Here is a 72,089-nt window from a genome sequence, read left to right on the forward strand (position 1 = left end):
ATTTTCTGCAAAGAAAGGACTCTTTAGAACATAAGGGGATATGTTTATTTAATGCAGCTACAAGGAAGGTGAGGGGGACATTTTTGCAAAGTGATAAAAAGCTATTTAAACAATTAGGTGCCTGCAATGAACACCCCAGCACTTGTGGTCTCAGCTTGGTGCTCTAGCTTCCTGTAGGATGGAGAGGCATCATATGGCTGACAGCTATGTGTTTCCTGTCCAGAGGAAGCAGAAGGGAGCCAAGAAAAAAAGAGAGTAGGGGAAGGAGCAGATGGGTAGAGCTAGAGAGGACTTCTAGCTCTCTCTGACCCCAGCCATGATTCTTTTAACAGAATGTGGTTTTGTTGAGGACAAAGCAAATGCAGCTTAAAGAAGCCCCTGTAGACAATTTCAAAGCTGAAAAAAAAAATCAGGGTTGCTTATGTGGAGAAATTACTAAGAATGTTCTAAAAATACGGGAAGAGAAGGGCATGAATTTATAAGAAAGATAATGGGTACAGGCAAACCCAAGTCACCTGGTTTAGTCTTAACTCTCCATTATCTGTATTTTCTATTATAGGCTAGGATAAATGATTTCATCTATGTCAAGCTTAATGTTTTTCTTTTCTTTTTTTATCTGTTTTGTTTTGTTTTGTTTTGAGATGGAGTTTCGCTCTTGTCGCCCAGGCTGGAGTGCAATGGCGCGATCTTGGCTCACTGCAACCTCCTACTTCCGGGTTCAAGTGATTCTCCTGTTTCAGCCTCTCAAGCAGCTGAGATTATATGCATCTGCCACTACACCTGGCTAATTTTGTACTTTTAGTAGAGATGGGTTTCATCATGTTGGCCAGGCTGGTGTTAAACTCCTGACTTCAGGTGATCCACCTGCCTCGACCTCCCAAAGTGTTGGGATTACAGGCGTGAGCCACCGTGCCCGGCCGAGCTTAATGTTTTTCAAAGCATGTTTCACGTGGGTTTTGTTGGTTGTTCCTCGAGTAAGTAGGTCTGGCTGCTGTCCTGCTTCCAGTTTTAAGGCTTGGAGGGGTAGGTGAAGGCTCGCCTGGTGTCCAGCAGTCTGGGGCAGGAAGGACATCACTTAGCTTCTGTTTATGGTTTCTCCCCTACTCAGCTCCCCTAGAGTGCAGCCTCTGTCTCAGAGACTCCTCCGTCCTTCTATTACTCGGCAGGGCACAGTGCTGTTCCCCTTTCTCAGTGGCAGCTCTGTAAACTCTGATTGATGAATTAATTGGCAACAGTGATAATGACTGCTCTCAAGTACCTACAACAAAAGTTGTTGTTTTCCTCAGGGATCTTCCCAGAACTGATGTACCTAGGGTTGGCATTAGAAAAATAATGAAGAATATCAGCAGATATTAGTGACTGAGGAAGCAGGCGCCAATTTAGCTGTAGACACCACACTGAGATTCACACAATTAGAAGTTTACAGTCAACTGTTGGATGATACAGTCCATTAATCTTTCTAACAGTTACATGGTTCCATTTGGACCAGGCTCAACTCTTATAAAACGCAGACTCATTACACTGACTCAGACGGGAGCTGGGAGAACATGTTCAAGGGCAGCACCGCCATTGGCACACGTACTTGAGGAACTATTTTGGCATCTTAAATGTGAAATGGAAGTTAGGCAGATTCTCCGGAAAGTCAGTCCTTGCTTTTGCTTATCTAGTCCTTTGCTCCTCTGTCCTGCTTGTCTTGTCCGCTTGGGCTGGGAATTCAAATACAAAGAAAAGGAGAGCATCTGTAATCATCTGCTCAGAGAACATGGCCAGGGAGTTTTACCAAAGTAGATTTAAGAACAAACTCATCCTGTTTGGGAGGCAGTGGAATAGGCAGCCAGTGTAAATACAGCAACTCAGAGGATGAAGTGGGTAATTTGACCTCTCGAATAGCGTTTGGAGCTTGAATATCCAGTCGGATTATATTGAACAAATGAGCACACAGTTCTCAAATCTACGGCCTTAGAATGATGGGGAGAACGCTGTTTCACCTATGTCCTTTCTATTACAGAGACATGCCTCTTGGCGTTACGAGCTTGGTGAACGTAATTTCATTACATCTGTATCGCCACTTTTTCAGCTGAGAAACGATGTCTTAGAAAAGTAAAATGACTCACCCAAAGTTACACAGCTGTGAAGTGAGCAGGCAAGCATATGTAAATGGACCCCAGGCTTATTGAGGCCATGCTCTGAAATCTACCTTGGCATTACCAGAGGGAGAGGCTATAGTTTTAGCTTTTGTTAATAATTTTAACTCCAAAGAGGAGGAAAATGAAGGGTAAAATATGAGGAAGTTGGGAGAGAGAAATGTAGAAATGATGTTGACTTCACCTACATCACCATTGGCCTAAACTGGCTGTGCAGTCAGAGGAAGGGGACATTTGGATGTGGTTCTATGACGCTTGGGAATGAGAATTAAGATTTATCTGAGATCAGTTAACAAGTAGGCATCCTAATAACTGCTTAAAAATGCACGTGAGGCTGGAAAACATGCAGGCTCTGGAGGAGAATATAGAAACGCTGCGGGACTGTCAGTTCTAAGCATTATTACTATGCTGCAGTGGTTTCCAATGACTATATAGTTCTGATGCATGTGGCATGGGTCTTTCCACTTAAAACCACTTTCAGGATCTTTTACACACTCTCCTTGTGTTTTCATAAACTATAACCACTGTAATCAATATAATCAATATTTCCTACCAATAGATTCTGGTCGTTGAGCCCTGAGCCAGTTCTGAAAAGATGGTTCCTGGAATCCTAACAGTGATGAAGTCATCTTGATCATCTGCATATGGATTGTCTATGGCCAATTTTTTAATGCCATTCTGATTTCTCACAGCCCACAAGATCCTTCTAAGCCAGCTCCTTTTACACTCTGTCACTGGGAGCAAGGGAGGGCACATTAATTTTAATATTGGCTTTAGTCAGACCTCATTAGGAAGGTCAATATACTGCCATAATCTCACTAAATAATATGTTTAAAACACTAAATAAATAACACTTACGTTATCCATAGTTTTGGAACATCAAGGCAGCTTTTATTCTTCCAGTATCACAGCTTATTTAAGACTGCAAAGGAGTTTTAAGCACATTACTTTTGGCTTCTCTCCAACAATGTTGCAATATGATATTTAGAGCTTGTGAATCAAGAGACAAACATGTATGGCCAGGTGTGGTTTGACATAAAAATTTCTGGGAGACAGTTGGTCTCTGTGTATGATAAATGATCAAAAATCCCATTCATTTCTAAGGTCTGTGCTTTAAAAGGAAAGGTAAATATACCGAAGGCTTCCTTTTCTTTGGTCGGCATTTATCTTCTCAAGTGTGGAGGTCCATTTGATTAATGTGTAGTCATTTAAGGAAAAAGATGTCTTCTTTAAATTGCATGAAATATGAAATGATTAGGTCATGCTTCTGGGGAGTTTTTATGTCCAATTACTTAAACTTTTTAAAACTTTTTTTTTTTTTTAAGTTTTGTGTTGTGTGCTCCAAGGAGACTCTCACATCCCCTGCATAACTCAATAGATGGGGCAGGCCGGGCATGGTGGCTCTTGCCTGTAATCCCAGGACTTTGGGAGGCTGAAGCAGGAGGATTACTTGAGTCCAGGAGTTTGAGACCAGACCTGGCAACATAGTGAGACCTCATCTCTACCAAAAAAAAAAAAAAAAAAAAAAATTAGCCAGGTGTGGTGGTGCATGCTTGTAGTCTCAGCTAATTGGGAGTCTAAGGTGGGAGGATCACTTGAGCCTAGGAGGTTGAGGCTGCAGTGAGCCATGGTTGTACCACTGCACTCCAGCCTGGAGAACCGAGCGAGACCTTGTTTAAAAAAAAAAAAAAGATGGGGCTATTTTCTGATGTGGATCCTTCTTTAGCAGGGGTCTTCCTCTGCTGGCAGTGATGGCTTTGAATTCTGGCTGTGCCTGAGTACTAGTAGGTAGTGGTCTCATCTGGTGGGCAACCACATGCCAATCTATCCCTCTTTCAAAGTTTCATTAATTATGAAAGACAAATGTCCATTCTAATTTGGAAATTACATTTTACATTGTTGGCCATGGTACCACATTGAGGCTGCTGCTTTTCATTATATTATTATCCAGTCTGGGTTTTTACTTTTGTTGTGTGCGTGTAGTCATTTTCCCCTAGTGGACTAACATGGTTTCAAATACTACATAAATAACCCAGTTCCATTTGCTAGTTTCCACAATTTTTAAAAATCAAGATACCAGATAAAATAATGTTTTGATGGCTAGAGTCTATTATCAGCATATTACACAAGCCTGGTCTTTGGAAAGGCATAAATCAGATAATGCAGTTTCAGTGATCTGTGCTCTTCTGATTTTTTAACACCTTCTGTCAAGGCTGCCTTTACCTGCATCTTTTGATAATAAGAGAATTAGATCATTGACATCATCACAAGATGCATCTAGCAGCAGCATTTCTTCATTATTATCATTACCAGGGGTTTGTGGTGTTGGATTTCTTTCAGTTCCATTTGTTTCATGTCTATATGTTTCTGGGTTCTGATAGCGCCTCTCTCTCTCTCTCTCTCTCTCTCTCTTTCTCTCTCTCTCTCTGTGTGTGTGTGTGTGTGTGTGTGTGTGGTTTAAGGATACAGAGAGATAGACTGAGAGAGAGACTAACAGAGACATTGACAGTGAGGAGAAGAGAGGTTGGTAGAAAATGAAAAGAAGTTGGGGCTGGGTGCAGTAGCTCATGCTTGTAATTCCAGCATTTTGGGAGGCAGAGGCAGAGGATCATGAGGTCAGGAAATCGAGAACATCCTGGCTAACACAGTGAAACCCTGTCTCTACTAAAAATACAAACAATTAGCCAGGTATGGTGGTGCATGCTTGTCATCCCAGCTACTCGGGAGGCGGAGGCAGGATTATCACTTGAACCTGGGAGGCGGAGGTTGCGGTAAGCGGAGATTGCGCCACTGTACTCCAGCCTAGGTGACAGAACGAGACTCTGTCTAAAAAAAAAAAAAGGAAAAAGAAAAGAAAAAGAAAAGAAGTTGGAAAAGAGAGACTGGATAATGGTGTGCTGGGGATTCCTTCCTTTGCCCTGATCACATCCCTACCCCTATTCTTTACCTACCACACCCCTACCCCTATTCTCTACCACACCCCTACCCCTATTCTTTATCTACCACACCCCTACCCCTATTCTTTATCTACCAAGTAGCCTATGAGGCCTAGTCAGCCATTCCTCAACAGAGGGGCAGTGTGGCTTCCTTTGAGACTGTTCCTGGGTTTTCTATCCTTTCCCTGTCTACCTTCCCACCCTTCTTCAGAATCAGAGGCCCTGAAATGTGTTGCATAGAGGATGTCTCACACAGAGAAACACAATTTCCCTATCTATCTTTCAAACGGCCTGTTCTAGACTTAGTGGCACGTGAGGAAACATTCTCTTTGTTTCTGTATAAGCTGTCACTCCCTCTTCATGTCAAAGCTTCTGGTTTCATTCAGCCAAGATGAGTAGAAATGATTTCCCACATAGAAATCCTTGAAGAGAGTTCCTTTTTCCTTCCTTCTTCCTGAACACACAGCTGAACTGTTCTTCCTGTGCCTGGGGTATAAAAGTGGTACCATGAGACTAAATTTTGGCCAACAGAATGTGGGTAGAAGCTATGCTGGCCACTACCAGGCCACTAAACCTTCTGTGCAATCTTCCAAGCTCTGCTTCTCACTGTCCTTGGGCTGGAAGTAAGATATTCTGAGACCCTAGAAGACAGAGGATCCTCATGATGGAGGGCCCAGATCCGTGTCTCACTGCTAGGAAGAGGTGCTGCCAAGTGAGCTGCCTGGCCAGAGACATTCACACTGGTCTGAGTGAGCAGCGCCAGAGATTTAGGGTTATGACAACTGTTAGCATCACATCAGAACTGCATATCTGGGATTTTTTTTTTTTTTTTTTTTTTTTTTTTTAAGAAAACAAATCTGGTTGTGGTAGTTTTCAGAAAAGTCTTTTGACTTATAAGAAAGAAACTAGGATGTTGCTATCTTTGAAAAAAGAATAAATTTTTAAAAAGCACTGATAACATCTTCAGATCTAATATCCAACATTGTGCAGCATGGTCAATTTTCAAGAGGATATATATTTCCAGGAATAATCAGGACATTTGCATTATCCTCAGTTTTGGGAAGAAATTATTATAAGTGGTTCCATTTGTACATTAGTGAAATCCCTAATCCCATGGTGTGCTTGTCAAACGACTGTTCGTTTGCAGGTATTCAACATTTCCAATAACAGTATTCCCTTACCTGCTTTTAAATCATTACTATTTTTATAATGGCTTCATTATTTCTTAATTGTCCTAATTTTTTTCTTACCCATTCTTGTTAAAAGCCGATTAAAATGTGAATAATTTCAACATCCCAAGCATTCTAGAAACAAAATGAATTTCAGGTTTACATCCATTCATCAGTAAAAGGCAGAAGAGGAGGGCAGGATGGACAATTCTAGATTAACTTCAACTGAATTTAATTATGCCTTTATGCCATATCCTCATGGCACTCAGAATGTGGCAATGTCAGTGGTATTTATTGCTCATTCAGTCCTGATGAGGACACTAAGGTCTAAAGAGGTCTGCACAGTTAGATAGTGATGAAGACAGGCTAAGTCCGAGGTCTAACAATTTCCAGTCGGAGGAGCTGTGTGGAACTAAACCTGTTAATGTAAGTGGGTGTTCACTCTCTTCAGCACTGTGTTCTGTCTCTCTGGTTTCCTCCCCTGGCCCTAACCTAAGGCCCACAGGATAAAAGGCACTAACAAATACTACTGATGCATTGGGAGGTTGACATCTCTAGGTGCTTCCACCAAACACAGAGTTCAACTAAACCTTTTGACAATGTATTTGTGAAGGTTGCTTTCTATCACCACCCCTCTCCATTCCCTATTTCTTCATTTCACTGGCAATTCTTGCTTGAACCATCTCTGTGCAAAGCATGATAGGAAGAAATGTTCTATTTCCTGCAATTGTTAGAATATCACCCTCTTCTGTGTGGTAACAGTCTTCTAATTAATTAGGAGAATCACTACCAGCCAATCTATTTTCTCAGGCATAAGAACATTTTTTCCCCCTTAGTTCAGGAATATTGAATTCTTGTCTTGGATGATCCTTTAAGTAGCTATGTGACTTTGAACTAAACTCATCACCTTTCTGACCCTTAGTTTTCATCAGTTAAATTAGGGGTTAGTTCAGAATGCCACTGTCTCTTCCAGTTGGAATTAATCAATCAATTCAACAATATATGACAGGCACTGGGGAAGGTCCTGAGAATTTTAAAGGAAGAAGAAGGAGGAGGAGGAAGAGGGGAGGAGGGGAGAAGGGGAGGGAGGGAGGAAGGAAAGGAAGGAAAGGAAGGAAAGGAAGGAAGGAAGGAAGGAAGGAAGGAAGGAAGGAAGGAAGGAAGGAAGGAAGGATTTCCTGTCCCAATCTGGCTTGAAGTTCCTGCTTTTTCTAGATGGGGTGATGAAAATTAAGGGGTACCTGGTTTTCTGGGTAAGGTCTGGTTTCCAAAATCACACTGGGAAATGCAGAATCCAGGGACATCCCCTGAATCTGTCTGGATTCAGCCTCCATTCTTTTTTTTTTTTTTTTTTTTACCCTGGATAATGTTCTTGAGATTTGAATTACCTATCACTTATATTAAAATTCCTTCTTTGGCAAGGTGCGGTGACTCATACCTGTAATCCCAGCACTTTGGGAGGCAGAAGCAGGCGGATTACGAGGTCAGGAGATTGAGACCATCCTGGCTAACACGGTGAAACCCCATCTCTGCTAAAAATACAAAAAATTAGCCGGGCTTGGTGGCACACACCTGTAGTCCCAGCTACTGAGGAGGCTTGAGGCAGGAGAATTGCTTGAACCCGGGTGGCAGAGGTTGCAGTGAGCCAAGATTGGCTACTGCACTCCAGCCTGGGCAACAGAGTGAGACTCCTTCTCAAAAAACAAACAAACAAAAACTCCTTCTTTTTACGTTTCACTTGTCTCTTGTTCTCCTTCTAGTTTTTTTTTTCTCCCCTGCAAATTGTCAACATTTAAGAATTTAACCTGGGCATGATGGCTCATGCCTGTAATCTTAGCATCTTAGGAGGTGAAGATAGGAGGATTCTTTAAGTCCAAAAGCTTGAGACCAGTCTGGGCAACACTGAGAGACCTCATGTCTACACAAAATAAAATAGAAATAAATTAGCTGGGCACGGTGGTGGGCACCTGTAGTCCCAGCTACTTTGTAGGCTGAGAAGGGAGGATCGCTTGAGCCCGGGAGTTTGAGGCTGCAGTGAGCCATGATCACACCACTGCACTCCAGCCTGGGTGACAGAAAATAAAAACAGAGAGTTGTGTTTTAGATTCTCTACGCAGGCCACCCATTGATGCACTTATCCTGGCATCCAGTTCTTCCTATATAGACCTTTGTTCATTTGCATACACTTATATGTATTTACTACACTATAATTCTTATGCTTTATTTTACAGTTTTCTTAATATGTTGTTATAAAACTATATCTGATTGATCAAAGGAAAGCAGTTCCTTCTCTCTTCCTCTATTTCTCTTTGAAATGTTGAATACTTGTCGATCATATCAAACCAGGGTCAGAGGAAATTTGATGGAATGGTGGAGGCAGCCCAAGGAAGTCTGCCTACCAAGAGCCTCCTGGAAGTCTGTGCTTGGTCTGCTGGTGCAGAACCTCTACAGTCCATTCTGTTTTCTCATCCCAGACAGCTCTGATGCTCTGCAAATCTAAAACATGTCCACCAGCTGGTCTCCATTTTATGTCTTCTCCTTTATTTATTTGCTGTTGGCAGTGGATAAACCAGAGATTGTCTGTGTCATTTCAAACTTCAGTTTGTGCCAACCCCTCTCAGCCTGGAGATAATTTTTCCCAACATGACCTTGTAATCTTTCATCATATCCTTCTTCCTCTAACTCACTCTATATTTGGCACATGGACCCAGCAAGGAAAGGGTCTTGGTTCATCCAGAGCACAGATGGGAGTTCTTTTGTGTCACCTGCCAGACAGTAGATCCAGACTTTATGCTCACTAGCTCACTCTGGTTCACGTTCATTATTTTGGAGTATACCCATCAGGACTGTCTTGGTTACAAAGGACAAAAAAGTCATCTTTAAGGTGATATTAGTTTTTTCTTTTCTTTTCTTCTTTTTTTTTTTTTTTTAAGATTTAAGAGATTATATAATAATCCTAAAAACTAGGAGAAGTTTTGGCTTCAGGCATGGCTAGACTCTGGAGTTCAAATTTATGTGGGATCAGTCTCTTACTCACTCTCCCTTTTGTTGGCTTAACTCTTGGAGGGATCCTTTTCTTAGGATAGCCCCCAGCACCTTCGGTCTTACACCCTCCTGGGTTCATGTGCAGCTCAGCCAAGAGCTTCTGGGTCTGATTATTACTGACCAGAGTGGAGTCTTGTGCCTGTTCCTGAGATGATCATTGGGGCCAAAGAGAGGAAATATGTTCATGGCAAAAGCTTGGGTTACATGTCTCCTTCAGGTGCTGGAGTGTGCCCAATCTCAGTGTACACTGAGGTTAAGGGATGTGATTCCTCCCAGGAAACCAAAGGTATGCCTACCAGAATAAGGAAAAGGTGACTCTGGCCAGCCAGAACACCAGAGGTCCGCTGCATCAGTACATTGCCTGACCATACATGTGCTTGACTCACTTCTTTTTCAAGATTATACTTTGAGAATATCAGTCTCATATGTTTTCATCTTGGTTTTCCAGTTGTGTCATTATCTCTGATTCTAACTTCTAGGCAATGAAGGAGTTCTCATCTTTTCAGTTCTTCAGCTTATACTTTCAAAAATCAGAGATGGTTTCTGTTATTTCAGTCTGTAAATCAATAGGAAAAAAATCACCATTGTACAAGGTTTCAACTGTTTCTCCAATCCAGCACACACATGGCGATGACTGCAGGGTGTTTATGGTTATGAACACAATATAACATTGTACATGAGGCAAAGAGCATATTTTGCAGTTCAATTTCATAAACTGTTTTCTAGTTTATCAATTCATTTATTCTGTTTTCATCACAAGAATTTTAACATTTAAACCCTGCGAAAAAAAAGCAGACAATCCACATCATAAAACCAACAAGTTTGGTAAACACAAAAAGAAAAAGCAATCATTTTCATTTGCAATTGTCTAAACAGTCCACAGATGCACATGAGCTATTGCCAAGTATATTTGTTTATTTGTTTGATTTATAACATGAGCTCAATGCATAAAAACATCATAGCATACATACAATAAAATACGTGCATGCATGAATCTGTTGGCTCACAATATTATGTTTCTTTCTATACTTCAGAATTCCCTTAGCACGTCTTTGACACTCAATGTATGTTCACTAATAGTGACTCTTCCTGCAATTTCACATAACCACCAAACAAAAAGACTAACTGGAGGGGAGAGAGAGAGAAAAAATATATATGTAAAGATCCCTGTATCTTTACAGTCATTGTACTTTTCTGGATCCTTCTCAAAAAGCCAAATGGAAGTGAGTAGGTCTAGCATTTCTTCCTTTCCTCTCAAGAGACATAATGTGTTCATAAGACCTTATAATGTGATGAGATTCTAGGAATACTTTCTGTTACTCTGCTTTTTTAAATTTTTCTAATCAAATATTAACTTTCTAGTTCCAGAAGTTGAACTTAAACCAGATTTTTCTTCTTTTTAAAGTGGGATCCTTTACAGACCCACAGACACGATAAAGCATGAGCATGTTTTAATGCCACCCTCTTCCTTCCCATGACCCAGTGGTAAAGAAAATGGAGAATGTGTATGTATTTAAAGAAAAATGTAAAGTGTTTCTCACCATCCAGGCAAGGTATAGAGCATTCTAATTAGTTACTCCAACTAGTTGGATATCCCTAAGACACTGAGCCCATCCTTTTGTGTTTTAGGATGAAAGGATAGTTTGGATCTCAGAAGGCGCCATGGTACCAGCCATGCATGTCCTGTTGCCTCATGCCATCCCAGAGTAACCACCAGTTCCTCTTTTGCAGCTGGATATAGCTTCAACTTACAGAATGACCAGCCTTTCAGAGGTTAGGCTGTCTAAGTACAAATAGCTATCAAACCCCTTTGCAAAACAGAGCTAAAATCCAATCACTTTCATACATCCTATGGTGCATTGCCATATTAAAATTAGGTTGTGTCAGCCAGTTTTATATTTAAGGCCCATGAGATTCAACTAATTTAGAATTCAATCTTGTAACTAAGGAAAAAGCCTCATTACAAATAGCCTTTGCTTGGCAGCTTTATGTCTCATAAAGAGGATTGTTCTTACCAAGATAGTCTCCTAGGCTGAAACAAAGGGATCACTGTTCCAAACGTTGGTCTCTACCGCAATTCTTTGATTTGATTTCCTCAGCTACAACACTGATACGGGCAGTACTCACTACCAAATGTATTCAACCTCTCAGGAATGCTCTGACAACCAATGAAACAATGCCCTAGGTTCTCTAAATTCTTTAGCACTTCCCTGAAAAGCAACCAGAAAAGAAGCAATGTCTGAACAGATGTAAATTTTACATATCCTTTCTTTAATTAAATAGACAAGTGTAAAAGACTCAGAAATTAGGAGTATGGACAAAAAGAGCATCCACTAATCTTTGGGGGATGTTTCTAAGCAACCGGCATCGTGTGATACAGAGATCATTACATCTGTTCCATTATTATGCCTCGTGTTCCCAAGGGGTTCCGAAACCTCAAAACATTCCAAACATTTTATAAAGAATCTTCCTTTTGCCTTATTAATAGGAACTGAGGACATTTTAGAAGCAGAGACATTGCTGGTGCAAATTCTGTGAAAATGGAAATCTTACACATTTTAGGCTTAGCCAACCAATTGATTTGTGATGCAAATGCTATTGTCCAATGTCTCTCACATCCCTGGAGTCTCTAAATGTGTGTGTGTGTGTGTGCGTGCATGTGTGTGCGTGTGTGTGTGTGTGTTTTAATTTCAGTCTGGCATTAAAATTCTCTTAGTTTATGGCTATAAACTACCATCATCCATTCCATGTGGATATTATTTCCTGCCAAGTAGCACAGGCTGTCACAACTACCACACTGACCAGGGGATTCCCCAAGTGGCCTCTGGATGCCTTCATTTAAGTAGCTGATATTTATGAGTTCTGGCCTTAGAATAAGAATTTCCATTACGAGGTCCAGACTGTTTTGGGCTGAAATTTTGATTTCCTGTGATTTCTTGTGGAATGTAGGCAGCTGTCAGTCTTCTTCATGACAGGATGTCTAATGAGTCCAAAAATTAATTGTATTTCATTGTTTGGGAATCTGATTTACTATTCCTGATGGGCCAACTGTCCAGTACCTGCAATAAGTAAATGCACATTCTCCCATTTCTCTGGAATACAGTCTGTCATAATTCTCTGGACTTTTAAAATAAGAGGCTAGCTGTCCACTGCTGGAGAGAACGTAAGCTGTGGAACAGGATGACCTTTTGAGCTCCTTTCCAACTCTGTCCCCACATTCTGATTTCCCTTCTGGAAAGCAGATATTAACATTTGACAAGGTTCCATGCTTCTTCGCTTCCTCAGCTTTTGTATTTCAAACGTCTATCGATCGTGCAGTAGTTACACACTATTCCTTTGTTCTTTATGTCTTTATTGATGCAAAGCAGTGCCAGAAACTGCTTTTTAACAGTTATTCAATCCCTGATGCCCTTCATGTATCAGATTTGGGATTTCATTTCTTAGAACTACTGGGCTGGCTACACAATTAATTGCTTCTTATTAATAAGCCATTAGATTCACCTGACCAGCCATCAACAGCTGAAGAGAAGCACACCTCCCCCTCCTTTGCCTATCTCTCTTTCACTTTTGATGTTGAAGCTGCTCTGCTGTGCAACAGGAGACTTGCTGGAGTGTCTGGAGGTCTCTGGCTCATTTAAAGTGACAGGCAATGTTATCTCCTGATAATAAACAGGTTTCTGTGGTCATCGCTATGACCTTTATCCATTCACCCATCAGAGAGATCCCAGAAGGCCGCTGACACTTCACTCTGGTTAATCACATGGCTCTTAAGGAAAGAGGTTGTATGTTTGTGTGTGTTTAAATTTCCATCCACTGGCATCAGCAGTCTGTGTTCAGGAGGAGGCGTAGCATGCAGGGTAGCATGGCTAGGTCTGGAGAGAGACAGATGTTGGTTTCAAATCCAGCTCCACCACTTATTAGAAGACATCAAACAAGTTACTTCTTTCCTAAGCCTCAATTTCTCCTCCTGGAAAATGGTGGTCATAGTATACCAACCCAGCTTGATTGTTTGCGAATAAAACAAGCCTGCATGTAGAATATATTCCATAAGCATTTGCTAGAATTGCTCTCTTTAGCTTGCTGCCAATTGACTTATATTCAAAAAGAGATCTGCATGGTGTAATGGGCCAGGAATGGCCTTTGGTGTCATCAAACAGACCTGGTTTGATCCCCAACTGTGCCATTTACTCTGTGACTTTATCTGCTGATCCTTATTTCCCCTTCTCAGAGGGCAGATGTGAGGAATAAAATGAGGTAATGAGTTGTGCCTGGCATACAGCAGGCCCTCAAAAAATATGGATCTCCTGACTAGAGACCATCAGGACCCATTAGACTTTCCTCTCATGAGAACATGGGGCTAGGGCCAGCCCCAGGTTGATTCTGATGACCATTCGAGGACTCACAGTATTATGTGAGCACAGACCCCATCTGTGCTCCATGAAGGTGGACCTCTTGCCCCGGCTGTGGTCTCTCTGTATGCTCTGTGTTCATGGTTCTGACACTCCCAGGCACGTAGTCCTCTTGTCCCTCCCATTTCAGGTCTAAATGATTTATCCAGATCCTTGGGGCCAGATGTGTTTCAGAGTTCAAAATTTTCCATGTTTCAGAAAGATCATTCAGAGTTGTCTGTATTTATGGTACCTAACACCCCAGTGGACTCTGGGCAGCACTCCATAATCAAACACATTAATATTTCTGCAGTGAAATGTATGATTGCTCACCGTAAAGTGGGGTAATGGTAAATATCTTCACCTCTTTTCAGATCAGGTTTTGTCACCAAATGTATTCCAGTCAAGTCAGCATCAATGGCCAAATGAGTTTGGGAAAAATATTCAGTTTTCAGAGACTTTTCAATTTGGGGATTGCTGATTAGGGGGCTGTGGACCCATAGAAACCCTGGAGCTAGAATTAACTCCTCAGACTTTTTTTGTTTTTGTCCTGCTGACGTACAAGCCATTTCCAAGTATTCTGTTCTCCTCAGCTATAGATAGCCTTTCTCGTCTGTGCCAAACTATTGAATTCTCATTTTAAAGCCTTTTCTTCAGGACCCTGTTTTTGGTAGATACATTCCATTTATCCAATTCACCACCTCCATCCTTTATTCCTTTCCCCACCAACTCTGAACTTGAATATTCTGCATAGGTTTCTATGGTTTGCCTTGAGTAAAATAATGATTCCTTGATTTGCCCTTAATGTATCCATTTGCTTTTTCTTTTTTTTTTTTATATCAGCCCACAGAGCAGGGATCTGTTATTAGATTCCTTATTAACTCGCTGCCACAACCAGGGACTTCCATGGGATGTATGCATGCTAATGGGAGGAGAAGCAAGCACACTAGACAGAAAAACCCAACGGAGGCTTCAGTCACTTCCATGGCCACAGGTTGCAGTCCTAACCTATTTATGTTCAACCTTCTTACAAAAGAGACTGAGTAAAAGGCAGTGAACAAATTAGTGTTCACCTCTGTCTTTATTGCCATAAAAACAACTTAAACTCTTGTTTCATCAAAAGTGAACATCATCTTAAAACAATGAAGAACTGAAAACTGTGCTCCAGACAGTGTTACTCTTGATGGTAACAGTGATCTTTATATAAAGAACTGTTCTAAGAGGAATATCTGACCTCGACTAATAAATAATAGTGACTGACAAGAGGAGTCTTTGGCAAGGTAAACGGGGAGCTGCTTACACTTGCTGGCTCTATTTCTCACACATCAGTCACTGCAATTCAGCTTAATTTGTCTTCTCTCATCAGTGCAAACAGTTCTCCCCGAGTCACTGGTGACCTGCAATGGCTGGATTTAAGGGCTATTTTTCAGTCCATTTTACTTAAACTCTCAGAAGTATCTTATGCCACAGCCAGCCCCTCCTACTTGAAATACTATCTTCCTGTGATGTCTGTAATCATGTGGAAACTTAGTTATCTCCTTCATCTTTTACGTCTTCTATTCATTCTCCTCAGCAGGTCATCCTTCAGTACCTAATCAAGATATACTAGCATTCCATAAGACCCTCTTGCCTTTTCCCTCAGTGATCTTTCCCTAGGTGATCTTTCTATAGTCAGATGACTGACACATTCATATTTCCTGCCCAAGCCCATACTTTCCAACTCCAGACTTGTATACCCAGCCATCTCCTTCCTATCTCTTCATGGGGGTCAACAGATCCAAAATGGAGCTCATGACCTCCCCTTCCAAATCTGGTCTTCTCTCTCTAGAAACAGCATCATTATTTGTTCTCTTTTGCAAGTCAGACACATAGGGGTCATCTGAAATCCTTCTGTCTCCCTCATTGCTGATGTCCATCTACCACCAACTTCTGCTGGTTTTATTTCTTAGGCAGCTCTCCTGCCCACCACACCTCTTCATCTCTACCACCATAAACCTAGTCCAAGCTTCTATCACAACTCACCAAAAATTGTAGTCCCCTCAGTGTGGAGGGAGGAAAGAGTGGAAACTGGAAGAAAGCAAAGTCTCTGTTACAATAACTGTAGGTTTATAACTGTTAGGATAAGTATAATAATCAATAAAACATTATGTTTCTCAAATTTGCATCCTTTTGTTTGATACTGGACCATTTAGGAGACCAAGGAAGGGTCTTATTTTTTCAATGCTTTTAGCAAAGGAGTTCCTAAGAACTGTGTCTAACTGATCACTGATGGCGATGCCATGCCTGTGGGGAGAGGAACAGTGGGGCCTACGTCACTCTAAAAGCCCCTTAAGTCCAGGGATGCAACGAAAACTGGATATACTTGCTTCCTCTCCCTGGCTTCCTGAGTCCTGAATTGGCTCAGATTAGAGGATTTCCTTAGTTCCTGTATGATCTAGCCCTTCTGTGGGACAAGGTTAGAAGCTCCCTGTCCTGACACTCCCCTGACACCCACTCAGCAATGGACATTGCCCCTGGAAGGAGATTTGTAGGAAATCTCCTACAGATCCCAACTCAAGCCTGCATTAACCTACTTCAAAGGAGTCTGACTGGAATTGATCGGGTCTGGGTGGTTTTGTTCTTTTTCCTCATTACCTGCTGAATTTGTTGTTTATGATACTATATACCAAGTCTCATCTTAGAAAATAGACAGTTGCAAGATCAGCCTCATAAACAGAAACAATTGCAGTAACAATTCCAAATAGTGGCGCTCACCTCCCAATTCTGCTTTTTTGATAGTCTTTCCCATTTCTGTACATGTCACAAAGGGACACTAGTTGTTCATGCCAGAAACCAAGAAATCATCCTTAACACCATCTTCTCAGTAACCACTTCTACCCATATTCATGAAATCATCAAGTCCTTTTGTTTCCACCTACCAAATACTAGAGTCTTATGCCTCTCCCAAATTTCACAAGCACCACCCTAGTCAAAGCCATCATCTCTCTGTGCCCTGCCTACAGCAATAAACACCTAGCTGGTATTTTGCATGAACTCTTCATCACCTGCATGTATTATCTACACAGAAGACCCAGTGTCTTTAAATACATGGGTTGTATTGTGTCCTTCCCCCTTTGCTCTCAATCCACTCACTTCTTTCAGTTCTCTCCACATCATTATCCTCTTTCCTGCCATGGGGCCTTTGCACATACTGTTTCCTCTCTCTAGAACTTTCTATCCTTTTCATCATCTGGCTAATTGTTCACTAACTTCTAAGGATCAGGTTAAATGTTATTTCCTTGGTTCCTCAAACTAAACTGAATCCTGTCATGCTCTTACAAACTTACCCATTGATTTGTCACTTTCACTTGTTTTACCTGATAAATATATAGTCATTTTTACGATTGTTTAATATCTGTCATCTCAACCAAAGGTTGAATTCCAAGAAGACAGGGACTTGCATCTGAACCAACACAAATGTGGACTGGCACTTGGTAATGTCTTTGATGGAAGAGGAGCTCAGGGTGCCGTAACAGATTACCATAGACTGGGCAGCTTAAACAACAGGAATTTTTCTCACAATTCTAGAGACTGGAAATTCCATATTAAAATCCAGCAGGGTCAGTTTCTAGAGGGCTCTCTTCCTAGCTTTCAAACAGCCACCTTCTTGCTATATCCTTATATGGCCTTTCCTTGGTACATGTGTGTGGAAAGAGAGAGAGATCTCTCCCTCTTCTTTAGGACACCACTTCTATCATATTAGGGACCCATTATGACCTCACATAAGCTTAATTACCTCTTAAAAACCCTATCTCCAAATACAGTCACAATGAGGGTTAAGGCTTCAACCTATGAACTGGGGATGGGGGACACAGTTCAGTCCATAGCAGAGTCCAATAATATTTCTTGAAAATATGAATATAAAGCACAATCACTAATGAAAAATGACTTGCCTTACATTGACAGTTGATTGTCTATTGTAGTTGGGTTTCATGAATATGGAAGAATTAATTTATTGAAACTTTGTATTCAATCATTATCTTAATAAACATTTTGTGTTTATTTTTTATTTTTCCTTTTCTGTCATCATTTCCCAGGTAATAATGTGGTATTGGCATCTGGATATGTATGTGGCAAAATAAAAGAGAAAACATTTTTCAAAAGTTTATCAGAATTTAGGGGAAGTTTGAAAGTTAAGTTTCTTTGGCCACTTGAATTGAAGACAATTTAATTCTAAAGTCCTTTTAATTCTGGCTGTGAACCTTACTTCCTAGTTGTGATGGCTAATTTTATGTGTCAGCTTGACTGGTTAAGTGGTGCCTGGATAGCTGCTAAAACATTATTTCTGGGTATGTCTGTGAGAGTGTTTCCAGAAGAGGTTAGCATTTGAATCAGCAGACTGAGTAAAGAAGATTCACCCTTACCAATATGCGTTGGCATTGTCCCATCTCTTAAGGGCCCAGATAGAAGAAAAAGATGGAGGAAGGATGAATTCCTCTCTCTCTTTGAGTTGAAACATCCATCTTCTCCTGCCTTTGGACATCAAACTCCTGGTTATGGGGCCTTCAAACTCACACGAGTGCCTCCCATTCCCCATCCCTCAGTGACATCTTAGGACTCAGAATTAATTACAGCACTGGCTTTCCTTGTTTTCCAGCTTGCAGATGGAGTATCATGGGTCTTCTGGGTCTCCAGAATTGCATAAGCCAGTTTCCATCATGTATATATTATACATATATCCTACTGGTTTTGTTTCTCTAGAGAGCCCTACCTAATACACTAGGCAAATCATTGGTAGGGGAATAATCCTGGCTCATTGGAAGTGCAACAGGAATGATAAATCTGACAGATCATCCGATTGTTTATGCTTAGCGTCTATCTTAAAAGAAATACAATAAGAACCTCCACAAAACCTTTGACTGTACTTTGATACCCACGTTTATTTTCCAGAGTGAATACTTCCTCTGGGTTTATTTCCAGAGGCTTCTGCTTTTTTTGGCAGGGTGAGGGGTGGAGCGGGTGTAGGGGTAGAGGACCTCTACTAATTGTGGCTTCATTCCAACTAAATAAATTCCTCACATCTATTAATGACAAACTGCAATACTGTTGCTGGACTAGAAAACTATCTGTTAGAGTCAGTACAGCTACCAGGGTTATTAAGGAGCACATTTGTTTTCTTTCCCCTGAGTCAGTGCCCAAAAGACATTTTATGTAGCCTCAGCTATTTTGAGTACATTTACACAACTGGCTTGAACTTATTTTGGCAAAATCTTAGTGTGTGTGTCATGGGCAATAAAAAATTCCTGGAAAATATGTGTTTTCATACAGAGTATAATTACTTACACTTTCTGGAAATTAATTTCACGTAAATCACAATGAACGTTTGATCTATAGTCTCATATAGCTAGTTGACTCTGACCAGAGATTACGTGGCTGTATGAACAGAAGTTGGTCCAGAGAGATGTCTCAAGGGCTTGCCTGAGGTAGCGGTTGAAACTGTCAGCCACAAAACGCATGCCTGTCCAGGGCTGGCCTCACAGCCTAGTTTGCATTCCATCTTTTGGTGTAGTACTTTGTCAGAATGTAGCAAGTAGAGAAATTCCATTGTGCAAACATTTTGTGGCTGTCAGTGGTTAGGATCTGAACTTGGTAGACATTTCACAGGGCACAAGGTGGTAAAAGATCCATAAGGAGAGCCTGGATGGTGAGGGTCAGAGCTCTGAGTTCTGGACCTGTGTTTGCTGCTGAGTGACTTGGAGGCAGTCTGCCACTTACAGGCTCTGCGACCTTGGGAGAGCCATTTGACCCCTTTCTCTCTCTCTCTCTCTCTCTCTCTCTCTCTCTCTCTCTCTCTCTCTCTCTCTCTCTCTCCATTTTCTCATCTCTTATAGGAATAATATTAGTGCCTGCTTTGTAGTGTTGTTTGAAGATTAAATGAGTTGATGAACAGAAAACACTGAGGATAATACCTGACGTGTGGTTGGCACTCAATGTTCATTGCTTACCTCTTTTCCTGTTTTTAAATTTTTTTAATGTATTACGTGATTATCTCACTAACTTGCTTCCAGTGAATGTGGTTAAGTATAAACTACTAATCCTGTCCTGAAAAATGTCTCATTTGGTGAGACAATGGTTAGAAATGGTCATTTGATGCAATAGTTTATAGCATAAGTGAGCAAGAAACTATTTTCAAATATGAAAACTTTTGGGCCATATATTTCAACTCCTTCCTCCATTTTTAAAAATTCTCCTCTAGATGCTTACAAGGGGGTTAGTACCCCTTGTTTAGGCTCTCTCCTCAAACGTCCCTTCCACTCCAACTCCTTAGTTTTCTTAACTTTCTCCCCCTTAGGAAAGTGAAAGAATAACAGCTCCAGCTAGAGACGCTTGCTTGAAATAGCAGGGGCACACGGCAGCCTCCTCTGCAGGGCTCTGCCAGCGAGCCCCGCCCCGCCTGCAGATCCTGGGTGTGCTGCTGGACACGGGAACCGACCCCTGGCCGTAAGGCTTGGCGTCGGGCCTGGGCTGTTCTGAAGATAAGCACGATCTCCCTCCGGGGGCCAGGCAGGCACTGCCCATCTTGCTATCCTTGGAGTCTGAGCCAAGTACGACGTCAGGAAAATCTCTTTTTCATTGTTTGATTTTCCACGGGCTTTGAAAAAGTTCCCATTTCACACAGCCAAGTCCAGAAGTAAATTGGACTTCACTGACCGTTGCTGACAAAAAAATTCCCATTCCACTTCCTGAGGCTCTTCCGCCTGGATTTGTATGTTGGCCTCATAGATGATGTTTCTGACGTGCGCCCAGAGCTCGTCACTCAGAGCCCCTTCACACACGAGCTGACACCCCGCACACTGCTTTGTGATATAAATTATTCATCTGATTTCTTCAGCACCAGGCAGGCGTGGCCGAGGAGAGCCTCGCTCTCCCAACGTGGAGTCATTGACGTTTTTCTGTTTTCCTGCGAGGTGGTTAGGGAATGATTAAAATGGACTTGAAGAGTCAATTTCTGTTGGGGTTGCAGCTCTGCAGTCAGCAGTCTCCTAGGGTGGTCTGAGGGCCGGTCAGCACCGAACTGCTGCCAAAGCTGTGTCTTCACACGTCTCTCTTTCCTTCCTACCACCCTGCCGTACTTAGGGAGAATGGCAATGATGTGAGCATTTTATGTTTCAACCCCCCAAATCCCCTAAGATTGCTTCCAATTCCCCTCCCCCTCCTTATCGCCCACGCCACCACCAACAGTGACACCTAGTGGTCAAATATAAATTAGTCTCTTTATTCTGAATTGACCAGCTTTCTACAGAAAATAAAATTTCCTGTAGAAGCAAATAAAGACTGAGCTTTACTCCTTCCATGAACATAGAGAAAGATGGATTATTCATAATAAGAAGCTAAAATATATTACTTGGGAGAAGAGGCAAGTGCATTTTTTTTCTTAACAACATATTGGAGCTTTGTATCTTAAAAAATAGTTTCTATGGACGAGTGCTTGGTTTTCCTTTCTTTGATAATGGCCACTTTAATTTTATTATAATTTTAAAAGTTAACAGCTGCTCATCAATGTTTTAAATTTCAACACCTATAATTGTTATGTGTAAAGTATTTTAAAATGTATGATAGTACAAATCAGTCATTTGCATAATCCATCTCAAATTCTTGGAACCTCATTTACTGGCAAAAAATGGTTTCCACTTAAGTGACATAGTCTCCAGAAAGAGGTGAAAATTTTTATTTTAAGAATTTTTTTAGTAAGGGAGGAAACAAAAACATTTATATTTTTAATGAAATCTTTTAGTGGTTAAAAAAAGAGAAACCTTGAATCTTCTTTTAATTTTTAGTTTCTAAATAATTATAGTCACAAGAAATTACAAAATAGTACAGAAAAGCCCTGTGTACCCGTCACCCAGTTTCCCCCAATGGTAATATCTTACATAACTATGATACAATGTCAAAACCAGGAAATTGATATTGGTACAATTCATGGAATTTATTTAGATTTCACCCGTTTACTTGTATGCATTTGTATGTGTGCATAGTTCTATGCAATTTATCATGTGTAGATGCATGAATCACCACTACAATCAAGGTAAAAAAAATTGGTTCATTGCCACAAAGATACCTTGTGCTACCCCTTTATAATATTGAAATATATGCTTGAGCCCAGGCACCTTGTCTGTGGCAGGAAGAAGGTATGTGTATGTCATCATGATCACACACATTTACTGAACTCTATGGGTCTGTCTTGTGTTAACTGCTTATCCAGTAGATATTACTTTTTTTTTTTTTTTTTTCAAACAACTGCATCAATGTAAAAGGACAACAGGGGAGAATAAATAAGAGAAGAATGATAATGCATCTGATGTCTTGTCCTCTAACACAGTGGTCCCCAACCTTTTTGGCACCAGGGACTGGTTTCATGAAAGACAATTCTTCCATGGATGGGGGAGCTGGTTTTGGATGAAACTGTTTCACCTCAGAGCATCAGGCATTAGTTAGATTATCATAGGAGCTCACAACCTAGATCCCTCGCATGCGCAGTTAACAATAGGGTTCTCGCTCCTATGAGAATCCAGTGCCGATCTGACAGGAGGCGGAGCTCAGGGGATAAAGCTCATTTACCTGCTGCTCACCTCCTGCTGTGTGGTCTACTTCCTAACAGGATGGTCCGGTCCGCAGCTCCGGGGCTGGAAACCCCTGCTCTAACACACCAGATAGAGTTTTTTCCAACTCCGTTTTGTATTTGATACAGATTTAATTCAACAAATATTATTGGGCACTGAGCTGAGTGATGAAGGAATTACAGGTGCTGACAAAGTGCACTGCTCAGTGCCAGTCCTCAGATCTCAAGGTCGGGTCTTCTCCTGGGACCCTCAGACAACCAAGTCCAGGCTCACTCTTTAGAGTCCCAAGGACAAGGACCAGTTCCAGTTGAGAGACTTGGCACAACTCACTTCCGCTCTTTTCAGTCCTCCTTGCTAGGTTTTTCTTAGACAATTTAATTCTTCAGTACTTGAGTATCTGTAAAGTCACACCATATTGGAAAATACAGATTATCAATGTGATTTGAATTAGCTACTCTGAAGTAAGGAAAACTGAAAGGCAGTTTAATGATTGTTTTCATCTGTCCAAGCAGGCAATCTGACAGGAGGAGGTACCTAGAAGAACACTGGACTGGGAGTCAGTGATGTGCCCTAGTGTTGACTTTGGCACAAACTCACTTTTGATATGATGTGAACTTTGAGTATCTTAGATTTCCCATATGAAGAAAAAGAGGCTTAGCAGATGGCCAAGTCCTCTTTAGTGTTATCTTTATAAAGCAAATGTTAAAAGGTTTCTTCGTGGTATTGGCTTCTAATTACTGGGTAGGTGATAAAAGTTAATTAGAAATGCTCCACATGACTTAAAATAGACTTCTGTCTCAAAATGAATGCTTTAGAACTATGGATTCTTATACATGTGCCCTGTAAGGTCTACATAAGACTTTCTTCTGGCAGTCGCTCTCAATCTTGAATATCTAATGAAACTTATTTATTAGTAAATGATGTGCTAATGCATGGTATCATTCTAATGCAACATGTCTGTTAAGCAGAAATCTCACTCGTGAGTAAACTGCGATGCTAAATTCCTAATGTAAATACGTCTTTTTCTAGCCGTGTGATTCTTGGCAAGTCAGTTAACCTTTTTGGGTCTTATGTCTCCTCCTTAGTTTGCTATCTAAATACTGAAATTTTCTTAGATATAATTCAGGAAATTTCCAGAGAAAGCTGAAAATACAGGAAAACATTTGTGGTCAAGGGCAAGTGAGACACTACCCCAATAGTGTATATGTATATATTAGGAAAAAACCTTTGGATATATGATTTATTCTACATTCGAAAGAGAAATAACCTTTCACAACTTTGAAATGATGGTTCTCCCTCATGTAGGATCTCAGGGCCATTGTTCACTGGGTAAGGCCTTACTCAGCCTACCCTGGTCCCTTCACCAGAAAGCCTGCATTGATTATCCACTGGCTATGCTGCACAGTCAGCTGTGGTCCCCGCTTTCTCCACCTCACTTCCAGGCTCCCGGTAAAGAGGAGTCCCAAGCATTACCGCCTGAGCCCTACCTCCTGTCAAATCTGTGGCAGCATTAGATTCTCATAGGAGCATGAACCCTGTTGTGAACTGCACATGGGAAGGATATAGGTTGCAAACTTTTTGTGAGACTTTAACTAATGCCCAATGACCTGAGGTGGAACAGTTTCATCCTGAAACCATCACCCTGACATCTGTGGAAAAATCGTCTGCCATGAAACCAGTCCCTGGTGCCAAAAAGGCTGGGGACTGCTGCTGTACAGGTCTCCATGATGTCCTGAGGTGCAAAATTTGAAATAATTATTTCAATGTGCTAAATCTACTAAAATTTAGCACTTAGTTTTAAGTAGTAATACTGGCAGTACCCTACTTTTGAACATAATGCATTTCCAAAAACGTGCTTGAAATTTAAGTAGGTAAAGACGGAATAAAAGACTCCATAATTTAAGAACGGGGAATGTCTGTTTCCAGAGAGTTAAACACTTTAATTGATTCTGTGATTAGTTCATTCAGTCAGTCAATATATGTTAAATGAGCGTATGCTATGTGCCAGGTACTGTACTAGGTATTGGGGAAATTGCAGGGAAAAAAACATGTAAAAACCCCTGCCTTCATGGACTTACATTCTGGAGATGAGTGGAGGAAACAGAAATAGAAAATAAAAGAGAATTGTGTTTACGCTTTGCACGGTAGCTCATGAGACCTGTAATCCCAATGCTTTGGGAGGCTAAGACGGGAGGACCCCTTGAGGCAAGGAGTTCCAGACCCCATCTCTATAATTTTTTTTTTTTTTTTTTTTTTTTTTTAGTTAGCCGGGTGTGGTGTTGCTTGCCTGTAGTCCCAGCTACTTGGTAAGCTGAAGTGTGAGGATCATTTGAGCCCAGGAGTTCGAGGCTGCAGTGAGCCCTGATTGTGCCACCGTACCTCAGCCTGGGTGACAGAGAAAGACCTTGTCCAAAAAAAAAAAGACAAAGAGATGGGAATTTTCTTTATTAAAAGGCAATACATGAGAGAAAATAAGCATGGGGGAATTGTGTGTGTGTGTGTGTGCACGCGCACGCACATGAAGGGTGCAATTTTTGGTAAAGGGGTCCAGAAAGGCCTCTGTGAAGAGGTGATGTATGTGAGAGTCTGAAGGCAAAGATGGCTGATGGATCCCAGCTACCTAGTATTAATATGTAACTTCATTTCCATACCAAGAAAGTTTCATGCTGAGGAAGTTCCTAGATCTGGACTCAGAAAGGAAATGGTGCTAAAACTCACTGTCTTCTCACACTGTGCAGAAGCCAGCCAGCTGGCAGAGAAGCTGAAGGGTGACTCCCCATGCACATCTTTTGTGGGCAGCTCTAGTGGATGCCACAGACCAAGGAATCCAAAAAAGGCTTATAACACAGTTAGAAAACGGGTTTTTTGGCAACTTCTGGGGGAACTGAATATATCCTAACTCAGCAATTTCTTTTTCTCTTAGCTGTCAGATTGCCTGCCTGGCATTGTGTGTAAAATCACCATTCTCCACAAAGGGCCCTGCCATTCTCTGTGTGGTCAGGCAGGGGCCCCTGGGGCCTTCCCTACTCCTGTTCGCCCTCTCTTCTCAGTTTCAGGAGGTGTTGAGTTCCCAGGTCTAAATGATGACCAACCCAGCAATGTTAAAATAGAGAATGTGTTATTAGAGCTATGGATCACTTGCTTGTTTCTTTCCCATATTGCATAGTCAAGTAATAATGGCCTTTTATAGAACAAGAAATAAAAATATTCAAAAAATGAAACAAAAGTTCAGCTGTAAGAGCCATAACTGTAGCACTGAATGGGTAGCTCCAGGTATCACTTTTTTTGAAGTATGCGGTCTGCTTATCCACCGTCACCCCAACAGCCGAGCTAGCAGCACAGAATTATCTAGACTCTCCCTAATTTGCTTGCCTACTTCATGTCATGGCCAGGACTAGCCTTCTGCCAAGGCAATCTTGTGAGTTTTAGCATGCAGGGAATATATCTCTCTAACCTACTTTCTGAGGCCTCTCATTCCATTCCCTAATTCCCCAATATTAAAAAGATGTCCCCAGAGAGCTAAAAATTGACCTAAAATTAGCTTCTGTATAAAAGACTGATCTCAGATAAGAGCAGATTGCATTGGGGGAAAAAAAGGCCCCAGTGTTGGATAGAAGAGGGTGGGAGGGAAGAGACTCAGTGGCTGGGGCATAAGGAGCAGAGCATTGTTTGGAAGGACAGCGGCACCTACTTCATCGTTTTGCCCCAAGCCAGGCTCTGTCTATGCAAGGCAAGAAGGAACTGTGATTAGAGGAAGAAGGTGACAGACTTTGGAAGGGAATGTATGGAAGTGGAAAGCAACACTGGCTCCGCTCTGTTCCCTGAAAGCCTCTTAGAGTCTGTAAGCACCCCAGGACATCTTGGAGCCCTGGAGAGAGAGAGAGAGAGAGAGAGAGAGAGAGAGAGAGAGAGAGAGAGAGAGAGAGAGAGAGAGTGTGTTTGTGTGTATGTAGGCAGCTCTGGAGGTAGAGGGTGGAGGCAGCTCAGACTCCTCTCCATGAGGAGCCCGGAAGTGAGTTAGAGGAAGATGGTGACCACACCTGACTGTTCAGTATAGCCACTGCATAATCGGCTCCGGCTTTCCTGCCGAAAGAACCAGGGTGGGCTGAGCAGGGCCTCACCCAGTGAACCATGGCCCTGAGATCCTGTGTGAGGAAGAACAGGGAGAGCTGTTTGTTCAAGGCAGCTAAGAAGAATACAACTGCAAGTATAATCTAAGCAAACCCAGCTGGGGTAAGACAAAGTCAGTGTTGTCACTGGGAAAACTGAGAGGCATGGTGATGTCAAAGAGTAAGGCTGCAAAGAGGAAAGTTGAAAATAGGGTGGTACAGGGGCAAGGAATAATCTAGGGTAAGAATTCAGAAATACATTGTTTATAACAGGCAGCATGGTTAGGGGATTTGGGAGAGTCTGGAGCAGGACAAAGAGTGAGTACCAGGATCTTCTGGGAATAATACCTATTCCATTCCTAGCAACACACTTTGGGAACTTTAATGGCTCTTTCCCCCAGCCTGGTTGCAATGGCCACCCACCTGAAGTCCCCCTGGTCATGAAGGTGGTGCCTGCAGAGCCCTTGCTATAAAGTAGAGGTCTCCTTGCCTTTCTGACAACCAGGTCCACAGAAAGGCATGGACACTTTATTCATATCCTCTCCCCTCGCTGTCCTTGTACGCATTTGGGTGTTTGTTGAAATGGAGCTCTGAGAACATCAACAACCTACTATATTGACTTGAGAAACTATTATGACTATGTTGTAAGAACACCTTTGATCTACTGAGAAAAATATTTTTCTTATAGCTGGAGAGGTATATCCTTTTCTCCCAACTTCCTACCTGTACTTTTAAAATCTTGAGGGTTTTTTTTCCTTACTGTGATTCTTGATGCTACCTCAAGGCATGGCTGTCAGTTAGCTATACTTTATTGCCAGCCGATGCTGGCTAACAGACCATGAACCATTGATAGCTAATATCCTTAGTTACATCTCACCCCTCCCGAATACAGGAGCCGAATTGCTAAATTTGTTTTTCCAAAGGACATTGATTAAAGGAGTTGACAAAGCCACTTGAATGCGAAATTTCCAACTGTCTAAAATGAAAAGCTTTCTCGATCTTCATGTCTTGGACTGGGGAGAAGGTTTATTTTCCTACTGTGTGTAAATAATGGATTTTGCCTTTTCTGGAAATCCATCATCGAAGAGTATGTTGAATACTCAAACAATGGCAGTCTAAATTGTCCTGCAGTGACACTAACTAGCTGGAACTAATTCAGAAATGTGCAGGGAGCATGATGAGGATAACTTCGTGTGTGGGGAAGAAGCAACCTGCCTCACCTGCCTCCATCATAGCTTAGCGTGGCTCAGGACAAACGCTGCCTCATCCAAAGCTGCCCAGGAAATATAGAATCCTCATTATAAATTACAGTGAGCTTTGTTTTTTCTTTTTCTTCTTTTCTTTCTTTTTTTTAAAGAGGCTCTTTGTCAGAGAATGTCAAAGCTCAAATACTTTTTACTCATTTTCTTGCTGAGAGCTGCAAGCATAACCAGCAGCAGCAGCCAGTAATTAATCATAGCTCTGGAGATGGGAGCACACGTTCAAAGACATTTTCAACCCACTGAAACACGTCATGGCTTTAAAATTCTGCCATAGAGCAGAATCTCTGGAATGAGGCTTTACATTCTTTCTGATTTTGATGTACCTACCCAGTGTGGCCAAGGGCAGCTCTTGGTAAGACATTAGAGGTGGCAGAATTCCTCAGGAAGCATCTAGTGTGGGCTAGCATCTCTGGAGCCCAGTGGGGAAAAACCAGAAGATGCACAGAGATAAGCATGTGACACCAGGCAACATATTAGGTGAGTATTTTGGTTATGACCTTTTGTTGCAGTGAACCAAGACTTGCAAGTTATGCAAGGGATTTATTGCAAAGATGCTTGTGGAACAGCATTGGAAATGGAAAATACTTAGAGTTGGAGATAGTTCTAGAAATCACCTAGCTTCTCTGCTGCTCTCAGGAGCCAGACAACTGCCCTCTATTAGTTGATCTAATTACTTAATGATGACTTCTGTCATTGCCATTCTGGTCTCTCTGTGGACTGACCTAAACTTCCCCTTCCTTGTAACTTCAGCTTGCACATATTCCCTTTTGCTCCATCCTGTCTCTAACGTCCTTTTAAAACTTCAACTCTTATTACTAACTGGCTCATTCTCTTAGCATTTTCATAGTTCGTACTCCCAAGAGAGCAAATTTAATTGGTTCAGATTACAGTTAGGGGACGGGCTGCATCATTGGTTGCTGGCCAGCCTATGAATGGCTTGCCTCGGGATCAGGTGCTCACCCCTGTTCTAATCAACTGTGACCAGGTGGAGTAGGGTTACAGTGTCTAACACAAGCTCCTCTAGACCTGCCCCTTCAGCAGGGCTGTGATCAAGGCAGGCACAGTGATTGACATCTGAGGTCACTCTTGTATTCCTGTTCGATAATTAATGAGGCGTCTTGAGGCAGCCCATGCTATACTCATCCACAAGCCCACACAACTATCATGTCAGTGCTCCAGACTCTCCCAAATCCCCTAATTATGCTGCCTCTTGTAACCAGCTTATATCTGAATTCTTACTGCAGATTCTTTCTTGCCCCTGTCCCACCCTATTTTCAACTTTCCTGTTTGCATTCTTACTCTTTGACATCATCCTGCCTCTCAGTTTTCCCAATGACAATATTGACTTCATCTTACCCCAAATGGATTTGCCTAGATTATAATTGTGTCATGGTCTAAATACATCTCTAATGTGTTCAGTTCTTCCCATCATGATGACCACTACCCTACTGAAGGCCATAATTACTCCTTAACTAGTCCCCCTGCTAACAATCCTATGCCCCTCCAATCTTGCATTCATCTTTCCTTTTCTTTCTTTCTTTCTTTCTTTCTTTCTTTCTTTCTTTCTTTCTTTCTTTCTTTCTTTCTTTCTTTCTTTCTTTCTTTTTTTTTTTTGAGGTGGAGTCTTGTACTGTTGCCCAGGCTAGAGTGTGTGGTGTGATCTTGGCTCACTGCAACCTCTGCCTCCTGGGTTCCAGCAGTTCTCCTGCCTCAGCCTCCTAAGTGGCTGGGATTACAGGCACCTGCCACCACACCCAGCTAATTTTTTTTGTATTTTTAGTTGAGATGGGGGTTTCAACATGTTGGCCAGGCTGGTCTCAAACTCCTGACCTTGTGATGCACCTGCCTTAGCCTCCCAAAGTGCTGGGATTACAGGCATGAGCCACCGCACCCGGCCCTTTGCATTCATCTTTCAATGATATGAATCTTTTTGTGCTTACAGCATTCAATGGCTCCCTTTGCCCACAGGTTGAAGTCTAATTCCTTGATGTGGTTTCAGGGGTTGACAGCCTTCCATAATCACCTGGTCCCGGCCAGCCTTTTCCCATATCTGCGCTCCCAGCCCTCCTTTGCTTTATATGCTCCCCCTTACTCAACTCCTGTCTGTTTCGTATACATGCCGCACTCTCTCTTGACTTGGGGCCTTTGTACCTGTTTTTCCCTTTGCCCATTTTTCAACTCTCCTCCTCCTCAGCTGAAAGTTCATTTCCCCAGATGTTTCTTACTCCCTAGATGGGTGCAGTGAGGATGAGGAGCTCATCTGTTACGTTTGCAGCTGTATTCCTGCACTGGCACAGCTGGCGCATGGCGGGTGCTCTCTGAATGTTTCTTCTTCTTGTGATGTTAAATCCCAGTGCTCCAAGAAATTATCATTTCTGTGAAGGAATCAAAATGAAGGCAGCTAAAAGGAGTGGTTGTAGAAAGGGAAAAGAGGAAACGAGTGAAGTGAAATTAAGGGGTATGTAGTTTAATGATTCTGAAAAACTCACAGAGTGTAGATGGACTCCTGAAGGAAGAAAAAAGATCTATAAACTTTGATTGCTGAGAGAAATATGCAGCTCCCAGAAGGATCACTGAGATCAAAGGACTTTGCTGAGGAATCCATCTCAAGGCTATTTAGCCATTAACAAAGCAGGATTTGGACTCTGGATTAATTTCTTTAGCAGAGAGAAGTTCAACTCTTTTCTAAAATATTTGGAATAGCTGTGGTAGTTCTAATGGGTTATGAACCCGGGCACCTGTTACCTGGGGCTTCCTGGGACAGTTTGCATTCCAAGGTGCAGTCTACCACTCCCAGTGTCCAGAGTTCTCTAGTGTTTCTTGATAAAGGTTCACAGACACCTGCAGAATAGTTTACTTGCCCTTTAAGAAACTTAGCCTGTGCTCTCCTCCTTGTGCTCTGCCCTTGGAACTCAGAGGAGAGAAAAGGGCTGGCAACCTTGTTGTACCTCTGTGAAGGAGACAGGCTCAGCTCTCTCTGACATGAATTTTCTCTAGGACAGTCCTATATCCATATCTTTTATCTCTACTGGCACAGGGTAGGTAGTGAGTTTCCACAATAGCTGCCTGAGCATGCAAGTGACACCATTCTCCCATAGGTTTGAATGTGAGAGTCTAAATTTCTGAGGTGGCAAAATACACTGGAAACCAAAATGAAAATGGCCACTGCATGATATTTAGCCAGTGAGAGATAGGGCAGGAGAGGAAGATGGCGAATGGCTAGTCAGTAATACAGCACCTCAAAATCCATTTTCTTTAGGCACACAAATTAGCCACACCCCTCAGTGGAATCCTTTCCTACCAATGGCAGATGGTGATCACAGAACACAGTTTTGCCACAACCCAAGAAGGAGAAGATGGCTGAAATCAACATGCACTGCAAGAACCTGGGATTCATCTCCTTTATTGGGGTCAAAGAAGGAAGAAATTGCTCCTGGAAGCTCACATGGATGTTGTGACATGAGAGGCTTGCAGACCACACCCCACCACCATGTCCTTCCTACTGTGCCTCCAAATGTCCTGCCAGCCATGAGGTTTGGTGGAAAGCAGCTTTTGTCCTTCCATCCAAAGGCAGTGGTGGCCCATCAGAAAAGCAAGGATCCAAGTTCTTCATTTTCCTGATAGCTCAGTCTGGAGAGATGCAGGATCCTCATCTCCTTACCATCCAATATGAGACTGATACAAGTAAACATACACCGCACCATTTAAGTCTTCTTTTTTTCCTATTTTTCTCTGAAAACAAAACAAAACAAAACAAACAAAAACCAAGTCAGGCTACCTATCTGAACCTGTTTTTTTTTTTTTTTTTTTTTTTTTTTAATCTGCAAAATTAGAGGATTGCAAAATTTTTGAATTTTTTAATCTGCAAAATTTCTTGAAAATTCTCCTACGAGAGCTATTTCTAATGCCCTATTTCATTTCATATAAAATAGTCAGAGGCCACAGGAAGAGAAGGAAACACATTATTTCCACTGATGGGCCATCAAATAAGAAGAGTAATGAGGATTTGGGTGCAGGGTGCACAACAAGCCTGACTTACAGACACAAGATGCCCAATTAAATGGTGGCCTTCCCAAGGTCACAGCCTCCTTCCTGGTGGTGTCACCTCTCCCCTCAGCTCCTGGTACTCTATAATGCCATGTGTGTCCTGGACTCCCTGACAGCTATTGACTTATCTCTTCACAGACTTTGTTTATTTTTCTCCAAGTTGGATTATAGACCTAAGGCCCAAGCGGGTGGAGACACAGGATTGCCATAGATATTTGCGTTCATTCTTTTCTCATCATCACTGTTTAGACCAGCACTCTGGTGAACGTGAAATTTATGAAGAGCTGCCCTCCTTTTGGCTGCCTGGCTTCCTTGCTCACAGTCGGGCCGCCTTAGGATGTTGATTTTTGTTCTTTTGCCATTGTTTCCAGACTCCCTATTTCTAATTTCTTTTTTCAGAGGCTGACGCAGTTATTTCCACCCCAAGTGCTTGGCCCCGCTCTCCAGCTCAGGGCTTCGTAACCCATGGCAACAAGAGAAGGGAAGCAGGTGATCGCATACCACACACATGCACATATGCGCGCGCGCGCGCGCGCGCACACACACACACACACACACACACACACACACACACACACTCTCTCTCTCTCGCATGCACCATATTCTCCCCAACCCCCTTCTTTGACTCTGGCAGTCCTGCATGGGGCCCACAAAGGGAGGAGGCTTTCCTGGCTGCAGTGCCAATTAGACACACAGGCCTCATGGTGCTGGGCGCTCAGGGCTTCCGGGTCACAATGCAGCAGCTGCGGTGGAGCAGCATAGTCTCGCCTTCTGAGTGCTCCAACTCCTCGTATTTCTCTGGGGCAGGAAAGTAAAATCCGACCTTGCACACACACAAATGCCTTCACAACAGTCCATTTTCTGCTAGCTGGGAACCTTATTTTATGTCATCATGACGATTGGCAGAATTATGCCTGTTAGTAATAGGCACAACTACTTACATGTATTTACGGTAAGGAGACATTTTTTTCACATGGTTTTACAAATGTAAATGATAATTAAGTTATTTAAAAGCTAAACTCTCACTCCTCTGCCTCCATCCCATATTTACGAGTCCTGGGAAGCTTCAAACCAGTTCAACAATTTTCTGTTCCTTGCCAAATTTTCTAGCTGGTTTTACCAAAGGATTGAAGGAATCAAGGGATGGACTTAGGCTCAAGTGATAAAAATCCCTTTTCTATCCACAGGCTAGAAATACATGATGATTGCATTCTTATCTGACTTGATCAAGACTGGTAGTAGTAGGTTAACAAAAGAGCCATTTGAAGTGTGGCATCATAAAAAGTGACACATATAAAACCAGGTAACATTTTCTTTCTATTTAAAATTTACAAATATACATTTATCTCCCATGCTTTTTATGTAGGGCCAAGGTCTGATGCTTGGAGTCCAAGTCACCTTTCTTGTATAAGCTACATCCACAACACATCATCAACAACTTCCAATTTTAATTTCTTAGTGCTGTAAGAATTTAAAGATGCTTGGGAAGCCCAGAATCTGTCTAGTTTTTAATGTCCTGCCCCTGATACATTACAACAGTTTCATTCTTACCTCATTTACTCAAAGCAAAGTAACTTGCCTTATTGTTTCCAAACAATTCAACTTATTTTTCATTTAAACCACTTTATTTCCTTTTGCATTCATATTGCATTGATTTATATATTCAACAAAATTATGAATTACAAAACAAATGGAACTGACAAAAACTGGTTTGGGAATAAACACAAGTGCTCTTGATGGGTGGATATGCAACTGGCGGGAGCAGAGGTGTGTGGACATTGAAGAGAACAGCAGAGAGCATTACAAAGCAACTAGGAGCTTTTAGCCCTTCCAGCGCATGCCAGTTGGATGTGATCACACATCTTAGACCCACTAGAATGTGACTCCTAATATTGGAAAGCTAATATCAGCATGGCACTAGGCAGCTTCTTTCACTGATCTCCTCCACACACATGCTCCTGAACCTATATCTTCATCCCTCAGATCAGTTCTTTATATTTTACATTTGGACACCTCCGTTTGTCCCATTTGCCCCTCAAATTCAGTATGTCTGAAAGCAAGCCATTCTCTTCTTTTGAGATAGAGTAGAACCTGCTGATTTTGCCCTTAGAATTCCTTCATCAAATGAAATATGAAATATTAAGAAAGGAAGCCAAGATGAGGGCCCAGGGCCCAACCTCCTTCATGCCCTTCTAGAGTAACCCCGGGACCTTCTGAGGATCTCCAGAATTCTTCAGAACACAGGTTGAAAACCTCTGGAATAGGTACACAGCATAGGCTTTGGAGCTAGCCAGAGCTGAGTTCCAACAAGCACTGTGTCACATTTTATCTGTGTGAATTTAAGCAAATTGGTTATTATCTGAGTCCCAGTTTCCTCAGAAACAAAGTGGGAATAATATAGTTACCAATAAAAATTGTGAACATAAGATGAAATGGTGCCCGAAAAGCACTTGACATGCTGAGGTGCTCGACAGTGTCTGCAGATCAGTTCATTGCTTTGATGGTCTGTTTGTCTAATGATACCCAGTTCACGGGGTTTTCAGTCTCAGTTAACACCGACTTTTTCTTCCTCTTGGACCACAGCCCTCCTACTGTATCCCACTAGTCATTTGGAGAGCCTTTGAGGGAGGCAATGCCTCGGGCAAAAGCGCAAGTCTGTGCCCTTTACCACTTGAGCATAAGTGCATTAAGTACTGCATTTTCTATCACCTTAACATTGTAACCCTTACTTTTACTTCCATTTCATTCCTATTGTTATCACTCTAGTTCATGCCTCCATTGTCCTCTAACTTCCTGCTAATCTGTACCCATGCATTCAGCCTACACATTGATGACCAATGACCTTCTTGCATCACAGAACTCATTGGGCAGATGGTGCTGAGAGTCCCTCAGTGGTACCCAGGGGTATACCACATAAAGTCCCTATGGCTGAGGTTAGCATTCAAAGTGTTTCAAGCTTTAGCCTCTTGTCTTTGACCACTTTGCCACCCACATCTTTTGTCCAACCAAAGCGACTCCTCTCTGTTCTCAGAATACAGAAATCTCATTCTTCCTCAAGTCTGTGACCTTGCCTGAGGCATTCCCTCCCTCGAATGTTCTCCTTCCATCTGGCTGTTTAAGTTTCACCAAGATTTCAAGCTGAAGTGGCACTCGTTTTTTAAATAATGTTTCATCTTTTTTTTTTTTTTTTTGAGACAGAGTCTCGCTCTGTCACCCAGGCTGGAGTGCAGTGGCCGGATCTCAGCTCACTGCAAGCTCCGCCTCCCGGGTTCACGCCATTCTCCTGCCTCAGCCTCCTGAGTAGCTGGGACTACAGGCGCCTGCCACCTCGCCCGGCTAAGTTTTTGTATTTTTAGTAGAGACAGGGTTTCACTGTGTTAGCCAGGATGGTCTCGATCTCCTGACCTCGTGATCTGCCTGTCTCGGCCTCCCAAAGTGCTGGGATTACAGGCTTGAGCCACCGCGCCCGGCCAATAATGTTTCATCTTTTCCTGTTTTAAACACCCTCCCCTTACTCTGTCCTCCAAAGTTTATACCAGTCTTCCTGAATTGTTATTGTTTATATGAGATTGTCCCCCTCATGAACCTGGCTTAGAACCTTGCCGTAGTAAGCTTCAGAAGAGGTATCTTGGGTAAAAACTTTTTGATGGATAAAATCTCAATATAATAGGTAAGATCCAGATGAGGAAACAAAAACAAAAGCAGATACCAAGCCTCACCGTGGGTTTGTAGTGTACTATCTCAGCAGCAGTCTCTCAAAAGAGGGCATTGTTCCCCTTGAAGTCTTGGTTTTCCTCCTAGGAGGCTGCATGTGTAGGCAAGACAGAGGTTAATCTAAAGGAAACACAGTTTTCCTTAACTCTATGTTTTGTTACAAGTTTATTCATGTGCTTTGGAGAGAGAAAATCAAACTTCTATAAATTGCTGCATTGCTATAATGAAAGAAAACCCACATGCTCTTCCAAGTGTTTCTTGCTGCCATTTTATTTTCTGTCTTCCAAGCTTGGCATGGGAGGAATTCCCATACTTGGTCACAATTTCTTGAACACATATATTGGAAATTATGACCCCAATAACAATTTCTGACTTGGCTGCATTAAAGATTTTCCCCTTTCCACTACAACAAATAAAAAATTTTGAACAATCATTCCACATTGTAACTATGGAAAGCCCGGAACATTACATGAGCGGTAGAAAACAAATCAATTGACGTTACCAAATGAGCACAGTCAAACCCCCCTTATCCTTTTTTATTAAGTTGGACAGACTGGGTAATGAAGGTCTGGGGCGTTGGGCTCCGACAACTCAAGGAAGCCACCATTAGCAAACAAACATCTGCTTGCTTCCCTCTGTGGTCCCTGCCAGCTGCAGCCGAGGCACAGTAAATTACTGTGCTAATTCTATTGGCTTGTTCCTGCATTTCTCTAATGCGGAATATTGATCTGTGCTGGGGAGCCTTGGCTTGCAAAGTTCCTAAAGGTGCAAGTGGGCAATGTCTGATATGTTTTAACACCAGGAAAACCTATGGTATGGGGGAACTGTTGCTGAAGTGGAATGATACCCAGTGACGAAAAATGGAAGGAGGGAAGCTAAGGTTGAAAACAATTCAGTTCATTGACAGAGTCCCCTTTAAAGGTAAAACAGTGAGAATCACATAAGAAAATGATCACCCTTTTAGTCGTTAGTGGAAGGCAGGATGATTTTGACCCATTTTGAAGGATGGTGGAAATGAAATAGGAAAATATAGTCTATCTTTATTGATTATTTGATGTGGAAATTCTACTCAAAAGAAAAAAATAAAACCTCTATAACAGATACCTGTCTTGATTTTTAGAGGCACCAGGGTGTATTGGCTGAGATCTCAGATTCAAAGATCCCTACTACCTTAATAGTGTGATGTAGGTAAGGTTGATCTTGTTTCCTCATCTCTAAATGGCAATGATAGCACATAGACTTGTGAGAATGAAATTTTGCCTGGAGATCACTTATCACGGCCCCAGGCACATCGTTGGATTAACTTTCAGGGCACTGTATTTTTCATACAGAAATCTTATAGACAGTGGATGTACTCCTCTGTAGATTTGTTTGAGAAAAACAGAATAGGTGTTTGAAACCGGTTTTCCACTGAGAAGGTATCACCCACCAGCACCCTACAGAGTTTACTATGCACCGGCTTCTCTGGCTGGATAGGGTATGAGAAAGTATACCCTGAAGGAAATTAACCCACATGTGTAAGGACAATGGCAGTAATACAATCAGGCATTCAGAAATTATCAGATTGCTTACAAAGTGTGAGGGGCTTTACATATGCTCCTGCCCCGCACCCCCTCTTATACCTCCTTCCCTAATTTAATAGGTATTGAATTTCAAAGAACTATTCTGTGTGTCTTTCTGGTTATTTTAAATCCTACTGCTGTCCCTGGCAGAATGAGATGTGGAAACAAAATTCAGGTTATCTTTCAAAAATAAAGCTGACATTGATCTCAAGCAGATATTCTGGTGGGCTGTCCTCACCTCTAAGGACAGCTGCCTTGTGTTCAGTGTGGCTTCCCTGTGAGGTGACCAAAAGTTCAGAACACTGAAAATTGTGGGGCATCTCAGAAGGTTTAGGAGAACCTCAGCTCCCTCCTTTCTGAGTTCTTAACTATTGACTTTAAAATAAATGTTTTGGGAACTACCTTTTTGTTATATGGGGGAAAAGCCCTGTGTGAGGCACTCATCTAATCCACACAACACTCCAAGAGTAGATATTATTATGCCTATTGTATAGTAGGGACAGTAAAGCTCAGAGAAATTAATGCATCCAATTGTCTAAGAATTCACAGCTAGTAAAGTGGTAGAACTGAAATGGGATACATACGTGTCCATTTGGTTTCAAAAACTATCCTAAACTGCCTGTGCTGTAACATATATTACAATAAATGAACCTCATGAAATTGCTAAAGTTCAACCAATTTTGACCTGCAAAATGGCAGTTTCATATACTACAACCAAATGCTTCATTAGACCATGGCATAGGTTTCATTTGACTTACAGTGTTGATCTAAACTTTTTGTATTGATATTACATATCCAAAAAGGAATACAATTAAATGTATTTGAAGACTTTAGTTCAATTCTTCTCATTTTTCTGCTGCAAAATACCAAGGGAATCTGACTGATCCTATGTCAATGATTCATACATTACTTGATGTTTTCCAATAAATTTGTATTTAATCTTTGTATTTTATCAGCTTTATTGTGTCCTGACCAACTGAGCTTATAATTGTGTTTCCCTCTTGGCTGCTGAACTTCAACACATTTTGCCATTATGACTTTTATATTACTTTTCAGTTCTTTCTATTCTCAGTTCAGCAATATTGCTGGAGTAATTATTGTTCTTTATACCTTCCAAACATGAGTATATTTTTAAAAACATAAATTATATGAAACTATATTAAATTCTCTGGGATCTAGAACATATTCTCAAGGGCGCTGAAATCCACTAAAGTTATATGTACCTAAGATACACTGGTAATATTTTGCTAGAAAAACTCTTTTTTAGCATAAAATGGTAAAATACATTACATATGGTGTATATATATATATATAGAGAGAGAGAGAGAGAGAGGTTTGAACATATAAACAATTTATTTAGTAATATTTATTATCTATGTTTCAAACTTACTAATTAATGTGTTGGCTTTCTAAGCTTTTCTCCTTTCCTCCCCAATAACTCTGAATCTACCTTTGTCACTATGATCAGGTAGTCCTTTATAAAAAAAATTTCACCCTCTGCCCCCATGTCTTCACTTTAAATTTTCTTCTATGAACTTTTTGCCTTTGTTTTCTGTCAACTCTTTTGAAAGACATATTTTCTCAACTTACAGTTTTAGAGACATTCATAAGATGAATTCAGTTACTTTTTATCCCACTCTCCTTTTGTCCCAAGGAGAATGTTGATGAAATGACATTTTTTCAGTTGCTTAGCACTTTTTATTTCTGGAGAGAACTTTCACTGTTAATATCATTTGACTTGAAAATTACGTCTATAGTATCAGTGTGTCTGTAGGCATTTTTTAATTTTAAAAATTTTGTAGATATATTTATATGTATTTTAAGCAATATCTGGGTTAGACTGTATAAATTTCCCCGCCTTCTTTTTTTTTTTTTTTTTGAGACTGAGTCTTGCTCTGTTGCCAAAGCTGGAGTGCATTGGTGCAATCTTGGCTCACTGCACCCTCCACCTCCTGAGTTCAAGCAATTCTGCCTCAGCCTCTCAAGTAGCTGGGACTATAGGCATATGCCGCCACACCCGGCTACATTTTTGTATTTTAGTATAAACAGGGTTTCACCGTGTTGCCCAGGCTGGTCTCGAACTCCTGGGCTCAGGCAATATGCCTGCCTTGGCCTCCCAAAGTGCTGGGATTACAGGCGTCAGCCACCATGCCCCACCCTAAATTTCCCATTTTTTAAGTTGTTTAGTTTCACAATCTTTTCTAGTTTTTAAATTGTGAACTTGCTCATATGGACATTCTCTGTCATGTTTTACTTGCCAAGGACAGCACAAGAGAATCCAATACTCCTTTTAGCTATAATACCTTGGAATTAAACTGACTCTGACAAATGCAAACATTTTCCTGCACTGACAAAGGCCTTCACTAGTGAGTGGCGTGCTGGCCACATTGTCAGGAAGGCTAACCTTAGAAGCTATAAATTTCTAAGAGATCTGACGAAGCTGAGATGTTTTCAGGTGGTCTTCCTCAAGATCATTTAGATTTAAATATTTGAAAAGAACCCTCTAGAGACAACCTTTTTAAGAAAAAGCTCATCTAACAATGATGAAGGTGGGGCCAGAGAACTCTCAAAGCTGCCACCAAGACTGCAACCATTTAACATCCTGTTTTCGTCTTTCTCCTCCAGTAGCCACCTCAGTAGTCCCAAGGCGCGTTCCTACACACTTATTGCAGGATGCCATAGCCATTTCCGCATTTTGTGTAGCTATTTTTATTAGGTTGTGGACAATGTGTGCACTGGTTTGTGAAGGGTTAACACTCAGTTGTGCTATTGATGTGCCCTTAGTCACAATATGTTTCCTTTGAAGCAAGGGTGCAGTGTTTCAAAAGACAATCACTATAATCCTATGCAGATTTTTCCTGACTAATGGATAGGAATTTTCAGTTGAATCTTTAAATGAGTTAGGACAGTGTAAGAGATGGATATAATCCTTAAATTTTTTCATTAATAGACATTTCAAATTTGAAAAACTTAGGAATTGTATGCATATCTGATTTATTGCTGTATGTGTTTCTTGAGTCATAAAGCTGCTGCAAAAGTTATATAATGCTTGCAAAAAATAGTGTGGTCTCTTTGTGAAACTAAATGAAATAAAGTATAAAGTTTGTGATACATTAAATCACAAACATAAATATGTACTTTATGGCCAGCTGTTATTTCTAAATGTGCACATTTTAAAATAGAAACATTTACCCAACGTGCTGATTAGCCATTTCCCAGTTCCAAAAGCCCAATTGCATTTAAGATGCAAAAGATTAAAATGCCTAAATAGATAAAGTTAATAGTTCATCTTCCTAAATGCTTTTATATGTTTTAAGTCTTACAGTTCCTTCCAACCCTGTAGTCTCAAGGCTGGAGCTACTTTGATGTGGATTTGTGTTTTATGCACATGTTCTCATTGGAACAGAATCTGACTGCATCTCAGACACCCAGAAAAATGTTCTGCACACGAAGGGATGAAGGGACACCATGTGGCTCCTTACTACTTCATGCTGTGCATGCGGGTTCTCAGAGAAAGTGAACTGTTTTTCCATTATAATTTCTCAAATATTCAACTTCATTTTGGCTAAAAATTATCTCAGTTGCTAATGTTCCATTTCTCGATGATTTTACTCCTCCCCTGCATAAAAATTGGTCAAGGAGAACATGCAAGATTATGTTGATTCTAAAATACAGTTCCCCCAGGAGACCTTATTTGCTCATCCATATAGCATCTCTATCTTTGTAGGTAGAGCAGAATTTGTAAATGCCTCCAGTCCTTTAGGACACATTGGCAATTGACAGTTCAAAAGTTCATATGATGCCATATGTCTGAATAATTTTTATCTACATCTAAAACAATACGGGACTGTCAAATAAAATCCTACATGCAAACAAATGATGGAATGCAGGGGAACTCTCTGCTTTAGCCTTTTCTTCTTTGTCCGACAAGCTAATGCAATAAGGCCAATAATAAAAGGTTGTGTATTAGGCCTAAAGCCTGTGACAGATAAAAAGAAATGTTGGAAACCAATGAAGCTTTTGCACAATTAGATTTTTTGAGGCTGTGCTGTAAGGATTGCCCAGAGCCTGTTCAGTCCTGATTGATGGTAAAATCATAACTACATCATATTAGCTGTAGAGTTCACTGACAGGTTACTACAGATTAATATTGCCACTGCTGTTCACTTACCATCAAACCAGGAGAAATATGAATTGAGCTGTTCTTCTAACAAACCCTGCATATTAAAAGGTAAGGTGTTCTACTGAACAATCTCCCCCTGTCACTGAGGAAAGACACAAACAATGTCTATTTGAGAGATATGCAGATACCTTGCAGCATACTAATTAGTTCTCTGCTAAAACAGCCCCATCACATCCGGCTGGCTAACGACCCTTCATGTGAGCTTGTTCCTTCAGAGCTCTTGGCTACAGGATTGCAAACGACACCCTAAAACGTGGAGCTGCAAACCTTGGTGATTTAAATGCTGGCTGCAAGGCAAATTGCGGTGACATAAATTTGGCCCATGTGTTTTGCATCGTGTGAATACGAAACAGAGGGAGGCCATGGAGCCAAGTTTTGTTTGCACTGGACTCTGGAGGTTTAGTGGACTATTTTCAGAGATGCTATTCATGACAAGGGAGGAGAATCTTTTGCTTTACTTTGAAAATGTTGAAAATGCAAGAAATAAGCATGTTGCTCTCCTAACTAGATCGTGCTGATAATAATGACATCCTAAGATGAAAGCATTTTATCTTTTTGCCACCTTGGATAAAAATTCAACAGTGAAACGAAAACAGGGCTCACTATACAGTATATGAAATGGAATGATTCTTCCCGATTAGGATATGTCAATAAGGAAGCACTGGAGTAAGAGAGGTATTTCATATCCTTCCTGTTGTGATGACAAGAGCCCCGGCCTGGCATCAGGCAGGAGGCCTGAAGCTTTGGCCTCTTGGTCAAGGTGCTTGTCCTCTTAAGACTTGGAATGTGTGTGCGTGGTTGAACTAGGGGATCTCGAAGTTCTCCTTCAGCACTGTTATCCCACGTTGTTGGCCCCATTGTTTTGTATCCTAGGCCATGTTTCTTTACGTGTGGCTGTTGGATTTCAGCATCAGCATTCCCTGATTCCCTGGGTGGCTGGTTAAAGATGCGGAGTCTGGCCCCACCCCATGTGGTTCAGGTGGCGTTCAATTTAAGAACCACTGTCATGAGGGATGGCAGTGACTTGCCTAAAGTCACTACAGACTTTATCATTGGTTTCAAAAGAATGTGCAAAGAGCTAGAGAGTCAGCCAGACACTGGGGAAGAAGATATCTTCCTATAGATTTAAAGAGAATTGTTAATCTATTATTTAAATTTACATTATCTATTTATTTGAAGAGAAAATGATGACCCTGGCAACAGTAACCCATAAGCTTCATTGCATTAGTGGACAGATGATAGACTGGGAGAAGATGTTTGCATTTGCAATGCTTAAAACTGACTCTGACAAACAAAACCTGACACAATTCATATCTAGAATCTATAAAAAGCTCCTGCAAATTGACCAGAAATATATGCAACAGGAAACACCATAGAAATATATGCAAACAGTATGAAGCTCAAATGATGAACTGATGTTGGAAGTGGTGTTCAAATTCATTGATAATCAGAACAGTTGGCTACTCCAAACACATGAGAATGTCAGAGCTGAGAAAACTGAGTAATGCCAAGTTTTTGCAAGGATGTGGGGCTGTGAAAACTCTTTCGTTATTGAGGGAAGAGGAAATGAGTATGATTATTTCCGAAAGCAACCTGACAGTCTTGATGAAATTAAGTATGAGTATGTCCTAAGACTAAGGTGAAATTAAGTATGAGTATGTCCTAAGACTAAGGTGATAAGCGGCCCTTTCTTACTCAGGGTAGCAGGGAAAGTCTGAGGTTCTGACATCATTATTAATAGTGCCCTTTTCATTTCCCAGGATGTTCTTGGGAAAATAAATTATATAGTCACCCTACAACTGCAATCCCACTTCTGAACACATATCCCAGAGAAATTTTCACAAAGGGATCATGTATGCAAATGTATTTTTAGCTTCATTTGTGATAATGGAGAATCAAACTTGATGCCTTCTACCAGGGGAATGGATCAGTGCACTGGGTTGTCACAGTCTGTGCAGCAGATGGAGGCAATATTTTTATGTAAATATAGCAATGTGGGTAAATTTTTAAAGCAAAATTGTGAGTGATACAGAAAGAATGATATTTAAAGTAAAATTCCGTTTGTCTAAATTTTAAAAACAAATGTAAAAATGTGTTGAGTAAAAAACAGTAGATACATGAAAATATATGCACACATCAAAATATTGACTATTATGAGGATGAGAAGAATGGGGATGAGGATCTGAGTGAGGAGGAAAAAAGTAATGAAATATGAGAAGGATCTTTTGTGGAGTTATGTGATGATATGCTATACAAAGAGGTGTGGGATTATTATAGACCTCTGCCCTTGAGGTCAAAAATGAAGGATAAAAGTGTGACTGTAATCTTAATTCCTGTCTCTGGGAAAGTAATGGAAAAATTTTCCTTCAAATACGATTGTGAGCAGGAAACAATAATTTCATGGATAAGAAGGCTTTTGAGTCTGTCCTGTATAACCTATTTGCCAGGAAGGTGGAAACTTTAGTCCAGATAATTCTACTGTCTAGTAATCTGACTGATAACAGAGCCTCTGGCATTATCAATGAGTGACACAGATTTCACAGCAAAGAGTGTAGCAAATAGTATTTGCAAGGTATATGTTTGTAACTCTCTCCTAAAACTTTCAATGGATTCCGCATTTCCTATAAGATAAAGTTCAAACTTCTTAGCTGGGCAACAAGCACCTATTTCTACCATCTAATATGAAATACCCTTTCCCATTTAATCTCCTAATTTCCCTAGACTGATCCTTTGCTTTCCTGAAATGGTCCCTTGTCTTGTCACACCATGTGTCCTTCCTCATATGCCCTTCTATTCCTCCTCTTGTCTTAGTCTTCACTTCCAGAACTAGTTAGAAGTACAGACCTTCTATAAATCCTTCCTTTTCCAACTCAGACCTGCGTGACTTTGACTTTCTCCTTCATGCAGCTGTTGCAGTGCTACTTGAAATTATAATGATCTTTTTCATACATGTGCTTTCTCTGCAGAGGCTTTGTAATATACTCTCAACTCTCTTACAAATAGTCCTAAGCCTTTTAAAAAGTATTTTTGAACACATGTTTATTGACCCCTTCCTCCCCCTGATATTACAGGAAGATAACAGTGATTCCTGGAATACTGTCCCTGACTTCAAAGGATCTTATAGTCCATGGGGAGATATGTCAATACCCAGAGAGAACTGAGAAATAAGAAAGTAAAAAACGTCAGGAGGTTATGTTAGGAACTAGGCTAGAGTTGGGGAGAACGATGCGTGGAGGCTGCATGTGAGTCTCAGCAGCCTCCCCACTCCCGTTTCAGATGGGATCTTCACCTTTTGTGCACACCGCTTTAAATCCAGGCGTGGCCTGTCACTTTACTGCTCAGGAGGGTTAGACACAGAGAAGTTCTTTCGAATGGTCTGCTGGTGATAGTGACTATCACATCATAAAATAATTTCCGCACTACACAGCCAACACTCCTTTTTTCTGCCTGGTGTATACTAGGGATAAAATAGTTGTTGAGTGAATCTGAACTTTTCTGAGGGAAGTGTTAACTGATAACTGAAAACAGGAAGTGGTATCCTTAACTGATTCAGTATCATTGCCCTGAATCCCATGGTAGAAAAATTTGTCATTGGGTTGTATTGCTGTGTAAGATGGGAAGACAGTAAGTAATTTAAGAATCTCATATATAAAGATGTTTGGGATGGGGGTTTCATAGATGATTTTGTGATTTAATCGGATTATTGGGGACCCAGGATCTTTCTCCATTTCTACTTTGCCATGCTCAGCATGTTTTCTTTTCATCCTCACACTTACTACGTCTTGGACATAAGACGGACACCATAGTCCTAGACTTCACACAGTCACAAAGTTGTGTTCAAAGACAGGGTGGTAAAGAAGTCTTCTTTCCAAGGTCATTCTTTGCTTGTCAGAGAAGGACATATATCCCAGAAACCTCTGGGGCTTCTGCTTACATCATATGGACCAGAACTGGGTCCCATGGCCATAACACGCCACAAAGGGTATTGGCTGTTTTAGTGCTATACAGGAAGCAGGCTTGTTAGTATGGGAGAAAAGGGAGGGGACTTGTGGTAGAGTAGGCAACCAACAGAGTTTTCCATAGGACACAAATGTATTGGGTATTCAAGAAACTGTGGACCTTTTCTGCAATTTCATGCCACCCCCTTGTGGATTAAAATCATGTTCGTGTGGATAGGTTCTCACTATGTCAGACCTGGAGTCAAGCCTCCTCTTTGCTGGGCAATGAGGAGTTTCTTTCATTTCATTTGTTCTTTCATTCATTTTTCTGATTACTCATTTGTAGTATATTTACTGAGCATCTAATAAATGTTCTGAAGTTTGTTTGTACTTTAAACCCCTTCGGCGGCCAGATGAAACCTAAGGATGCCTACTCAGAATGTTTTTTAAAGCATTCAATAAAATACACAGGATTACAAGAAAGTTAATTACATTGAAATACAGTTTACCGTTGGATCCTGAGGCCAGATCCTGTGGCCAGATCCTGTGCTGATGCCAGGCTATAAAATAGCAGGAATTACAGGAGGAACATTGTCCTCAATGCAGCTTAGGACCCAGTGGAGGAGCCCGCTGAGCAGGAGGCAAGTGAAGGCTCCGATAAGAGAGGCCTGGGGTGCCTAGGAGCACCCATGAGGGCACCGGGCTCCATCCGGGTGAAGGTTGAAGGAAAAGAGATTCCAGAGTATCTAAGAAGGGATCCAAAGGAATTCACCAGGAAAGAGGGAGTAGGAAGATAGTAGTGGTGAGAAAGAAAAGTAAGCAAAGAGAAGACTGAAGAGTTTGGAGAACCATTCTAGTGCAGTATTTCTGGAGTGTAGAGGCAAAAGTGGTGCTGAGTTTCTGGGCAAAGATGAGCCCAGGACAAAACACTCCTGAGTCTGCTGCTGTGTTGAGTGAGTTTACTGTACAGGCAGCTTTGCCCAGTAAAGGCAAGTGACAAGCCTGTAGTGACCTTGTTGGGTTTTGCTCACTGTTGCATCTGCAGTCTTGAGCACAGTGCTGCGTTAAATAATGGTTACATGAAGGAAGCACAAGCCCTATGGGTTTCTCATTCCTAGGCCAGCATGTTAAAATGCATTTTGTGAGGACTCACGGCTGTGTATGAGAGCATGCTCAGTCAGTTCCTAAAACAGAATCTTCTACAACTCTCATTCCTCTCCACCTCCATATTCCTGGCTTCAAGTGGCTGCCCCACCCTTCCATCTTTGGCCAAAATGTCAAGTTCTTGGCTGCATCTGTGGGAGTAAGGCCTATGGGTGTGAATGGAGCCCAAGTATTGAGGCTCACCCAGGAACACGTGGGAGGCTGTGGCCCCTTGTCACCATGGCCGCCATGCAGATTCAGGGCTCTCACCCCACTCTGTCACCAGGCTTCACAGAGCCCAGTGGCTGTTCCCATGGTCTTCTGGTTTCCTTTAAAGATACAAGAGTCATGCTCTAGGTTTCTGGGGTTTTCTTGGTCCCTTCTAACAAAAATCCCCACCGACAATCCCCAGTGTTCACAAAAACATGACTTGCAATGTACCCTACACATTGATATGCATCTGTTTCCCAATGTTTAAGGAATGAGATAAGGATGGATCGAGCACCTAATGGGAATAGGGAAAGTGGGTATTCCCTGAGAAGAGATAATAACTAGTCAGATGTTAGAGCCTCAAGGAAGCTTAGAATGTGGCTAGCCCAACCCTTTCCCCTCACTGAGGCCCATTTACCATTGAAATGAAAGGGTTGAGCTTCGTTATGTCAACTGTGGCCTTGAATAGGGTGGTAGAAGTTAATTAAGTTGTCTAAACTCTCAGAATTTAGCAACTTCAATACTAAGATGAATGGTTTGGAATATATGTCTTTGAAAGTCCTGGCTAAGCATAAATTCTATGATTTTTTAATCATATCAGATACTTTCTCTATACATAAGTCTATCTTTCACCAGAAATGTAGCCGCCTTTTTTCTTTCTAAGAGAGATTGACATATAGCTAAATTTTTTAAATTGATCCACTTTTTGTCATATGGACATTATTTTGTTATGGTTATCCTATGATTCATGGGTCAATTTGCAGCACAAATCTCAGATGATATAAGTGAATTATTCACATTTCACAGTGGTAACATAGTAGTTTTTCATTTCCCATGTCAGTTAAAATATCTCCTATATTCTATGTTCCATATTTTTAAAAAACCTAGGAACGTGCCCATATTCTCTGTTTTGGAATATGTTTGAGAACTTGGCACCATGAACGATGTGTTTGTGAGAAAGAACTGAACCAAGTAAATTTCACATAACCTGGTATTCTCTATTCCAGGAGCTCAGAAATATCATTCTGACTGATAGGAAGATCCTAATGTCAGTCGCCTCTTGATTTGGTTTAATCGGAGCCTCAGCTCATCAGTTAACTTCACTGTGTCTGATCTTTCATTCGTAAAATGAGAGATAACCTGTGTGACAGCCAGATAAAGAGGAATAAAGTTTGCAAAGCACTTAAGACATCTACAGAATGAATTGAAGAGAAAAAGATAATAATCCACTTGGATTATTCTTTGATGACATGGCAGATTGGCCTGGTGACATAATTTATAGGCCTCTTTCTCTGTCCACAAAAGGACCTTAGGCTCTGTGACTATGTTTCCTTGGAACTGTACTAATTTTTGGCATGTGTCAGGCCCTGACCATGACCTAGATTTTGAGCAGAAGATCAAATGAGGCCAGATTAGACCACTAAAATTCTCCTGCGTCATTTTTTCCTCTTATACTACAGCACATACATATTTAAAAGAGAAAAACATGAAAAAAGGCATCTCTAAATCAAAAATACATTTGAAAACTTTGTCCAGGAATCCTTGCAAATGGGCACCAAAAGTCAACATGGCAAGGTGTCTTTTTGTAAGACAACTTATAAAGTGTCCATGGGAAAATTTATATATTGTAGTTCTACAAAAAGGAATCTTATAGAAAAGTCAGGCATATAAGAATGGATTTCCAAAGTATGAATGTCATTGAGTAAAACAGTGTAAAAATTCTAGAAGTTTCTAATTTGGTTTTGATTGTGGAATTTGCCTTTGCCTGGAACAAGATACCCAGCTGTTTTACAATAGGGTCTTTTGCCTCCTAGCAACACAAAGACAGTGTGTGCCTTAAATAGCAAGGCTATTTTCAAGGGCTGCATCTCTTGGTTGTCTACAGTTTCAATAATATTTTCTGGAGTCATAATTCATATTGCATAGCAGTTATTTATTTTATTGTTTGTTTATTCAAAATTTTGACCTAGCAATAAATTCTTATGGATTTTATTTTTTCATGCATTAAGTTTAATTGGAGCACAGGACTTCCATTTTGGGGTTCTGGTATTCTTTAAAAACATCATTGGTCTTTAAACTGAAAGGTTTGATGGAATATTAAATTTGATGAATCATAGCGAGTGTCTGTGTTTGTTAGCTTTTATAGACCACATTAAAGTATTCATTAATAAAGTCACACTACATTGCATTGAGTGGGTTCTAAAAGGTTAATGACTTGATGCAGGCTAGTGTGCTTACTGTTTGAGGGTGGCTTGTGGCAAACTTAGTTCACTTTAAAATTGGAATACAAAATAAAGATCATAATTTTAATCTCAAAGTCCAGAAATTTCTTGGTCCCCTTCCTCTTTTCCTCCTCCTTTCTCTTCTTCAACCATCACCAAAAATCTTGCTCACTCAGATGTAAGTGGTTTGAAGCTAGTAGCTTCAAGATAACTCTGGAGGGACAGTAGCATCACCAGAGAAGTCACCCTCCCTCCTGACTGCTCCTACAGTGACCCTCCAGCAAGCAAACACTGACTCAACTATGAATCACCCATTTTGAAACAAGAGCTGTTATTGGAGAAGTATATTGTTAACTGTTTGATTTTTTTCCTTGGAGACTCTGTTGTGGAAGACAAAGTATTTGCAACCTTCAAATAAGAGTAACTTATATAGCACCTATTACAAGATCACCTGTGTAAAGGAACCCATCACATATTTGTTGACTGACTGAATTCAAGACTCAGGGAGGCACATTCTCCTATTCTGTGGTTAGAAGCATTTGGAGTAATTATTGCGTATGGATTGCTTACCCCAGAGATTTTTTGAGTCAAACTTTTATGTGTCAGAAACAGCGTTAATTTAAGCCAGACTGGGATTGTGTGGTTGCTTTAAAAAATTGCTAAATTGTTCAATTCCTTAATATTAAGTAAAGGCTCTACAGATACTTAATGAAAATCCATGAAATCTATATCCTTCTCAGAGGAAACCTTCTCTTCACAAAGTCAAGTGTGAGGGTAAATTTCTCTTAAAAAGAGACTCGTCCAGTGGCTTGATTCTGTTGGGAGTTGTTAGTAAAATAAATGACTCAAATTTGTTTTGTGCAAGAAACAAATCAAAGCATTACCGGGGCTGAGGGGGGTGGGGGTGCTGGGCTGACCTGCAGTAGCTTAACCATTTCCTGAGCAACTAGAAGCTGCTAGATTGGACGGATGATAGTTCCCGTGCTAGTCATTGTGAAGAGAAAAAAAAGTTCATAAAAAACAGGCCACCAAGGGTTATATGGCTGCAATTGTTTCCAGGCTGAAACAACTTTGTATCTGTTTATTATTGTCAGTATCTTGTTATATTGTTCTTTCAGAATCAATAAAAGCTAAACTCCCTTCATGGTTTTACTACTAAACTTTCCTGGAAGGATGTGTAACACTGAAAGTCAAGAATGGCAAAACGGGAAAGTAGGCAGAATGAATGATGATGAGTAAAACGTAAACCCACTTTAGTTAACGGCCTTTTTCTGAAAGTTTTTCTATTAATGTAAAACATATGGAAAGATTCTTGGTGTTTTTGTTTGCATTTTTTAAATTAATGTGTGAGGGAATTTTTTCTTCAGAGGAAAGAAAAGAACAAATACACATAGTAGCGATATTTTTATTTTTATTAAGAAGGCTATTTTCAGAGGATTCTTTACTCTCAATTTTTCCACACTTCTAAGAGGCCCTTGCTGGCAGTCACTGTTGCGGGAGGTTGAATTTATCCTGTTTAGTAGTAGTTATATTGAGTGAGAAGGCGGTTTTATTAACACTGGTTTAACAAGCATAAACGTTTGCATTTTTCCCCTGCTCTATGTTACTCATCCATGTCTATTTATGGCTGAGCACAATAGTCACTCTTAAGAATCTAATGCTTCTTGATGATTGGAATTCCCGGAAATAACTTTCAGCAGCATTGGAGTCCAAGGCTGGACAGAGTTCTGCTAAAGTTGTGGTGTGCTGGTAAATATTTCACAGCCAGTTCCTGGGCGTGGGGATAGGGAGAGGAAGCATTTGCCAGTGTTCAAGGTGTAAAAACCCACATCATAGCAGATTTGAAACTACCAACCTTCTATTGCTGAATAAGGCATTGGGAAGACATGCACACATTGGCCCTTGCCAGTTAGTTATGAGTTGGCTTGAGTATGTTACTGCAGACTCCCCACCAACTTAAGTGATTATGATTCTATGATTATTTAACAGATTGGAAAAGGAGAGCTCTGTTGGTTTCTTTATTTTTTTTACCTAAAAGTTATGAAAACAATTGTATTTAAATATTGTCCTTGGATATCAATATGTGCTGACCTTACCCAAGCACTGCAAGAGACTAGTTCTCTCACATTTCTTTTTCTAAAAATTGTTGGTTGTAACAGAATGTTCTAGGTAAAAAAATTCTCTCCATGGGGAAAAATAGAATAGTAAATTATTATTTTTTCCCAGCTTTATTGAGGTATGATTGATAAATAAAAATTGTATGTATTTAGAGGATGTAATGTGATGTTTTGATATATGTATACATTGTGAAATAATTACCACAATCAAGCTAATTAACACATACATCATCTCCCATCATTACCTTGTGTGTGTGTGTTTGTGTGTGATGAGAAAACTTGAAATCTACTCTCAGCAAATTTCAAGTATGTAATATATTATTATTAACTATAGTCAAGCTATACATTAAGTTTCCAATACTTAACTCACCTTATAGCTGAAGGTTTGTACCCTTTGACCAATATCTTCCCAGTTCCTCCACCCCTCAGCCCCTGGTAGTGAACATTCTACTTTCTGTTACTATAAGTTTGACTTTTTTTTTTAGATTCCACATATAAGTGAAATCATCTGGTATTTGTCTTTCTGTGCCTGGCTTATTTCACTTAGCATAATGTCCTCAAAGTTCATCCATGTTGTTGCAAATGGCAGGATTTCCTTCTTTTTTTCAGGTGGAGTAATAGTAGAATGGTAAATTGTAGTGGGTGATCCAGCTCTATAATTTTAAAAGGTCTATTTTTTAAGATATGGTCTCATGACTGAAATCAGAGTCTCTGTAGAATGGGGAAGCTTTGAAGGACCCATTCATAGGGTCAATAAAAAATGATGGGCCACTGATGTCTCTAGATCTTTTATAGACAAACAGAAAAAAAGGGACTATCATAATATATATATATATGATATATGTCACATATATCATATATATATGGCTATATGGTTAATCATCTCTCTAAAGTACTTTTAAAAAGTTATATAGAGTAAAGCTTATCATTTGCAGCTGTTAAAGAGGAATGTCTGCAATGTGAGCAGGCCAGTTTGAAGATAATGGATTTATGAGTTGCAGGAAGCCAAATGTGTGATTGCTTGGGCCAGAATCTGTTAAGTATCATGTTGCTATTTCTCCCCTTTCTTCCCCATCTTAGGTCACATCTCAAATATGAACATCACCCAGAGGTTACCCAGGTGATCCCAGGCCATCCTGGGTATGCAGCTGTGCAGAACTTGATCTTGAAGGACAGATGGCATTAGGGGGGGATTCTTTTATACCTTGCACTGACCAGGGCTAAGTTTCTGACATTTCTGTCTGCAGACAACAAAAGGCTTTCATCATGAGCTGCTTTCTGATGCGTGCTTAAAACCAAGTTGAACGCATTAAAAGGGTGAAGAAGCAGAAATCTACTCACTGTGCTCTGTGAAGAATTAAATTTTGGTGAGAGTTGAAGGAAGGAGAGATTTTTAAAAATCTTTATGCTCTCTCCAAAAAATTGGATTTAATGTGTATTTTGGGCTAATTCTAATTCTCCATTCATTCCAATATACATTAAATCCTATATTTTCTTTAAAAATAGACATTTTAAATAAAATGTTTAATACAAATTACATTTAGCTGAGTTGAGTTTAATCGCCCTTTCTGATTTGAGTAATATTATGATTCTTGCAAGCCCAAACCTTCCCTTAGCAAAATTTAATGTCACTGGGATGTGGTATGCTTTCATGAATTCCCCTCCAAATTTTTCCTTTTTCAGCTAGAATATTTTCTCAGACCTCCTTCTCTCTAATGTTACTAAAATCCTTTGAAATATTATCTGATTTCAGAACTAAGACTTTAACCATGTCCTTTTCAGGAAACTTAAAATAACTCTTATATCCTTTTAATTTAGTACTTTATTCCACCATATATCCACACCAGTCCTTCTGACTCATCATATTTCTGAAAAGTACAAGGCAACATTTCTGAAATTTAGTTGTTAACAGTATTACATAGAGTCTATATGACTGAGTGAAAAAAATAATATTATAATAACTAACATTGCTTGAGTTACACGTCTGTCCAGGAATTATTCTAAGTGCTTTATGTGCATTTCTCATGTAATCATCACAATAATCTGGAGGAGATAGGTCATATTCTTATTATCAACCTTATTTTCCAGATGATAAAGCTAAGGCACAGATAAATCATGAGACTTTTGTAAGATCACAAGACAATTCAGTAAAGGCATGATTCGAACTAAGGTTGTCTGGTTGGATCGTTCACATTTTTATCCACTTTGCCATGCTTCTCAGAGTGATCTTACCATTTGTTTTGAAAGCTCTATTTAAGGCAGTGTGTAGGGTGGATAGGACACTGGACCAAAGACCAGAAGATGGGCCCTTAACCTGATTTTTTTCATGAATTGGTTGTGTAAACTTGGACAAATCAACATCTCTTTAAAAAAAGGTAGGCAGAATTCGTTACATTAAGTCCTTTTATAAGCATCTTATTTATTTTCAATAAATAATGCTATCAGTGGGAGGCCATCTAAACGGAGCCTTTAGGATCAATATTGAATACAGATTCTAGGGTGATACATTGTGTTGATGCAGGGCTCCTGGATTGAGTCCCTTCTCTTCCTCTTACCAGATGTGAGATGGAGTCAAGTTAATCACACTGCCAGAGCTTCTGTTTCCTCATCTGTAAAATTCAGGTAATAAAAAATGTTCACTTGAGAGAGTTATTGAGGATAGATGAAGAGTGACCTTAAAACACTTAGCACAGCATCCATATGCTTTGCTGTGTGATCCTGTGAGGTTACCATTACCAGCTCCATTATACGAATGAATAAACTGAGGCCTAGAGAAGTTAAACAACTTGTCCAAAGTCATTCATCTTGTAAGTGGTGGAGTCAGCATCTTAACTCAGGCAGATGAGCTTTCAATGAACACACCATCTTTCTCCCAGGACGAGGAGGAAACTTTATGTTATCTATTACCTGAGCTAACTGTTCGTTTTCCAGGATATCCTCCACTTCCCACAATTCAGTAGCCAAAGGATTGAACTGATACCTTCAGAAGACTTCCTGGATTCCCTCTCCAAGACCCACAATCCACTTTGATTGGATAAGGCCTACCCTCTATTTGATCAGAGCTACATACACACACACATGCACACACATTCTCACACTCACCAAGTCTTGGTTTCCTTTTCTAAAAAGCAAAAGAGGGTAAAGGAATGCCCTCCCAAGTCTCTTTCTAATTTTCAAGTTCCAGCCTCCCGGCACTACCCTACATCCCATATGCCCACGTAGATAAACTTGTTTTAATAAAAGCTAACTTCCGATTTAGCACACAGTATTAAGAATTAAAGTTGGATGAAGCTATTACTGTTAGGAATAGCCTTGGGTTATTTTTCAATTCACTTATGTCATACATCAAATGATTATGAAAATCAAATGCTGTAGCCAGGAAAATAGAACATGAAAAGACAGGAATAATGTGTGTCTTTAGGACACACATTTGAACACAAAAGAATTAGGGCCCAGATATCACTGTATGTCAAATGTGAATTTATTTCTATAAAAGGCTTCAGAACTCTCTAAGCTTTGCGTTGTCTGAAGAGTGCTACAGTGCGATCTGTGACTTGTAGTGCTTGCATCCAGATCTTTGAAAATGTTTTTTCTTCTTAATCAAGTTAGGATATTGGATTTCCAGAAGAGTAGGATCTCTGTATTTTGATACTTGCCTGATTTCTTAAAGCTCCTAAAGGTGCCTTTTGACTTTCTAACTGATTCTAGCAAACACACGGCTTCAGTCTATCTGGCATCCCCTTTGTCTAAGAACACTGACATTAGGAGTTCCCAATTGTCACCTCTATGTGGACACCTTCCATCCAGAAACCGTGTTGAGTTTTCAGATTTCACAGTGATGCCGATTTCAGTCAGCACTGCTGGAAATGAGGGTCTTTTTAAAAATGCTTCAGATTCCCAGTTATTCCTACCTTTGTCTCTTCAGTCCTCAACATCCTGTGGGGCAAAACTGGAGAGCTGCATTGTTTCTGTGTGAGGTGAACCTGCGTCCACAGAGGAGCAGCACCCATGTTCCTAATTCATGACCTGTGTAATTTATTTCTAGCAAAGCTCCATCCTTAATTCACTGTTATCTTGTCATTCTGGCATCCTTCTTCCCTCTGTACTATGCATTTTGGGGTCGGTAAGGTGAGCAATGACCCAGAGAGGGGCATCTTTAGCATGGCAAAGTCCTTAGGATGAGCTGAAGATTCCTATCTTGACTGAAGTTTTCCAGTTTTTAATTCTCATCTTTCATTTTGTGATGCTTGATAAAGAAAACAAAATAGTATGAGTTGGTAAATATTAACACATGCTGCAAATACAAAAGCAGGTTATTCTCTCATTGATAATGGAAGAAAATGTGCAATAATAGTATTTAATTTGCACTCGTAGGTAAGAGCCTTCATTGCAACGCAAAATCTGATTTTTGTTTGTGACCAGCATGAATGCTGACCTCTGCCCTTTGAATGATCTTTCCGTCTCCCAGAAAGTTCATGAAAAGGTCATGGAGCTGTGCTGACTTCCTCTGTGTGTGCATGGATGTGTCTTTGCTATTGATCTGGGAAAAGACCATTCTGTGGTTTTGTTCATTTTGTTTTTAATGGAAACCTAATCAGTAATTATAAAATGTTTCTAGTGGAATTCACGCCTGAGTAAGTGAAGAAAGCTAACCTCATTTCATGCTGATTATTTAACCTTCATCATAACTCCCAATTAAATGCATTTCTTGAACCCTTAACAAAGCACAATATGGCACTTACTGGTCACAAGTTCAAAGCAGGAGAGAGAAAAAAATGGCTTAATAGCCGGAAATAAAAACATCAGTGAATTTTTCTTATGGATTCCTTCATGTCAAATTCATATCATGAGTGACTCGCAGTTTTCCCTTTAGATCATCTTGGCATCATCGAGGAGCAAAAATAAAAATGATTTCTAGTATATTCTTGAGGTGATTCCTTCTTTTGATGCTGCCTGTCACCGTAAAAAGGGTTATGAATCTCTGGAAACCTGCTGTACTGTCGGCAGCATAGGCACCAGTTTTCAAATCAGACTGCAGTAACTGGAGCAGTTGGAGGGTTTTAAATCTCTACGAGAAAACTATTGCCATTTACAAACAACAAAGATTGTACTGAAATGGTGAAAAATGCACTTGCGTCATATTTAGAATGATTGTGTGTGGGAGGATATAACAATACTTTTCAGGACTGTAAGCCATACGTATATTCATATCTTGTGCTATTTATCTTGTAGATATACAGCGCTGGAAGTTCTCTGCTGCTAGCTGTTAGGCTCGTAGCATTGAGGAGGAAAGATCCCAAGGCTTGTCACTGCCGTATATCACTGCAGCTGTGCCCTTTGATTACACTGGGGCGCCACCAGTCATTAATAACAGGGAAAGCTTTTTGTCTGGCAAATGCATCGCTGTACAGTCTTTTCTTAACACCTAGGCATCTTGGTGCGGTAGCAAAGGTAAATTAAAGATGAAGCTTGTTTATTTTACAGTCGCACTTGTGAAAATAGAGGTGGCCTTTCCAGAACCATTCAGGAAAATGTATTTTTCCCTTGCCTTATAAAATTGAAACATTTTCATATTTTGCATTTGCTGAAGGGAATCCTGTCATCAAGTCTCACTCAAACAAACAATTTGAGCACAATGTAATTATGATTTTAATTCCATCACTGTCACACTCATTTGGCTACCAGAGGGTTACAAAACAAGCTATCCTCCAAGACAACAATTACTGTATAGACTTAAAAACTCAAATGTGTTCATGGTTGAAGATTCTTGAAGAGTATAATGTGAATGAAACTTGCATAGAATGTTTTCCAATGTGGAAAAAAACAACACAGTCAAACTTGATGCTTACTGAATGTGTGGCTTTGAAAGGCTGATGCCAGAAGCCCGTTTTCTAGGCAGTAGTGCTTTCCTTTCAAAAGTCATCCCAGAGCTGGCCAATTTCTGAGAAGCTTGATCCACAGCAAACTAACTCACAAGAAATGGGTTTATAAATGCCACCTCCCTATATCAAATGTAGTACTTTTTTTTTTTTTTTTTTTTTTTTTTTTTGAGATAGGCTTTCTTACTCTGTCACCCAGTCTGGAGTGCAGTGGTGCAATCACAGCTTGCTGCAGCCACAAACCTGGTCTCAAGGGATCCTCCCACCTCAGCTCCTGAATAGCTGGTATTACAGGTGCACACCACAGTGTTCGTTTTTAAGGCAAATGACACTGACTTCCCTATGATGTTCATTATATAAAGTTTATTTTAAAATAATGTTAGGGAAAGAGGCAGTCTATTTGGAGAACATTATTAAGGAATTCAGAGTACAGAATAGGTACTCATGTACAGAGCACAGAGTACAGAATAGGACAAAACATCGTGATTGGCATATACAAATTACCAAAGTATTTACTAAAGTTTGACAACACTATTAATTTGTAAAACTGCCAGGATAATCATTCTAAAGTATGAATTAAATCCCATCATTGCCTCTACATGAAATTGCTCAGCAGTGTTCCAATGTCTACAGGATCTGACACCTGCCTCCTCTTCCAAACCTATCTCTGTCCTCAATCCTACTCACAACCAAATTCTGCCCCTTCTGTGACAATACTACTCCCTCCCTGAGGGTTCCTCCTTACTCCTTACCCCTCAAGACTTGCCTCAAATGGGAAGACTCCAGCCCTCAACCCAAGCATTCAGGCACTCTTTACTCCATTCTCCCACAGGACCTTATTTATACCATGAGGATACCATTTATTACAATGACCTCTAAGGAGTTTTTGTTTGTTTACTTTTATATTTTTATTTACCCTAAAGCCCAAAGTGTTTTATTCATCTTTGTCTCTTCAGCACCTAAGGTAGCCCTTGGTGCATACACACAGTGGACATGCGAAAACATTTAAGGATGAATAAATTCCTCATAATGGAAGATAATACTTGGCTTGAGACCAGGAACAGATATTATAATTTAGGAGCAAATTACAAATCCTAAATTTGCTTTATCAGCACAGAGAAGACCAAGGGGGGTTTGAAATTAATAACAGTATTAATGGTCATGATATTCACCAATATTTAGTAAGTGTTTACCGTGCTCATGGCCTTCTACATGCGTGAACTCATTTGGTCCTATAACAACTCCATGAGGGAGGAACTATTATGTCCTCCGTGTGGTAACCAAGTCTCTGCAGGCTGGGGAGCTCATCCACAGTGAACAGCTCTTCAGGAGTGGAAGTGGGATGCAGAGCCAGGGCTGTCTGCTCCCAGAACCCCTCCTCCAGCGCCCCCTCCAGCCACCATGCTGTTTGTGACTGCCTTTCTACTCTTTAGACAGAATGGAATGGGCATTGAGAAGCTGTTTCCCTGAGCTCTGCCCACTGCTGCCTGTTGAGAACAGCTCTAGTATTTTTGCCCCACTCACAGCTGCCTCACGAGTTTCCCTAACACTCTGATGCCCTGGCCCTAGCCCTTACAGTAAACCCTCAGACTGTATTCTGCCACACTGGTTTGGCCACAGGCTTCCCCCATAACTGCCTGGTTCACAAAAGCAGCATCACGTCTTGGTTAAGACAAAGCTCTGCTACCAGGCTGCTTGGCTATGCAACATAGCTGCCTGATAAGTTACTTAATGTCCCTGTGTCTCAAGATTAAATGAGCTAGTGCTTCACAGGTACTTAGAACCATGCCTGGCACGTAGTAAATATTACGAATGTTTGTTATATAAAGTGCAAATCCTCTGGATCATGTCGTTTTCTACTGTTCCAGGTAAATATTTCATCCAGTGGAGTCTCATCCATCCCTCACTTCTTTTAGATGCCCCACAGAGGCTGTCACCAACTTGAATGTCTTTGTCTGGACACTGTCTACCTTCTAATATGTTATAATTTCTTTCATTCATAAATAATGCTCGCTTTGGGGCCAGTACTGTGCTAAGTGCTACAGGACAAGAACATATGAATAGCACAGTCTTTGTCCTCAGGGGGCTTAAGAGTGATCAACAAGCAAAACAACGTAGAAAACACTGTCTCTGTCCTGTGGCATGCTGGGAGTTTCCAACAGGGAAGGGAGAACAAGTATAAGCATGTAGGGTGTGGGGAGTAGGGACTTGAGGGTACCACGGAGGCCTCAAGGCTGGCCCTTTCATGGGAAAAGTCAGTAGTTTAATCTGCCAGTGCCAGAGGCTCGGCAAACTCAGCTATGACCTGGGCAGGGTCACTGTCCAAGGGTTCTGGGCGAAAAGCGGTGGGACCTCAGGTGGGGATGGAGCAGTCCAGGAGTCAGGTAAGATGCTTCAGTGGAAATCACAGAGGTCTGCTGAGGTCGGCAAAGGCTGATGTCTCCCCAGAATCTCTCCTGCTTCAGCCTGCTTGGTGCCTATGCTGTGACTGACTGTTTAAACCAGCCCTGGGGAAGACTGTGGGAGGAAATAGGAAGGTTCCTCCCACAGTCCTGTGGGTCCTGTCCTGAGGGTCCTGTCTAATCCGTAATCAACCCTGCACTGTAATCTTTGCAAAGACCTTGAGGAGAAACCAAATATTAAGACAGAAGACCCATCAGAGAACCAAACACACAAGATGGGAATTGAGTGAAGAGGCTGCACCTTATAGGCATCAGGAAGTACCTGAATCTCCGTTCACCCTGATTCCTAGTGAGGCTGGACCTGCCAGCCAGTTCCAGGTCCTGTGCCAGCTGGAGAAGCTCTCCAGATGTGAAGGAGACCTGGTTCTTATTGGCCCCCACCGTGGTGGGGCTGGGCCTAGATCTTCTTAAAGAAGGCACAGCACAGGTCATGGCCTTTTAGATCCCATCAAGGAGAAGCAATGTGTTCCCCAATAGGATTCATGATAGATTTCCAAATAAGAACAGTATAAGCTTCCCAAAGCCAGGGGCTTATGTTTTAGAGCAGAGATTTCTTCGTCTTGGTGGTAATCACAGAGAGAGTGGCAATAAGATAGGCCTGGTAAGATGTTAGTACTCTTGTGACTTCAGCAGACAGAGCTGGGAAGGAACACAATCCCTGTGGACAAAAAGGAGAGAGCAAAGATATGGGGGTGGGAAAGCACACGGTGAGGGGGAGATTTACTTAGAAGAATTCAGGCTGAGAAGCTGGGGAAACTGTGCCATAAAATTGGCACTGTTTTTTAGAATAATTGCATAATTTTCTCTTTCTGGAGATGATCTTGACCTGTTCTTAATCGCCAGAGGAATTCGCTGCTTATGTATCCCTTCTTGACTCCAACCCCCTGTCAGTAACTGAGATTCAGTGTGTCCATGGTCCTCAATAAGGGAGGAGGTGCAGTGGTGTGGTGGGGCAGACATCAGCACTGATGAGTGGAGATTCTACTTTGAAAAGGTTTTATTCCACTGCAACCCCAGATGGCAATCAGTCAATTCCTGCTCTCAAGAAGAACAAACACTGGGTGCTGGAACTCAGTTTTGGTCAAACATAGGATTGCGCTGGATAGTATTTAAGATTCCTTCTGGGCTCAGATTCCAGGACTCTCTTCTCAAGGCTTGTTCATGCTGGCAAGGTCATCTCCAAGTAGATAATATTTAAGGGAGCTAGAAATGTTTTGATTCAACTAGAAGAGTAGCTGCAACTTTTTCCATCTCACAATAGAATATTGATATTAGCCACCTTGAGAATGAATTATAAATCATTCCAATAACTATGAATTATATATTTATTTTGTACATGGAAGGCTGTAGGCCAAGACAGCAAGAGATATCAATGGGTATGACATGACCCCTTACCTTGAGGGACTCACAATGTGGTGAGGCTAATATTTAAACACACAAATAGATGTGGCAATGTAACACAGTGGTTGAGAAGGTGGGCCCCAGACATTGCTAAATATTTAACAATAACAATTGTTGATCTGAAAGAGAATGGTGGGGGGAGGGTATGCTGGTGTGTAGTTCATGCCTATCTCCATGGTGTAAATACTTTCACTATAGCTTATTTCAAGCTACCAACTTGACATCACTGAATGGAGAGTTAGAAAGAGTTCCTAATAATAGACTCTCTAATGCTGGTATGAACTGGCTCTGGTGATAACCTATCTGGTCTTGAGTCTTAACTCTGGCATGTACTAGTGTCATCCCAGCTTTGTAACTCCTTTATCCTTTAGCACCATCTGAAAAGTGGGATGTTAGTGGTGCTTTTTCATAAGTTCATTTGAAGGTTCCATGTAAAGTACTTAGAACAGTGTCTGGTGCGTGGTCTCAGTAAGCATGAATGTAGTTATTATGATTAAATACAAAGAGGATGGAGAGATGGTTACCAGTTGGGGGATTCCAGGACTTAAGAAGGGGAAAATTTTTCTACAGGTGGGGATGATGGGGATTGTCCCCCATCTCAAGGGTTGGGGGACAGCATGGCAAAGCCAAGCAGGTAAGAAAGTACCAATAATGTTTGGAAAACTCCTTGTAGCTCAGTTTGGCCTGGATACAGGTTTGCCTTTTTGGGGAGATTATGTGCTTAGGAATTAGGGTGGGCCACATTGCAGGGGTCTTGAATGCAGCAAGATCGGACTTACTATAGGGGACAGTGAGGAGCCACTGACTATTTAGAGACAGCAGAGTGACATAAGGCCTGGTATTCCCAACAAAACTTCTTTAAGCTGAGGATGACATGAATGTCTAAGTGATATGAGGTGACTGCTTCAAATTACCCCTTGGGAATGCAGACTTAATCTATGATTTAAAACCAGTATTGACTGGCTACAGCCAAGTCTGGCATACAACTAAGGAACATCAAGGCAAACTCTGGGTTCAATACAGTGTTCGGGACTCCAATTGGGCCAATGAAAGTTGTCAAATGGGTATATCTTCCATAATCATTAACTCACATTAATGAAATTTCCTGTCAAGTAGGTGCTCCATAGATGTATGATCTCACTGAGTGGAATCATCAGTTCACAGAAACTCTAATACAAAACAAATTGCTGCCCTTTAGAAATGACTTGCAAATAGAACTTCTGCAAATAATACAGGAGAGGAGAAGAGTATCACTTTCTACAGAGCTGATTGAAGGAAAAATTGCTCAGTTGATATTGTTTTCCAGAATGTCACCCCTTCAGAAAACACTATTTCAAAATGGCTCATTTACTTTGCATCTAATTTCTATTAATTCAGGCTTTGTTTTGTAAACAATGTTCAAAGAGCCAAGTTCCTTTTTAACAGCTTACAAATTACCCCAAATCACACTATTGTTTGTTAACAGCCTTCACATTTCGTGTGCTGCTTTTACCAGTTTAGAAGGTACAGTGGCATATGTTGTTACCTCTCATCCTCACAGTAGCCCTCTGAGAGGGAACTGCAGGACTTGAGAGTTGGAAGGGACCTGTGAGATGACATTGAAGACCATCTTTCCTCATTCATTCATTCAACAAATATTCATTATATACACACTTGACAGAAACTGTGCCAGGATTACCCATGATGAACAAGATAGAAGGTGCCTGTTCTCAAGGGACTGACATTCTTATTGGGAGGCCAGCTGCAAACAAATACACAAATATATTATCAAGATAATTAAATTGTGGTATATGCTCTGAAGGGAACATACAGATTCTACGATAGAGAGGATTTGGGTTGAAATTGTACTTTAGATATCACTGTTAGGAGGTGACATTTGAACTGAGACTTGAACAGTAAGAAGGAGCTAGTCATTGAAGACCTTGGGGCAGAGCATTTAAGGCAGAGAGAACAGCAAGGACTCAGGCCAACAGTGAGCCTGGCATGGCTAAGGAAGGTGGGGACCAGTGTGGCAAAGCAAAATAAGCAAAGGGGACAGTGGTATACAAGGTGACATTGGAAACTTAGACACAACCCAGATTCTGAGGACTGAATTTCAACCCAAGCCCTGGAAGTGTTCTGAGCAGAGGAGAGATATGTATCTGCTGGGAGGTGAAGGGACGTTTCGAGATATTAAGAGTGTTGGCAGTGGGACCACTCAGGCAGCTGAAGCCCAGAAAGAGAAAGTAACTTGTTCAAGATCATTCAGATGGTTGGTGGCAGCATTGGTTCCAGAACCAGGTTTTCACCCTCAAGTTTTAAGTGTTCTTGTCATTTTACAAATAAGGAAGTATTTAAGGGATTTTAATTACTGTTTGTACAGGAGCATCTAGAAAGTTTATAATCATCCCAGTCTTCAGAAAAAATATTATATTGCAGAGTATATTTTTACTGTGTGTGTGTATGTTAGAAACACTGAGATCAGTCTATACTTTGTAGACACAAGGTATGTGGGTGTGGCAGACACACCTTATTGTCTAACTAGTCTCCATATTTTTCCTTTCTCCTGCCCACAGACTCCTCATTTTGTTCCAGATAGCATTGTATTTTCCAGTCTCCTTTGCAGTTAAGAGCAATCTAGTTTTGACCAATTAGAATTTTGCTGAGGTTTTCTGGAAAATTTTTACTTTTCTCACAAAAGCCCCACTTTTTCTACATTCTTGTCATTTTCTCTTTGCCTTGTGAAACCATGGAAATGAAAGCCACATATTAAGATGGCAGAGTAAGAAGATGGAAGAAGCCTGGTCCTTGATGGTTTAAAAGCCATGGCACCAACTCCGTGCATGTTACTTCTGAACTTCATGGCAGATAAGAAAATGTTCGTTAAATCACTGTGTTTGGATTTTTGTTAAATGCAGCTGAACATATGAGCTAATTCACTGGCCTGGAGAGAGACGGAGCGATAAGTTAATACACAGTGGCTGCAATCCAATATAAACAGCTTATGAAAATATGAGATGGGATCAACTATGTGTCAGAGCCAGGAAAAGTAAGAGTTGTGGATTTTCCTAAACAAAAGTGATATTTTTCTAAGCAAAGCTACAGTAGCACTTTCTCTAGGAGGAATTAAGCCATCAGCTTTTACAATAAAATTTCCTATCCATGTGGGCCCGAGAATCAAGGAGACCTGGAACCAGGGACATTTGAATTATACCAGGAGAAGGAACCCTGAGAGGGTGTTCAATCAAGCTGCTGTCAGTGACCTGAAAATTCACTTAAAGAGATTGTCAAGAGGTCTAGGCAAGTTTAAGCCTCCTTGGCAGGTTATGAGTCCATCTGAGGTTGCATCCAGAGTCAGCTCAAGGGATTCTTGGTCCCTTTTATAGATCAGACTCACAGCACATCTTCCTTCCAGGCTACTCACACCCAAGATGGTGATGAGCCTCTAAAGGTCACCCTATTTTCAATCTAGGGATCTCCATGGCTAGCCAAAGGAGGTGTAAATAAGAACTTTCTGTGTCATTTCTTTTCATGACTGCCTGAAAACATTGTCTGGCCCAACTCAAGTCCTTTGACAGTTATTCAAAGGCACTATTTGGGTCAAGGAGCAAAGGACATATTCATGCCCTCATTTTCTCACATTAGAACTGCTCTTAGAATTTACATTTTCTTTCTTATATATAGACACACATAGACATTAGACTATAAATTTGAAGGCAAAGTCTATTTGTAGTGGTTACTATGTAATTCCAAGCCCCAGTACAGCATACAGTGCTATGTATTATTCCCTAGCTATTCATTGTGTATTTGAGTCGTGGACACAGAAGTTCTTACAGCTTCCATAGAAAAGGCTTGATAATAGGTCACTAAGCAGGCACATAGGGGTAAGAGGAATATCAGGCTCTCCATCCCTCTAAAAGTTTCCCAAAAGCATGACCACTGAATACCCACCATGAGTAGTCTACCCCCAGACTAAACTAAGAAATCCACCTGGGCCTTGTCCATAACAACAAGCTGTGACATTGAAAAAGTACTTTCACTTCTGAGGCTTCTGGTTCTTCTTGCATTATCCACCCACTACCCTATCCATGTAGCACACATTTATTGTTTTCTAGTTTCAGTTATTCTCAAATTCTTTTAGCTTGCAGGGTATCTGGGAAAATAAAGCATTTGAAAGCAAAGAAAGCCTGACCATGAACCAGCAGTCTCATGTAGCTACAACCCTGCAGGCCAGACTGTTACTCTAAGAGACCAGTTGTGGAAGTGGCTCAATTACCACCAAGGGGTTCCCTGCTGAGTGATGGGAGCACCTTTATAGGCTTCAGTAGTTACAATATCCCCTCTTAGTGGCTTATACTTTGGTATTAAAAACAGAATTTGTGTCAGAAGTAAAAACTGATCATGGCTCACGTTTGGGCAATACTGTTGCCACACTAATTTATTTTTCTTTTAAAAATACATCTTTACATATTTTTTGACATTCCTTGGTCTCTTCTCCAAATGATGCCCTAGGAAACACTGGCTTTGCGGTCATAACTGGTTTTGAGCTAGTGACTTGCAGTGATTTTTCAAACTTGGGTTGGAGGAGAGGAAGAAGAGATGAGTGAGTTTGTTATCGGGCGTCAGGGATATACTTTTCAAAAGAGTTTGTTATCGGGCGTCAGGGATATACTTTTCAAAAATGCACAGCATCTTGGAAGTTTGGTTTCCCATCACCATTTATATTGCTGAGGAATAGACGTGTCTCGCACTCTGCAGCAGTGTTTCGTGACATTTGGATTTACAGTGTTCAAGTTGAAGTCTCTAGCCCCTTGCAGTCTGTCAAAAACAGCTTCTTTGTCCATTTATTTTTGTCTTCCACACCCAGTCTGAATATCTTTTGTAAATTTATACTTGACAACCCTCGTATTTCAGTAGCTGGCTTTGGTTTCACAATCTACCTTGCTTGCTCAGTTACATTAGCTGAAACAACAAATTTAATCCATGATGTCAATAGTAAATTATAGCAGAGAGGTAATATATGTCTGACATCATAAAGGTCAAGGCTATGGTGGAAACACTGCAAATTCTGGAGCCATTGTTTGAGCAAGTGGTGGACTTTTGCTAAACACTAATATTATGAAAATCAGATTATAAAAGCTGCATTTGGCTAATCTTATTTTTTTTAATGGAAAATTTCTAAAAGCAGAAAGCTCTCATACTCTATCCGGCGCTGTGGATTTTGTTCCCATGGACATTGGCTATGTAATTATATTTTATATTTGGTAGTGGATAAATAATTAAAATGAGAATTACTTTCCTGAAAAGATTCATTTAGAGGACACATTTTCTATTACCATAGCTGTTAGATGGGGGAGGGGACATTGCCTCCTACCTACCTAAACTACCTTGCCATTAAAGTATCTAAATTACCTTGGTGAATTCTGACCACAGAAGTGGTTGATGAATTGCTTTTGCATAAATGCACTTTCCCTTTGCTGGAATCTAATTTTATGAAACACACTCGTGTGTGCGCCCGTGCGCACACACACACTCACCGAGAGACACACATATACCAAAGCAACCACTGAACCCTCTCAACAAGAAAAATTGAAGGCTGGAATTTTCTCTATGTAATGAAGTTTTTTTAAATGTTGCCAGTAATATAAGCATTGCTGAGGAAAGCCCAAATGGTTTCATCTCCTGTAGGGAAGAGCAGTTCATGAATCATTGTTTCCATGCAGAAGTGTTTCATTCCTTTAACTGGTGCTATCAATTGTAGTGGCTGAAGTTTTTTTTTTTTTTAAGTATCAAAATTTGATTCTGGTTTAAACTCATTTCTTACAAGTAGGGAAAAAAATCTTTCTGCAGAGTAAGCCCAAAAGCCATTCTGTAGATGAAAGGGTCTGAGAATCCCATCCCTTTTGTCATTATAATGTGTTTAAAAGGTTTGATCCATCATGGGCAACCCCAGCAGCCAAGGAGCATTCTTAAGAAGCTATATCTGTCACTTGGTGCAGATATATTTTTATTTGTTAATTAGAAGCATTTATTATAGTTGCCATGTGTTCTCGCTGCATGTGTTAGGCTAGGAAAGAATATAGTATCTGAGCCCCAAGATATGATGTGGTGGAATAATCTGTGTTAGGTATTATCTCAAGGTAGTGTCATTTTTGTTTGTGTCCCTGAGAAGGGAGAAGATGACTTTAGTCCTCCGGTGTCAAGGATAACCAGCCGCTCATGAGATGAGAGTTGGAGCAATTGCTCTAAGGAATCTGAAGACAAACAGGCTGGCAGAAAGGAAGTCACCTCCAGTGCTCTCAGTCAGAGCCTCTCTGATTCGCCTGTCTCCATTATTGCACAGCAATAATGAGTTTGACTTCAAGAGATAAGTTGGCCAAAATGGAGGAATGCCACATGCCTAGGCCGCTTTCTCTGCCTAACTTGCGATCACTTACCATGAGCAAGCTGAAGAAACCTACTCCTCAAACTGGCCTTTGCTCAAGTTCACAAAGCACTTCAAAGAAAGAAAATGACTCCTGCATATGAATGTTGTTGCAATTAATAACTGCCCATTTTTTATTTCTAAGATTTCTTTAATTTGGTAGTTGAGGCCTATGAATATGCCCAAGAGATCATGAACAAGACACAATTCCTGCCTTCAAGAACCTTAAAATTGAAAATCATGACCAAAAAAAACAAAAAACACAAAGCCCTCTGATCTGGTTTGGATTTGTGTCCCCACCCAAATCTCATGTCAAATTGTGATCTCCAGTGTTGGAGGAGGGGCCTGGTGGGAGTTGATTAGATCATGAGGTGACTTCCCCCTTGCTGTTCTTGTGATAGTGAGTAAGTTCTCCCAACATCTGGTTGTTTAGAAGTGTGTAGCAGCTCCTTTTTTGCCCTCTCCCTCCTGCTCTGGCCTGCTTTCCCTTTGCTGTGATTGTAAGTTTCCTGTGGCCTCCACAGCCATGTTTCCTGTACAGCCTGTGGAGCTGTAAGTCAATTAAATCTCTTTTCTTTGTAAATTACCCTGTCTCAGGCAGTTCTTTATAGCAATGCATGAACAGACTAATACACCCTCTACCTAGTCTCTCAGCCTATAATCCCTTTCAATGCCACACTGCTGCAAGGGAGGATGAGAAAGTGGAGAACAGGTGCATGTCGTTCACGATGGGCTTCATCACAGGGTCTACCACGGTGTATATTGCTACACTGACAGCATTACCATCACTTATGCGTACTGATTTACATGCCAATGAAAGATGACTGGGGTGTGGTATGTACCTTGCCTTATATCACCAACATGTAACTTTGATATTTCTTCTTCATAACAAAAGAGAAAAATTATTTAATTTCTCTAATTTTTGTTACAAAGTAAAGTAATATCCTACAAAGCAGGTGTTGATCATTTCTGGCAGCAATCAGTTTTTTTCTCTACTTTAATTCAAGAGTAAATTTTGTTTCCGAATGAATGAATAAGTGAATTGTAGCTGGTACTGTGATCCACCCACCTGTACTTCTCTTTGACTCTGATAGTGAATAGAAGTTCACAAAAGTTTACCCTCCTAGTTTGGCCTTAAAAACATAGAACCTTGGTTTCTGGGCTATTTGACTACTGCTTTAGCTAAACAATAGCAATAATTAACCATTGCTATGTCCCATGTCATAGGTACCATGCCTGGCACATCATTTGCTGTATCTCATTCAGTGTTTGCAATAGCCCTTTGAGTTACATATTGTTATTTTCCCATTTTACAAAGAGAAAAGTAGGATTTAGCAAAACTAGATAACGATCAAACGCTACAAGAACAAAAAAGAGGTTGATTGCTAGCCTATGGATTGATTTCCTTTGGGTCAGGTGTCCACTCCTGCTCCAAAAATCCATTCAAGGATGCAAATCTGACTGCCTCCAAATGCAATGTCTCTTATCTCTACCCAGTCCTACCTCATCAATGGTTCACATTACAAAGTCCCCTTGATGTGGATTATTCTCCCTGTTAATTCTCTCAGTACTAGAGTGACAACTGCACTTCCTTTAGCTATTAGAAAGTAGTGGTTTCCTGGGCTTGCTTCATCACCTCAAGCAAGCCTGTTAGATACTGCTCTTAGCAGGGGAACTGGGAGCATGACGAATGATGGCCGTCTGCTCAGGGACTAAACAAACTCTTCATTATTCCATTAGTGATTTTCCATTTCCTGCTAAGCCTAACAATTTATTAGCACTATTTAGGCTAATGTATGGCTGTATTATTTTACATATTTACTTCATATTCTTCACGTGATGACATATTAGGTGTTCAGGTCCTCTGTTTGGATGAGTTTGAGAAGATAACTCTCCCAGCACTAGTAAGACCACCGTTAATTCCTCTTTGTGGAGCAACTTTTCTCCAAGGATTTTAAGAGAAATGACCGCATGGCCATTGTGAATCAAATAGGTTTGATATGTAATGCATTAGGAGGAAACATTTATGTGTGCTTCTCAGTCACGCTACACTGAAGGTAATTCTTATATATTGTGTTGAAAGCAGCACTAGACAAGACCGCAGGACCCCAATTTCCAGCCCTCTACTCTGTAGGGTTTTTATGAAAATCAGCGAAGGCATGTAGGTGACGATTCTGAAAAAGTGACTCTTACCCAGACTCCTTTAAAAGAAACACCTTTATTGCAAGATCACATGTGGAGTGGAATTGGAAGAAGAAAGCAAAGTCCCAGAGGATAGAGGACAATCTAGGTCTCCTCTGGCCACCTCTCTCTCTCCCTTTCAGGTGACATATTCTTGCTCCCATTGTGTCTATTCTCTGTGACCTCGCTGTCCTCTTGCTGTGGCCACTGCTGTCTCCACACTGACCAGCTTCTTCCTTCCATCTCTTCCAGGATTTAGAACATGGTGACCAAGAAGCCAAATACAGCCTGAAGTGCTTTATTTGGCCAGCTTAATATCTAGATCAAATTTTGAATTTGAATGTTTTTGGCAAGGCGTGTATTAATTTTTGCCACATAGTTGCAAATTTGTACATTTACTTTTTTCAGATGAAGGCATTTGAGTTTAAAACCACTTTATATATTTTCTCTACTTCCTTCTTCTTATTCATAGTTTTTGCTACTTCTTAACTTTCTATGACTTCACATGCTGTCCACCCATCTAATAATGTGCTCTGCTACAATTGTATGTCCTCTCACTGCTAACCCTCATTTGATCTCTTTATGTCCATTTACATTTCTGAGAAAGAACATTGCTGTGCCATAAGACATAATAGGTCAATCCAAGACATCACTACTGACATGTGTATTGTAAGTGTAAAAGTTGTAGGGTATCCATTATTATTATTGCTATTCTTAAGTGGTAGTATAAGGGCCATATAATAACTCCAACTCCAAAAAAATTCTCTCCTGGCATATGTGATGATTTATTGCTTTGGAGTTTATCCAAAGACCTTAGCTAAGAAGCACAGCAGTTAAGCTATGGACCTGTTTTTTTTTTTTTTACTGATGTGAACATACCCATGGGTCTTCTGTACCCATCTGTGAGGCAATAGTTTCAGGTTCAGACAAACCACTCAGATTCGTAGTTGAGTGAGGTAGTCTGTAGGCACAGCCAAGGCACTCTGGAGATACATGGGTAGGCACAGGTCATTTGGGGCTACCTTGAAAACAGTATAAAAATTTTTTGGATACAACAAAGCCATCAGTGTTGAAGAATGTTATGTGGTCCTTACTTATGCTTACAAATTTGGCCCCTTCTTCATCCTTGATACACCTACCTTCTATTCACTCAGTCATTTGCCTGTTCTGTTCCAACCTCCTCTGCCAAAAAGGACTCAGATTAAAAATAAAATGAAGAAAAATAAGGGAAAATAGACCATTTTCTGCTTTCTGCCAGGTCTAGGCACCAAGGCTGAATGTGTCTCTTTCAGTATCTCATTTTATAAAGAGATAAAGACAACCATTATCAGAGAAGCCAAACTACTAGATTGAAAGATTTCATAAATATTTAGACTTAACTAATAAAGTAGCATATGTTTACAAAAAATATAGTCTTGGAGATCTCATAACCAGAACTAATTAAGGTTGGTAATTAACTTTAGAACTCAAAAGCAGTAAAAACAATTAGACAAATGATCTCTTAGTCCAGAAAATGCAAGATTTTGCAAGTGGCTATAACTCAGCCAATGACTCTTAAGCTTTCTACTTTAGACATGGTACTAGAAGCTCAAGAGGCCAGATCTTAGCCCATGTGTTATCTGCCTCGGCCCAATTCTAAGGGGTGTCATGAATATAAAAGAGATCATCAATGTAAAGACATATCAAGCATTTAGAAAGAAAGGTACTGTATACACCCAACGTATTATTAGCATTATTACCATTACCTGTTCTAGCAGGCTTTTTTCTTCAAGGATGCTGCAATATAGTACCCAGTTGTAAAAAGTCTAAAAAAAACAAACAAAAACAAGGCCAACATGGCAAACAACAAATATCTTGAGGCCATCCAGGAGTGCCTGGAAAATCATCCTTTCATGTGTGTGGGAGCTCTGCCCTTTTGAAGGCCATAGGCAAGCTGAGCACAGAGCTTAAGAGCAACACTGTAATGGGACCAAATCACTTGGCTCACAAACTTGTGTGTGTGTGTGTTTTTTGGGGGTGGGGAGATGTTGATTAATCCCTCTTGGTGGCCATAAGTGATGCAAAGGGCCCTAACTTGAGAAGAACTGAGTCTCTGTAGATGCCAACTGACCTGCCCCATGTCTTCAGGTGGTAATTCCTTTACACCAATGTCAAAATAACAGGGATTAGAGCAGTTAGCAAATGTTAAGAGGCGTATTTATTATCAGTATCATTTGAATGTTTGCATCTGCCCAGGATTCTTTTTTAATACTTTGTTTTCCAGGCACCTAGTGACTAACTAGAAAAGCACAATTAAAATTAAATATTTTAATTTTAGTAGCAGATTTCCTTTGAGAGGAGAATGTGGACAATATGGGCATTTGTAATTTTTAGGAAGTCAGTTGTTTTAAAAAGGATGATAAGGATGATATATGGTTACGCTCAGCTCATTCTCAGCAGTGTTAAGTCAATGTTTGTGGAACACCGTGTGGAAGCAATGTTGAACTGGGCCATAATGACTAGAAAAAAGGAGGCTACAATAGCAACTTGGAGAGATGGGAGAGAAGAACTTTAAAAATTGTAGTCATTAGATCAGAAATTCCAAGTTAAAAAGAATCCCAATTGTCATCTACTCTGGTTTTTCAAATTTTAATGTGGACAAGAATCACCCAGAGGTCTTGTTAAAATGCAGATTCTAGGCCAGGAGTGGTGGCTCACACCTGTAATCCCAGCACTTTGGGAGGCTGAGGTGGGTGGATCACTTGAAGCCAGGAGTTCAAGACCAGCCTGGGCAACATGGCAAAACCCCATCTCTACTAAAAATACAAAAATTAGCTGGGCATGGTGGTGCACACCTGTAAACTAAGCTACTCGGGTGGCTGAGGCATGAGAATTGCTTGAACTCAGGAGGCGGAGGCTGCAGTGAGCCAAGATCAGGGCACTGCACTCCAGCCTGGGCAACATAGACTCTGTCTTAAAAAAAAAAAAAAAAAGC

Source organism: Macaca fascicularis, chromosome 12 (assembly GCF_037993035.2).
Source record: "Macaca fascicularis isolate 582-1 chromosome 12, T2T-MFA8v1.1".
NCBI classification, from domain to species: domain Eukaryota; kingdom Metazoa; phylum Chordata; class Mammalia; order Primates; family Cercopithecidae; genus Macaca; species Macaca fascicularis.